Source organism: Diospyros lotus, chromosome 1 (genome assembly GCF_014633365.1).
Source record: "Diospyros lotus cultivar Yz01 chromosome 1, ASM1463336v1, whole genome shotgun sequence".
Classification (NCBI taxonomy): Eukaryota; Viridiplantae; Streptophyta; class Magnoliopsida; order Ericales; family Ebenaceae; genus Diospyros; species Diospyros lotus.
In genome coordinates this window covers 13,513,495-13,585,583 of record NC_068338.1, presented here as the reverse complement: position 1 = coordinate 13,585,583, position 72,089 = coordinate 13,513,495, and the positions used below count along the sequence as shown (strand labels likewise).

At 37.0% G+C, this 72,089-nt stretch overlaps 1 protein-coding gene and 1 pseudogene across 1 annotated transcript; both read left to right on the top strand.

Annotated features, from left to right (window-relative positions):
• The first annotated feature begins 9,775 nt into the window (after positions 1 to 9,775).
• On the top strand, positions 9,776 to 21,009 carry LOC127803178 (uncharacterized; annotated as a pseudogene).
• Positions 21,010 to 43,303: 22,294 nt separating this feature from the next.
• On the top strand, positions 43,304 to 55,883 carry LOC127807443 (protochlorophyllide-dependent translocon component 52, chloroplastic-like). The gene is made up of 7 exons (XM_052345287.1): positions 43,304 to 43,933; positions 46,241 to 46,428; positions 46,833 to 46,922; positions 47,015 to 47,201; positions 47,410 to 47,607; positions 55,019 to 55,203; positions 55,533 to 55,883. The coding sequence occupies exons 1-7, from the start codon at positions 43,391 to 43,393 to the stop codon at positions 55,786 to 55,788; spliced, it is 1,647 nt and encodes a 548-aa protein (XP_052201247.1). The 5' UTR covers positions 43,304 to 43,390; the 3' UTR covers positions 55,789 to 55,883.
• The last annotated feature ends 16,206 nt before the right edge of the window (positions 55,884 to 72,089 follow it).

Sequence of the window (72,089 nt, the reverse complement as noted above, 5' to 3'; positions counted from 1 at the left end):
ATCGTCCAGAGCCGACACCTGACATCTAGCAACCATTTCCATGTTACGAAATCTCAATTGTTGTATTTTGACAACAAGTATTAATGGACTAGATATAGCTAAATAAAAGACCATGCAACATACAAGTCAAAACTGGTAACTATTTTTGCAAACGGTTGACCGATTTTCCAATAGCTGGGAAAATGGTCAACCGCTTAGTTAAGATTGTCGACCAATTTTTCCAATAGTTGGGAAATGGTTAATCGTCTAAGGAAAGAGTCGACCAGTTAGACTACAAATTATGTGCCAAAATCTTGGGTGAAACCATCTTCACCTTGTTAGTGCTCTCCATGTGACAATCTATAAGGCATGCTGATGGGCAAGTGTTACCCTTATATTGAACCTCCAAATTATCAGATTAGGAGGAGAGATTAGAAGAAGGATGGATTGTGCATGAGTTATTTACTTATTCCTATTGGCTATTACACTCATGCATTGTTGCTTCTTTTGTTCTCATTCTTTCTACTTCTTGTAAGCTATCATTAGCTCAAGTGTTGAGCCAAGTTTGAAAATATTGAGGAGAACATAACCAGTGCTAATTGTGAGGACCCCCGCTCGGAGATCTCGAAAGCCTGTGAGCCCTAGGAGGGAGTCTCAAAAGGGAGAAAAAAAAAAAAGACATCAAAAATCCCTAGCAAACGATATACAAAAGAACACACTAGCATAGCATATACGTATATACAAACTGGAAGACATAGGGGTGGCAAACACAAGGTGCACCCTCTAACAAAAACCTAGGTATAGAGATCATGACACCAAGGACATAGCTAGCAACCTTCCGTACCCCGGAACCACAAAAAACCTCCTCCAAGATCAACAGTCGGGACTACCCTATCCAACCATCTACCCATCCACTCAACCATTACTGTCCTTACCCACGGCCTTTGCTTTCCCTTTACCTAGAATGATTTAAAGTAAGGGTGAGTTACAACACTCAACAAACAAGTAGAAGAATAACAAAAAGGTGGGGGTAGATCTCTCACACTGAATACCACCCACATAATGTTGTGCAATAAATTAAAATATCACACCATACCATGCACCAAGATATTTAGTTCTCAACATAAATATACAAATGCACAACCTGGCACCCAAGTCTCGGCATACAAACTTGTTGCAGCCACGAACTAGCTAGCATAATCAACATGAGCCTGAAGCCCTCATATCATAACCACATACCGAAGTTTCTGAGTCACAACATAATGTAACCATGCAATACAACAAATAATAGATGCAATGGCATAGTAAGCCTCAACGTGATACATGTTAGTGTAGGTGCTCTAGACCCAATCAGATTGGGAAAATTATACACTGACAATTGTAATCATGTTTATTATTTGAATAAGGAGTTGTTCAAATTCACAAGAAGTCATTCTATTAGTTTCTTATTATTATTGTAATAACCAAATGAAACTAGATAGAAGTCCATATGATGTATACTATGATTAATCTATAAAGATGTGAGATGATGCATCACAGTTTCTAGACATCATTAAACGTCCCAAGTCGTAGCAATGTCAAGAATGGACATTGACAATTGCGGTAAGACTTGTATGTGTTATGTTTTTGCTATGTGATAGCAATAGGGGTCTCACACCCATAGACATGGGGATGTCTAGACAAGTACATTGGTGACCAATGTTGGAGAACATGTCACTGGACATGACTCACCATGAGAATCCATTCAGGTTATATGTTGATGAAATTCTCATACGAGATGGGTGTAACTAATTCTTGGACCTGAGGTTGTCACGGTCATCTCATAAGAAGATCGGTATGCTTTGACATCGTTTCGATGGGCCTAGACAAAGGCTGCACGTGGGCGATCGTTGGGTATATCGTGAGGCTTATGGAGAGGGGTGCATAACCAAGATGGAACTCGTCTATCCATTGATAGAGGATGATGTATCTAAGGCGCCTTCAGTGGATATTCACTTTAAATTCATGGCCATGGTGAAAGAGATCAATAAGGAGTTATTGATTCACTTTCTATTAAGTGAAGATATCTGGTAGACCGAAGAAAACTCATGTGATCATTATCAAGCAACACATCGGCATACTTGAGATCACATAAGATACATTGACGAGAGGATCGTATTACACGGTAACCATGCTCGTGAAAGGTTATTTGCAGATTATGAATCCTTCTGAATAATTGGGTAGGCATGACGCCTTGCTAGAGGCCAATCTTGTCTTATGTGTTCGTACCGACACATTGCCAACATATTCGGAAGCCTAATGAGTCATACGCAATAGGCACGGTCCCTAACTTAAACCAGGAGAGTGGATGTATGGTTAACTGAGACACTTCGGCAAAAAGTTGTGTGCCGTTGTAGGTTCTCACGAAAAAAGAACAAATAGACATAAAGACGTCGATATGACGAGGAGTCGTCATAATGGAAAAATTTTCTTAAAATGAAAATTGATTAAATTAGGAAGGAGTTTCTAATTTAATAATTTTCTATTTGTTGGAGTGGCAAATAGGAAATAAAATATATTTGGGCTTAAGTTAATATTTGGATTAAATTTGATTTGGGCCAAATATTAAATTAAATATTATATTTGGACTAAATTGGATTTGGGCCAAATATTAAAATAAATATTATATTTGGACTAAATTAGATTTGGGTCAAATATTAAATATTATGTTTGGGCTTGAATTAGATTTGGGCCAAAATATTATATAAAAGGATTGGGCCATTTAATTATAATCATAGTTGGACTAGAATAAACCCATTTAATTTAAGTTCCTAATTGAACTAAATTAAATGGGCCAGCCCATATCCATTAGGGTTTAAGAAACCCTAGAGTTCCTTATAAATACTCATTTATGGGTTGCCCAAACTATTGAGAGTTTTTGGTGTCGTTTTTCAAGAGTTGAAAAACGTATTGCCGTTCACTCTTCCCCGTCTCTTTTGGCATCAATACGAAATGAGGGCGTTCTTTTTTCGTCCATACACAAGTCGCACAAAGGAGAAGAAGCTAGCACTCCTATTCCGCTCTCTTTGCCAATAGACGCGTGCCGCGTATCACGAGTTAGAGATCGGACGCTTGGACGGCTCAAATCCCCGAACGACTAGATAATCTAAAGGTTAGATTTATTTATTTGTTTGTGAATGATTTGATTTCGACATTGATCCAATCGCCGGGATCGGGGTAAGGTTCAAAATTTTTGAATTACGCCGCTTGCCCCGTAGTGATCTTGCTTTACTTTCAGTGGTATCAAAGCTATTGTTGAAATATTTCAATTCCTTATGTGCAGATTCGGTTATGTTTTTATTTGTGAAATAATTAATTAATTGTTGCGTTTGTATTTTTTTGGATTGCAAAGCGTTTTTGGTGAAAGGGTAAAATATTGTGTATGACACGAAAAAGTAAAAAAATGGGGTTCGGGGTGCATACGGATGCACCGGGGAGTCGAAAGATGAGGGGGCTAGCCATAGTGGCCCCAAGCGTGGGTGGCCCCAAGCGTGGCCGCGCGCGCGCAAGGCGGCCCCTGCTGCCTGCACGGCCGCGCGCGCCAGGCGCGCCCCAGCCACGCTCCTTTGCCTTTTTAGGCTACCCAGCCACCTCCCGGCCCCTCCTACTCCCTCGGGCTTTGGTTTGACCCTTCCCCAAGGTCCACGTGAAGCACCCGAGCCGACCATTCGGTGGCCCAATGCGTTCCGTTCCCTTATGTAGGGCCCGGCCAAATTGTTTGACAATTTTTATTATTTTTATCCAATCCATGAGTGTATGACACCTATGAGCCGTGATTAAAAATGGGGCAGGGCCGTTAATTGGATTATTTATTAATTATTGGGCTACTAGTGTATGTTTGACATGCATTGGTTGATCTAAGGCCTGTTGAGCCTTGTTTGTTAGACTAATGGATGGAGCCCAAGCCCAACACAATTAAAATAATTTTATTTTTTCAAAATTGTACAAATTTTCTATTTATTGAAAGCGTTTCATTAAGATTGAAATAGATGCGACAAATAATTAACGTAATTGTGAATGAATCAATTAGATTGATTGCATGGGTGTATGGTATGGATTGGGTCGACCATTTATTTTATGTTGGGAATGAATGCTTGTAAATTTAGTTTTTGAAATAGGACATGCGTGTCCTGCCTCTCTTATACTCTGATGTACATTCTCTTTTCATCTCACTCCCCCCGAAAGTAACTCGGGGTTTCTGATTCTATGTAATGTATGTAGAATAGAATTAAGTAGTGATAGTTGTAGTTTGTATGAAGAGCAAGAGATGGAGCTAAATTGAAGACAAGATTAGAAGACCAACGAAGGCTTGAAAAATGTGCTTGTGAAGCAAGATGTGATTCTTCACCTAGGTTTGACCCGCTAGTTTCTCTTCTATGGCTCGAGGGGGCTAGCCATAGTTATCCATACCATACACCGGTTTGAGTCGTTTATTATGCAAGATTAATTTGATTAATTGCATGTGATGAGACATAAATAAATAAATAATAAATCCCTCATTAATATTAAGCCAACTTGCCTTCCATCATTATGAAGCGTTAGGTTTCTAGTTGACACTTGATTTGTTGAGTCACTCAAGGTCATGTGTCACCTATGATTCCTATGTTTCATGCGCCATGAGATGTCCCTAAATGATGGGTTCGACTTAACTAGAAAGGTGGGGTTTGTTGAGTCACTTAAGGCCTTACTGAGTATAGAGGCAAAGATTGGGAGTCACATAAGATGTGCTTGACAAGGAGTTGTCAACCCAATGAATCTAGGAGTTGCATGGAGATGTAATTGGTAGCAAGTACCTACCTAATCGATCCTAGCACAATTTGTTGAGTCACTCAAGGTTGTGCGAGGGGAGATGGGATCCTAGCCCTCTAGGAAATCTTCCAACGGGATTTCTCGAGTTATGTGTTGAGGGTGACAAACTCATAGAAAATAGTGGAAGCAATTATAAAATGTTACTTCTTGCAATTTATGATTTCATAATTCAATATGATTATAAAAATATCTCTATTCAGTTGTTGATCTAGAATGTCTGGAAACATGTCGATAAGATCGATACTCGAGGGCCACTAATACCGTCAACGAGACTAATTTCTATAACTGGGAGATCATCTTGAGGATAGTCCTCACGTATGATAAGATTCTCTATGCGATATAGAGATATCTTCTTACGAAGCCACCAGATAAGGAAATAGTAGCACATAAAGCCTGGGTGATGCACAAGGGTGATATGATTATCGCTTGGTATATCGTCTTGGCTGCCATTAAGATCATGGCTAGGCTCAAGGATCATTTTTTGAGAAGCATGTCATGGAGATGATATGTTTTATCAATAGGTTGCTAGAGCTAAACTTGGGTATGGATGCAGAAACTTACCCCAGATTTGGTGCTACAGTCCCTCCCTAACAGTTATAGAATAGACTCTTGGAGAGTGGTTGTCCATACTAAGGGAGACCAAACCTAAAATTGATTATAGGTTAAGGGAAGTGTTCTCTTAGCTGAAGGGCCCAAGGCGCACAGGGGGCAAGCTCAAGAGTAAGAAAGCCAAAATGAAGAAGAGTTCTTCCATAGCGCAATCTGGAAGAGTTTAGAAGACCAAAACCCGAACGAGCAAAGAGGATGCAGTCTATCTCCACAGTGATAGACCAGGAAGTGTAGAGTAAGAAGAGTTCTACTCAAGACACTTCAGGTATTTATGTTATTGGAATTAACTTATCTACTTCTGATCAGTCCATATGAGTATTAGATACTGGATCTAGTGCTCATATTTACACTTTCGTGTATGGGCTTAGGAGTACGAGGAGATTAATAATAGGAGAAGTGTACCTACACGTGGCAAATGGATCAAAAGTTGTTCCATTAGTTGTAGGGACCTATTTATTAACATTACCCACAAGGCTTGTATTGGAATTACATAACTATTACTACAATCCTAGTTTGACTAGGAATATAATTTCTAATTCTTGTTTGACAAGGATGGATATTCATTTTTATTTAAGGACAATAGTTGTTTGTTTTATAAAATGAGTTGTTTTATGATAAAGCAACAATACGTAACGGTTTGTATGTCCTTGATGTTGATACTCCTATCAATAACGTAAATATTAAGCGACTTAAATAGATGATTTGAATAGCACTTATTTATGGCATTATCGTCTTGGCCATATAAATGAGACCCGCACATCCAACTTGTATGAAGATGGATATCTTAGCACATTTGATTATGAATCATATGGTGCTTGCGAATCTTGTTTCCTTGGCAAGATGACTAAGTCTCTTTTTAAAGTAAAATGAGGCTACATAAGTGCTAGGGCTTGTGTACATTGATGTGTGTGAGCCCATGTCCACCCAAGCTTAAGGTGGGTATGTCTACTTCATAACCTTTACTGATGATAGATCATGTTTTGGTTATGTGTATCTCATGAGACACAAATCTGAGGCTTTTGAAAAGTTCAAAGAATTTAGATTTGAAGTAGAGAAACAAACTAGGAAAACTATCAAAGTACTTTGATCAGATCGATATGGTGAATACTTGAATAGTGAGTTTCTAAATCACCTGAAACAAAATAGGATTCTTTAGTAATGGACTCCACCTGAAACACCGGAGATGAATGGTGTGTTTGAAAGGAGGAATAGGATCTTGTTAGACATGGTCTGGTCCATAATAAATCGCACTGAACTCCTCATTTCATTTTGAGGATACGCACTCCTCACCGCGATCTTTGTTTTGAACAGGGTTCCAAGTAAGTCAGTTACTTAGACTCCATATAAGATATGGAAAGGAAATAAGCCAAATCTATCTTTCCTTAAGATTTGGGGTTGTCAAATTTATGTTAAACGTGTTGAAAGTAATAAGCTACAACCCAAATCAACGAGATGTCTGTTTGTGGAATATCCAAATGGATATTACTTTTACCACCCATATGAACAAAAGGTGTTTTGTTGCCAAGCATGTGGTATTCCTTGAAAAGGAATTCTTAGATGTTGAGGCTAGTGAGAGGAATGTTATGCTCGAATAGATTCGAGGCCAAACACAAACAAATACTCCCCTCCAGGAACCCGAGAAAGATCAGACACAAGATGTTGTGTCAACTCCCCAACCTTCTACACAAGAACCTCATAGGTCGATGAGGGTTCATCGTGAGCAAGAGAGATGTGGATTTCTCATCTCGGCACATGGAGATTTGCTTCTAGTTGAGAACAATAAGCCTACTACCTATGATGAGGCAATGTCTAACATTGACTCTAGGTTATGGCAGATGGATGACAAAACAGCTTTTCTTAAAGGAAACCTGGTCGAGGATGTGTATATGACACAGCCTGACGGTTTTGTTACTCATAAACATGCAAATAAGATTTGCAACTTGCAAAGGTCCATTTATGGACTAAGGCAAGCATCCCGAAGTTAGAATCAATGTTTTGATGAAAAGATCAAAAAGTTTGATTTTTCACAAAAGGGAAGTTGATCCTTGTGTTTACAAAAAGGTTAGTAGGAGCGTGGTGGTCCTTTTAGTCCTATATGTGGACAATATATTGCTCATAGGGAATGGTGTTCCTATGATACAATTAGTTAAAATATGGCTTTCAAAATATTTTCTCCATGAAGGATTTGGCAGAAGCAGCCTATATTCTGGGAATAAGGATCTATAGAGATAGATCCAGGAGGTTGCTATCACTCTCCCATAACGCGTACATTGACAGGGTGCTAAAGAGGTTTAGCATGAAAGATTCTAGGAGGAGAAATCTTCCCATGTCACATGGAATACATCTCTCCAAGGCTATGTATTCGAAGACACAAGATGAAGAGAGATAGGATGAGTCGAGCACCATATGCCTTGGCTATTGGCTCGATCATGTATGCCATGTTATGTACGAGGCTTGATATCGCATATAGTTTGAGCATATGTAGTAGATATCAAGCTGATCCAGTTGAGAAACACTGGATTGCTGTGAAAAATATTCTTAAGTACTTGTTAAGCACTAAAGATATGTTTTTGCCATATGGAGAATGAGAGCATACCATGAAGGGGTTAATGAGGGGTTAATATTTCCTAAATCTTAATGAATTATATCCCCATTTTGACTTTATAATTATGCTTAAAATAAATAATTATTTGCATTACATATTATTGCAGGATGAAGCAAGGAAGCTGACTTCTACAATTAATTAGGGGCATAAATCAAAGACGTTGGATTACCCATTATTGTTTCTCAAAATCATGGGCCAACTATGGAGTCTAGAGGATGTTTCAAGTGCACTTGGCCTAACTATCAAATAGAATCCAACATAAGAAAGGCCCAAGACCAATCAAAGGCCCAACAAAGCCTAATTTGTAGAAGACTTTTCTTTGTTTTGAATTTTTATAAGTGTTTTATCACCTAAAGTCTTTTGTATTCTTATGAGAAGTCCACCACCTAAAGTATTTTGTATTCTTATGAGAAGTCCACCATACAAAGTCTTTTGTATTTTTTGTCTTTTACCTAATTTTTTTTCACTAGTTAGGTGAATGTTTTGTTGAATAATTGTGTGGCTTGTATTGCATCTTGTGAGCTATAAATAGCTCACTTTGGTGCATTTGTGAGGAGGTTGTTATTACTTGAATCAAAGTTTAGTTTTGTTCTTAAAGTTTCTCTTAGAGAATTGCTCTTATTCTCTCTCTTTGTTTTCTCTTGTAATCTTACTTCCTTTCTTTCTTCTTTTAAATTCTTATGTCATTTATTGTTACTTTATTATCCACCGCCTAAATGGCCGGTTAATTTCTGCCTTTAAATTTCTATAATTTTAATTCCTGTCATTTAAATTATCCACCGCCTAAATGGCCAGTTAGTTTCTGCTATTTTAATTCCTGTCAATTAATTTTTAAATGGAAATGAGTGGCTAAATCTAATCTTGGGTTAAGGCAAGAACAGTGTCCAATGTTCTTGAACCTCAAGATAAGCCAAACCTTGATGAATGCAAGATTTATCTGAGTTAAACTCGAGTTGAGTGTGTAAATGGTTTTGTGAGTTTGGATTGGGTCATCATCCTAACTTAGAACTCTCATGCCATGACGAGAGTTGCTAGAATTGGAGATGAGATATACCCAACCTCAAACGATCAAATCATAGTCTGTAGTATAATACAATTTACAGTGACATCTTAACCTAGAACCCTCATATCATGTATGAGGGTTGCTTAGCTGAGAATTATTCGTATCTTGAATTATAACTACCAAACGATCCTCTGTTTATTTCAAATTAATGTTGCTGTTTAAATTGCTATAAGAGATTTATTAGGCATTGGTTTTGAACTCGCCTCAACCCAAGACCTTTTAATATTCCAAAAAACCCTTTTCACAATCAAGAAAACTTAGCTCTCTTTGGATAAATCAACCCGAATGAACAATTCTTTTGTTAAATAAACCTCCCAGTGAATCGACCCGGACTTGTCCGAAATTTATATTTGTGCTACAATTACACTCACACACTGGTGAGTTTAAACCTCCTCACCATTTCAACACTGAACATCCAAACTGATTAAGGCTATCTAAATTGTAGGGTGAGGAGTGCAGCCAAATTTTGGCGCCATTGCCGGGGAGGTGCAACAGAAGAAAAAATTCACTCCACGGGTAACTTTGTTCTTAATATTATTTTTTCTTAACTGTTTGCATATTATTCAAATTGTATGAGACTTAGATCTGGTAGAATCTTAAGCCATCAAACTGAGTCAAACCATTCTATAGATTCTTTATCAGAGACTGAAATATCACTTTTACAATCCATAATGTCTCAACAAAATGAAAACCTATCTGCTCACGGGAGTGATCATGGAGAACATGATTCCTTGGATGGTGATAAGATTAAACCCCTCAGGGATTATTTGCACCCTCCAAGGCAAACCACTCCCTCTTACATAATTCTACCAATAAACCATCATCGATTTGTCCTTAAACCAGGTACCATAGAAATGCTCCCCACATTTCATGGTATGGATTCTGAAAATCCATATACACACATGAGGGATTTTGATGAGGTATGTGGTACCTGTGGGGATCAAAATATACATGAGGACACTATTAGACTAAAGCTCTTCCCATTCTCACTCAAGGATAAAGCAAAAATGTGGTTAGGGACTCTAGAGCCTAGATCAATAGGAACTTGGAGGGAGATGCAAACAAAATTTCTAAAAAAATACTTCCCAGCTAATAAAACAGCATCACTCCAAAGGTAAATGATGAATTTCATCTGTAAACCAAATGAAACATTTGCTCAAACTTGGGAACGTTTCAAAGACCTCTTGCATTCTTGCCCACACCATGCCTTTGAGCAATGGAAGGTAGTTAGTTTCTTCTTTAATACCTTAACTCCTAATTTGAAAATGCTAGTGTCCACCGTGTGTAATGGTGATTTTTATGAAAAAACTCCTGAAGAGGCTGTTGCATACTTTGACCATGTAGCTGAAAACTCTAGAAATTAGGAAGTTGGGCCATTAACCATGGGAGATTTGAGAGACCAATACAATCCACAACCAAAGGGAAAACTCCAATTAAATGAAACTGATGACATCAGTGCTAGATTAGCTCTGTTGACAAAGAAAATGGAAGAATTGGAGATGAAAAAAATGAAGGCTATCAATGAGGTAAAGGTGCATTGTGTAGTGTGTGAAGCCAATAGCCATAGAACAGAGGAGTGTCCAACTCTCCCTGCTTTCAAAGAAGTGTTGTATGGCCAAACTTCAAACTCACAACCAAGGCAAACAGAGGGTAGGATATACCAAAACCAGAACCAGGGTGGAAATTATCAAGGGTACAACCTAAACTCAAACACCTACCATCCAAATTCTAGGAACCACCCAAATTTCTCATGGAGAAATGACTCAGCACCTCAGCCACACCAACCATTTCCCTCACAACCACAGCCACAGCCCTACCAGCCTAACCAAGGACCATCTGGCTCATATCAGCCACCGCATAAGAGATCCCTAGAGGATACTCTACAACAATTTATGCAAGGGCAGATGGGGAACAATGCTCAGGTAGCAAAATTCCAAGAGCAAACAAATAGGGCAATTGAGGATACGAGGAGTCAGCTAACCAAGCTAACTCAAACTTTGACTGTGAGAGAACCTGGGAAATTCCCTTCTCAACCAAATCCCAACCTCGTGAGGCAAACAAATCAAGTGGAATCATCAAATAGTGGGAACAATAATCACGAGCAGGTGCAAGCAGTTACTATCCTTAGGAATGGAAAAATAATTGACAACCCAGATGATCCTAGGACAAGCCAACCTAATGCACAAGAAGAAGAACAAAATGAAAATATAAAAATGACAATGCTCCAACTTTGGAGGAAAAACTTGAAAACAAAAAAAAGAAAGCTAAAGAAAAAAATAAGGTGGAAGAATTCAAGAGCAACCCTGCACCACCATTCCCTCAAAGACTTACTCAAACAAGGAGGGAAAAACAAAATGCTGATATTTATGAAGTGTTCAAGCAGGTGAGGATTAACATTCCTCTCCTTGATGCAATCAAACAGACACCATCTTATGCAAAATTCTTAAAAGACTTGTGTACTATTAAAAGAAAGATCAACATCCATGAGAAAGCATTCTTAATTGAACAGGTGAGTTCCATCCTACAACTTAAAACACCTCCTAAGTACAAAGACCCTGGTAGCCCAACCATTTCTTGCATAATTGGAAGCCAGAGGGTGAACCAAGCACTATTAGATCTAGGAGCAAGTGTCAACTTGCTTCCTTATAGTGTATATCAACAATTGGGCTTAAGAGAACTCAAGCCAACAAGAGTTACCCTACAGCTTGCTGATAGGTCAATCAAAGTCCCTAGGGGGATAGTGGAGGATGTATTAGTACAGGTGGACAAATTTTACTTCCCTGTTGATTTTATAGTCTTGGACACATAACTCCATCAAGGCACTCAACCCCCTGTTCCAGTCATTCTTGGTAGACCATTCCTAGCAACTTCAAATGCCTAGGAATGGAATACTTAAGTTATCATTTGGAAACATGACTGTAGAGATGAATATCTTTAGAGTTTCCAAACAACACATAGCTGAGAATGAGGTGGAGGAAGTAGATTTGGTTCAAACATTAGCTGAGGACTATTTTACAAAAGAATTTTTGAACAAATCTATGGAAGAAGATCAAGAAGAGAGAGAGTTAAAAGAATTGGAGAACACTAGGGAGCAAGAAGCAATGCCTGTGGCTCAATGGATTCCCAAATCAGAACCATTGGGTTCTCTGAACAATGAGGAGTCACAATCTGATAATACCCCACCCACACCTGAAATGAAACCTTTTCCAAGTGAGTTAAAATATGCATTTTTAGGTGATGAGAACACACTCCCCGTAGTCATCTCTTCAAGTTTGACATTCCAATAGGAAATTCAACTGATAAACATTCTGAGAGCTCATAAAAAAGCCTTAGGTTGGACCATCTCAGACTTGCATGGAATTAGCCCTTTGACTTGCACTCATAGGATATTTCTAGAGAAGGATGTTAGAACGGGAGATGCTATGGCACACACCAAGAGGGGGGTGAATTGGTATAATTAAAAACTTAATTGATAAAACTTGAAAAACTTTTTAATACAGGTTGAAGTTTTAATGATTTAAAACGTGAAGCATATAAAATGACAAATGTGAATCAAGTGAGGAATTAAGGAATGCTTGGAAAGATAAAGATGATTTAAAGAACACAAGCACACAAGAACACCAAGATTTATAGTGGTTCGGCTTAAACCAAGCCTAATCCACTACCTTAGCTCCCACTAAGGATTTTAAACCAATTCACTAAATCCTCCTACTTACACAAGTAGGCCCTCTAGCTACACAAGCTAGGAAATACAACCTCCCAATTTAATGGGCCCTCTAGCTACACAAGCTAGGAAAATAGAAACAATACAAATGAAAGAGATAAGCTAAGAGTTAACACTCTTAGTTACAAGTTCTCTCACAATGAAAAACAAGGCTTAACAATAAATTTACAATGATTGAACAGCCAAGCCTTGGAGAGAAAAAATAAAACAATGAAAGCCCAAACACTGTAAGCTCGAATAAAATTATTTGCAATTGCTAGATCATCTCGTTTCCGTCCATTGGCCATCTCTTGATCATCTATGACATGTATATATAAGTGTCCCACAAAGTTGAAGAGAAATATAGCCGTTTGGAGCCGTTAGGATTTGAAAAAATAGCCGTTGGAGCTTTCTGCAAAAAGAAATAGTCGACAGAAGAAATATATAGTTGACTATTTTTACAACTAAAGCAAGAAATAGTTGACAGACAAAATGAATAGTCGACTATTTTATAACACAAAATTTTAATAGTCGACAGACACATTCCAATAGTCGACAGATGCTGAGATATGAAGAAATTTTTGAAACTTATGAACAAAAATAGTCGACAGATCAGAAGGCATAGTCGACTATTTTTACTCGATAGTCGACAGATGCTAAAATAGTCGACAGATGCTTAAATAGTCGACAGAACATCAAAAATAGTCGACTATTTTGAAGCATAGTCAACAGAATGATCCTGATAGTCGACTATTCTATAGAAAATCTTGAATTTTCAATACATCCTTATTCGATTCTTTAAAAACTCATTTTGATTATCTTTAAAGCAAGTTGAGATTATCAAAAGTATGATTTGAAACAAATTATTCTTAACAAATCAATCTTTCATCCATACTCAATATTTCATATCTTGCTTTAAGATTTATATACTAAAAATGCATTTTCTCATTCATATAATCCATATAGTAGAAATTGATTTTCATATAGTCATTTATCAAAACCATTCATTACCAAGAGATATTAGATATCAAAATACTATGAGATAGTTTTCTAAAATGAACACTTTCTAAAATGAACACACTTTCAAAAACATGTTCTAGTTGGTCTTTTGCCTTAGAATTATTTTGACCAACGATTTCAAGGAGATTCTTTTTAGATCTTAAAACTTGTTTATGTTAATCTCCAAATAATATAAAAGATCATAGATCATTTTAACAAAGCACTTTGAAATTGATTTTTGTTTCCAAACCATATGCTTTGATTGAGAAAAAAAATACATTTGAAATTTTTCATCATCAAAACTAAACACAAGAGTAAAATATCAGAGGATGCTAAACTTGTTAGGCAAATGTAGAGGAGACTCAATCCTAACATGAAAGAGGTGGTTAGGAAAGAAGTGTTAAAGTTGCTGGATACGGGTATTATATACCCCATCTCGGATTCAAAGTGGGTCAACCCCACTCAAGTGGTCCCAAAAAGGTCTGGAGTCACAGTGGTGAGAAATGAAAAGAATGAATTGATCCCTACTCGCATCCAAACCGGATGGAGAGTGTGCATCGATTATAGAAAACTCAATGCAATGACTAGAAAAGACCATTTTTCATTGCCATTCTTGGACCAAGTCCTTGAAAGAATAGTTGGGCAAGCATTCTATTGTTTCCTTGATGGTTATTCAGGATATAACCAGATTGACATTTCCCTAGAGGACCAGGAAAAGACCACTTTCACATGTCCATTTGGGACATTTGCCTATAGACGTATGCCTTTTGGACTATGCAATGCCCCTGCCACCTTCCAAAGGTGTGTGATGAGTATTTTTAGTGAGATGACAGAACACATTGTGGAGATTTTTATGGATGATTTCTCTGTCTATGGAGCTAGTTTTGAGGCATGTTTAGAGAATTTAGAGAGAGTTCTAACTCGTTGTGAAGAAACCCACCTTGTGCTTAACTGGGAAAAATGTCATTTCATGGTCAAACAAGGTATAGTCCTAGGGCATATTGTCTCTGCTAAGGGAATGGAGGTGGACAAAGTCAAAGTAGAAGCCATCCAAAAATTACCAGTCCCTAAGAGTGTTAAGGACATCAGGTCTTTCCTGGGGCATGCTGGGTTCTATAGGAGATTCATAGCATCTTTTAGCAGCATAACCCGGCCTCTATGTAATTTGCTCTCCCAGAATGTCCCATTTGAGTGGACATCATCTTGTCAAACCTCTTTTGAGAGGTTAAGAAATGCTCTCATCTCAGCCCCCATTATTCAACCACTAAATTGGTCATTGGCCTTTGAACTCATGTGTGATGCAAGTGATTATACTGTAGGAGCAGTCCTAGGGCAAAGAAAAGATAAAAAACCTTATGTCATCTACTATTCCAGTAAAACCCTCAATGAAGCCCAAAAAAATTACATAACAACTGAGAAAGAACTATTGGCAGTAGTTTTTGCATTAGAGAAGTTCAGATCATATCTGGTGGGGTCATTGGTCATTGTTTTCACTGACCATGCTGCTTTGAAATACTTGCTCACCAAACAAGATGCCAAACCGCATCTTATTAGGTGAATTTTGTTACTCCAAGAATTCAACATAGAAATCAAAGATAAAAAGGGAGTAGAAAATGTGGTGGCAGACCATTTGTCTAGACTTCCATGCTAAGACCTTAATCTAGACAAGGAACCAATCAGGGACACCTTTCCAGATGAACAGCTCTTCCTTATCAATGATACCTCAACCTTTGTTACACCATGGTATGCAGATCTGGCCAACTATCTAGCCATCGGTCTAATTCCAAATCATTGGACCAAGCTACATAAACAAAAATTCTTTAGGAAGGTTAGGACTTATTTCTGGGATGACCTATAATACCCCATATTTTTTTTAAGATGCCACGTATTTTAAGTGAGTTTAAAATACCGAAAATATGTTTGAATTGGCAACGAATGACCGAATCAGTTGTAGGGAGTACCCTAGAGCTTAGATACCTAAGGTTAAAGGTATATTTTTTATGAGCGTCTCGAGGCGAGATTTATGACGCTAAAAGAAATCAAATCAGAAATGGTTTTCGATTAAGCTAAGTTGTAGCCTAAAAAGACCGAATGATGGTAAGGGGCTTCTGAAAAATTGTATATATTGAGTAATTTTGAGTTATTAATTTTGGGATTTTAAGTATCTCGATAAATTTGATGTTTGAGGGTGTAATTGTAATTAGAAAATTATCCAAATGAAATAAGGATGAAATTAAGAACTTATGTGGTAAAAGATTGAAGTTGAGGACTTGAAATAAGGGCCAAAGTGTTATTTGAAAGAAGTTTGTGGTTTTAGCTTGGATTCCAAAAGTTCAATTCATTCTAGTTTTGGATTTCAAAAGCCACTCAATTATGGCTTTGAGTCTTTGGAGTCCATGGCTAAGATTTTGACAAGTGGCATAATGTGATTGGTTGGAGAAATCTATAAAAAGGCACCATGGGTTCTTCTCAAATCATTCCAACCAAGTTTGAGGAGTGAATCACTCTAAGAGGAGGAGCTTGCTCTAGAGAGATAGAAGGGAGTTCGGCAAGAAGGCGGGGAGAAAGCGGCGAAGAAGCGGCGGAGAACGAGCCTCGTCGGAGTTGCGGGTCTTCGTCGGAATTCGCCAAAATCCGTCAGTAAAAAAGTGAGGTAAGTTTGATTTTTTTTTTTTTTTTTTTTTTTGATAATCTTGTAGAGGGGGAAGAGAGTGTAGCATAGGTTCAAACGGGGGTCGAATCGGAGTTAAAACGAGGAAGTTATGGCCAAAATACCAACCCGAGGCGAAGCAGTCCGAGACTGCTGTGCAACGCGTGAGATAAACGCGCTGAATAATAGCTGCACGTGAGGGCACGTGGATAGCCTCATTGGAGCGCGTGAGGGTGCGTGAGGGGTGCTTTTTCCATGAAATTTTCCAGTTATGCCCCTAATTTAATACCCTTCAACCCTATGTAAAAATATTTAAGGTTAGATTTACCAAAACGCATGTTTTCTGCAGAAACCTAGGCCATTTGCTGTGAAATTATACCGTTGAAGAGATAAACCAACAAGGTGAGACTCTTATACTCCAAATCCTATTTTTTATTCTCTTATGAGAGACTTTTATTGCGTGAGATGTGTTTCGTGAAGTTCTTACACATAAACACTTGTTATTCTCTTACGTGAAATCATGCTGCATATACGAACTGTATTTTTCTGAAAAATATATGCTGTTAGCTTTTTAAATGTTGCATTTATAAAATTCGTGTGGCCATATTGTTGTACCTATTTGTTGTTGGCCGAGGGCAAAAGTCGGATATCCCCCGAGAGGCGCTATGCGTGCGCCATCGAGAAAGCTCTCGTGGGGAAGACCGTGAGTGTAAGGAACAACGAATGTGGTGCTCGCATGAGATACACGTGCCAAATAATAGCTGCGCGTGAGGGTGTTAGTGTAGGTGCTCTAGACCCAATCAGATTGGGCATGTTGTACACTGATAATTGTAATCATGTTATTATTTGAATAAGGAGTTATTCAAATTCACAATAAGTCATTCTATTAGTTTATTGTTATTATTGTAATAATCGAATGAAACTAGATAGAAGTCCATATGATGTATACTGTGAATAATCTATAAAGATGTGAGATGATGCATCACAGTTTCTAGACATCATTAAACGTCCCAAGTCGTAGCAATGTCAAGAATGGACATTGACAATTGCAGTAAGACTTGTATGTGCTATGTTTTTGCTATGTGATAGTAATAGGGGTCTCACACCCATAGGCATAGGGATGCCTAGACAAGTACATAGGTGACCAATGTTGGAGAACGTGTCACTGGACATGACTCGCCATGAGAATCCATTTTGGTTATATGTTGATGGAATTCTCATACGAGATGGGTGTAACTAATCCTTGGACCTAAGGTTGTCACGATCATCTCATAAGAAGACCGATATGCTTTGACATCGTTTCGATTGGCCTAGATAAAGGCTGCATGTGGGCAATCGTTGGGCATATCGTGAGGCTTATTGAGATGGGTGCATAACCAAGATGGGACTCGTCTATCCCTTGATAGAGGATGATGTATCTAAGACGCCTTCGGTGCATATTCACTTTAAATCCATGGCCATGGTAAAAGAGATCAATAAGGAGTTATTGATTTACTTTCTATTAAGTGAAGATATCTAGAAGACCGAAGAAAACTCATGTGATCGTTATCAAGCAACACATCACCATACTTGAGATCACATAAGATACATTGACGAGAGGATCGAATTACACGATAACCATGCTCGTGAAAGTTTATTTACAAATTATGAATCCTTCTAAATAATTGGGTAGGCATGATGCCTTGCTAGAGGCCAATCTTGTCTTATGTGTTTGTACCAACACATTGCCAACATATTCATAAGCCTAATGAGTCATACGCAATAGACACGGTCCCTGGCTTAAACCAAGAGAGTGGACGTATGGTTAAGTGAGACACTTCGGCAAGAAGTTTTACCGTCGTAGGTTCTCACGGAAAAAAAATAAATAGACGTAATGACGTCGATATGACGAGGAGTCGTCATAATGGAAAGAGTTTCCTAAAAAATGGCAATTAATTAAATTAGGAAGAAGTTTCTAATTTAATAATTTTCTATTTGTTGGAGTGGCAAATAGGAAATAAAATATATTTGGGCTTAAGTTAATATTTGGACTAAATTAGATTTGGGCCAAATATTAAATTAAATATTATATTTGGACTAAATTGGATTTGGGCCAAATATTAAAATAAATATTATATTTGGACTAAATTAGATTTGGGCCAAATATTAAATATTATATTTGGACCAAATTAGATTTGGGCCAAATATTAAATAAAATATATTTGGGCTTGAATTAGATTTGGGTCATAATATTTTATTCAACCTATAAAAGGATTGGGCCATTTAATTATATTTCTAGTTGGACTAGAATAAGCCTACTTAAGATTCTAATTAAATTAGAATTAATGGGCTAGCCCAATCCATTAGGGTTTTTAGAAACCCTAGGATATTTCACTATAAATATCCCTTTATGGGTTGCCCAAAATTGTAGTGATTTTTGGTGTCATTTTTCAAGAGTTGAAAAACGTATTGCCGTTCACTCTTCTTCGTTTCTTTTGGCATCGATTTGAAACATGGGTGTTCTTTTACCGTCCATACACAAGCCGCGCAAAGGGGAATGAGCTAGCACTCCTATTCCGCTCTCCTTGCCAACGGACGCGTGCCGCGTATCACGAGTTAGAGGCCGGACGCTTGGACGGTTCGAATCCGCGAACGACTCGATAATCTAAAGGTTAGATTTATTTATTTGTTTGTGAATGATTTAATTTCGACGTTGATCAAATCGCCGGGATCGGGGTAAGTTCAAAATTTTGAACTACGTTGTTTACCCCGTAGCGATCTTGCTTTACTTTCAGAGGGCGCGTGGATAGACTTATTGGGGCACGTGAGGGCGTGTGAGGGGTACTTTTTTCATGAAATTTTCCAGTTATGCCCCTAATTTAATACCCTTCAACCCTATATAAAAATATTTAAGGTTAGATTTACCAAAACGCATGTTTTCTGCAGAAACCTAGGCCGTTTGCTGTAAAATTATACCGTCGAAGAGATAAACCAACAAGGTGAGACTCCTATATTCCAAATCCTATTTTTTATTCTCTTATGAGAGACTTTTATTGCATGAGACGTGTTTCTTGAAGTTCTTACACATAAACACTTGTTATTCTCTTACGTGAAATCATGCTGCATATACGAACTGTATTTTTCTGAAAAATATATGCTATTGGCTTTTTAAATGTTGCATTTATAAAATTCGTGTGGCCATACTGTTGTACCTATTTGTTGTTGGCCGAGGGCAAAAGTCGGATATCCCTCGAGAGGCGCTATGCGTGCGCCATCGAGAAAGCTCTCGTGGGGAAGACCGTGAGTCTAAGGAACAACGAATGTGATGCTCGCATGAGTTCTACGAGGTCGGACCGAAGTGACATGGTTAGGGACCTCCCGAGAGGCACTATGCGTGCGCCATTGAGAAAGCTCTCGTTGGAGGAGGCTGACGTGTTCACGAGGCACTTCGGAGTAGTTCTCGTTGTCTTCTCATACATTTTATACCTGATCATGCATCGATATAAACTGGTTTTGGAGTTTCTCACTAGAAGATTCATCTTCTAATTGGACTATGTCCCTGAAATATTCAAACGTTCCAGGTTCGACGAGCGGCACTAAGGGAAATGAGGTAACTGAGGAATAAGTTTAATTTGCTGTCTATAGCATGTTTAGAATATTTTCATTTATATGCGAACCTATGTATGCTTGGTTATGTTTAAGACGTTCAATTATATCTTACGAGAGATGATGTCCATGTAATTCATTCTGTAAACGTCTTAAACAATTATATGATAAATAAAGCATTATGGTTGTGAACCATATCAGGTTCGATCTAGCTTCCGCATTTGAAATTTTAATGCCTGTCTTAGCTGTTCAATAATTGGGTTTGTTAAGCTGAGAAGGTGAAAATTAGGGTTTTTGGGATGTTGTGTGATGTATGACAGCTATTGGGATCTGAAAAATTTTATATTCCCGAAATCCTAAGTTATAACACGCTCAAGAAATTTGGGGTGTTACATGACCCTTACTTGTATAAGTATTGTGCTGACCAAATTTTAAGAAGGTGCATCCCCAAGCATGAGTAACAGAGTGTTTTGAATTTTTGTCATACTCTTGCTTGTGGAGGTCATTTCTCCACAAGAAAAACATTAGCTAAGATCTTACAAAGTGGATTCTTTTAGCCTACCGTGTTTAGAGATGTGCATCAGTTTTGTAGCTCATGTGATAGATGCCAAAGGCTAGGAAGCCTAACCAAGAGGAATATGATGCCCTTGCAACCCATTCAGGTGTTAGAAATTTTTGATTGTTGGGGAATAGACTTCATGGGACCATTTGTTAATTCAGGTGGACACGAGTACATCTTGTTAGCTGTTGACTATGTGTCCAAGTGGGTAGAAGCAATCCCAACAAGAACAAGCGATCATCGGGTTGTAATGAAGTTTTTGAAAGAAAATATTTTTAGTAGGTTTGGAATGCCTAGGGCCATCATAAGTGATGGAGGTTCTCATTTCTGCAACAAACCAGTGGCTGAATTAATGAGAAAATATGGAGTAGTCCACAAGGTTGCAACCCCATATCACCCTCAAACTAATGGCCAAGCTGAATTGGCCAATAGGGAGATAAAAAGGATTTTAGAGAAAACAGTCAATTCTAACCGCAAGGATTGGTCCTTGAGGTTGATTGATGCACTTTGGGCCTATAGAACTGATACAAGACCATTCTAGGCATGTCTCCCTATAGGTTGGTATATGGCAAGCCATGTTATCTGCCAGTTGAAATAGAGCACAAAGCCTACTGGGCCATTAGGAAGATTAATGAGGAATCAATAGAAGTGAGCCTCAATAGGAAATTGCAACTTAATGAACTTGAAGAACTTAGGGATGAGGCATTTGAAAATGCCAAATTATCTAAGTTGCATATGAAAAAGTTGCATGACCAACACATCAACAAAAAAAATTTTCATGTTGGTCAGCAGGTGCTTCTCTACAACTCAAGGCTTCATTTGTTCCTAGGGAAGTTGAGATCAAAATGGACAGGACCCTATACAATCAAGACCATATCAGAATATGAGGCAATAGAAATTGAAATCGAAGAGTCTGGACAATGTTTTAAAGCGAATGGTCCAAGGCTAAAACCATATCTAGGCATAGCTGAGAAAGATTTTATTGAAGGAAATGACGAGATGGTGGAGTTGGGTGATCCACCGTCAGTGGTTAAGTGACCTTTAGGAACACATTCGTCTGGGAATCTGACGTTAAAAGACCACATTTCCATTTAGGTTAAATGGATGTCTTTGGAATTCAGATATAAAAAATAAATAAATAAAAAAAACTAAATATATATATATATAATATATAAATTGTTCCTTTTTGTATTACTTAATTAACTTTGACTCAAATAGTGTTTCTCTGTGTGTAGTCTAAATAAAATATTTGCATACTAATTCATGCATTGAAGACCACCAAGTATGCCCATCTTCTATTCTTTTATTGTCGATTGAGGACAATGCGCAATTTAAGTTGAGGGGTAAGGTGTCCTTAAGAGTTGATTTATTGGTATTTGAAATTGATCCATTGTGCAAATAATTTTGTTTGACTCAATAATATTGTCTTGTGTGGTATATATATATATATAATTTTATTAGGCCCCTAAAAAAAATTAAAAAAATATATAAATAATAATAATAATAAAAATTAAAATATATATATAATAAAAAAAATTGAATTGAGAGAGACAGAATTGGCGTTAGCGGTAGCCATTTTTCTCGGGCAGTGCAATCACACTATCCTATAAAGGAAGAGGCACACTACCAAATATTGAAAAATGAGGCACCGAGCGTTGAAAAAAGAGACGCGCCTGACCCTACAATTATGGCGTGCCTCAAGCCGAGTGTAGAATAAGTGATACCCATTGCTTTATAAGAGACTCCATATCTGTATGAGGTAAGCCACACTTCTGCAAGCAAGCTCAGTCTCCTTTCTTTCGTGTTGTTCTTCGATCAGGTACTCTCGTTCATTTTGCAAGATTCATAGTTTTTAGTTTTATTTTATTATAGTTGTGTTTTAATAAAAAAAAAAAATGGATCTTCAACTCTCAAAAATTCGCAAGTACTATCCATCTCTCCCAATGAATGATTTGAAAAAAATTTATGCTGCTAGGTGTGAAAGACTTAGGCTTTTGATGCGTAATAACATTCCTGAAGTATTCGTTGGCTAATCGAAGCAAAAGTTCGATTAGCTGGCGAAACTTCACCTAGTTTTAAGCACTTCCCGGGCTTAGGGAAGAGTAGTTTTGCGAAGAAACGAAGAGCTAAAAGAGTGAATGGTTGTCACAAGTGTGCTCGTTGGACCTGTAACACTCGATGCAAATCTGTGGGGTTTACGTCCATAAATCGAGAAGATAAAATTAGTTTCATAAAGGATGGACTGAGTAAGGAGTCATTGGATGATATCCGATTGACTCTTGAGACGCATCCATGTGGAATAGTGCAAAGAGAACTTCTTGCTTTATGGACCCAGTTCATAAGTGACCACCAACGCTATAATCTTGGGAATCTGATTAAAAACGACCTTGTTTTCCAATCTATAAGAAAATTGGATGAGAAGCCTATCCCCACTTCATAGAAAGTGTTTAAGTCATTTCTGGACGTAAAACCAGAGGAAGATGTGAGCCACAATCACAACTACTTATACTTACGCATGATTTCTGTTTGTATTTATTTCTTGTTGAATTGTTGTATAGCTACCTTTGATCGCCAAACCTTTTTCCAGGGCAGACAAAAGGAACAAACATGGAAGGCCAGTTAGTTCATCGAATCAAAACCATATGTGTAATTTGTGGCTCTCAACTTGGGAGCGATATTTGTTACGCACTTGCAGCAAGCGAACTAGGCCAAAAATTAAGAGAGAAAGAGATTAATTTCGTAAATGGAGGAGGAAGTCATGGATTGAATGGTTATGTTTCACAAGCTGCACATTTTGGAAAATCATATGTGGTAAGTGTAATGCCAATCCCTTTGGCTAAACCACGTACTTCTGGGATTACACGCGGTCAACTTATAGAAATGACTTCTATGTCTGAGTGCACGGCTTGTAAGATTTATCAGTCAGACGCTTTCATCACTTTACCAGGAGGTTTTGGTACACTTGAAGAAATCTTCTGTATAATCTCTTGGGCCAAGAGCAATCTACATACCAAACCCATTGGACTTTTAAATGTTAACCATTTTTTCGATGGGTTTCTTTCTTTTATTGATCAGGCTGTGGACCAAAAGTTCATTTCTCCTTCAGCAAGAAAGATTGTTATTTCTGCATCCACCATTGAGAAACTGCTAGAGAAATTACATGCTTATGTTCCACAGCATGATCCTTATGAGCATCGGATAGATTGGTCTAAGGTAATCAGAAACAAGCGGCAAAAAGGTTCGATTAATTTAGACTTATCCCTATAAGGCAAGTCTATGATAAGATGGCTGAGTAAGGAGTACTTTTTGTACTCTTGAGACGCATCTCCTATGACTTGTACGAAATTTCTTTTCTTGTGTTTTTTTTTTAAAAAAAAAAAATTGTGGAATGTTGTTAGGCGAGTCTATGATAAGATGGCTGAGTAAGGAGTACTTTTTGTACTCTTGAGACGTATTTTGTTTATCTTATGACTTGCATGAAATTTTTATTTTAGTGTGAAAATATAAAAATATATATATGGTATGCTCATTTGTTTGTTTTAGCAGTTCACAGTAAATCTATGGACTTATGGAGTTACAGGTATTCCTAACAACCATATTTTATTACTGCAATTCAAGTTGGGGGGAGTAAGGTATATTTATGAATTATCTGGTCTATGTTTAACTGTGAATTTGCAATTGCATGCTTGTAGTTTTGTGTGAATTAAAAAAAAAAATGTGTGTGCTTTAAATAATGCTATCCCAAAGCTTTGGAATTATACACTGATAGCCAGTTAAATTTGCAATATGAATCATGAATGCATTAATTTCTTATTTGAAAACGTATATGTATGGAATTAGAATAGATGATTTGCATGCATTAGGTGTTCAATAATTAGAAATTGGTTTATCGGTCATAAAGTCAAAGGCAATGGTAATTAGCTGATTAGCACACTGCATGATCCCTCAACAGAAGTGGAGACTATTACCCGAGTGAGTGTTTGAACCTAATAATCGTTAATTCTGATTGAAATAACACTTACTCTAAATGCGCTTTATTGTTTATCTCATCTTTTCAATAGCTTCAAAACATCAATTTGCTTTGAATGTCTAGTATGATAGCGGATGAATTTGGCTGGTTTCAAACTCTGAATTAGTTGACTGAGTAACATTGTTTTGTAGAAATATGATAGGGGGATCAATTACTTTCAATTTGGGCCTATTAACCTTTTTCTTTCTTTACATTAGCCTCATTTGCTAGCCCATTTGAGCTATTTTTAGCATAATTCCTTTCCTTACCTTCGTCTAACCAGTAACCATATGAAGTTTGTCCAACCTGGTGTGTTTCTAGGAATCAGTCTATCTCGGTATTTTCATATAAAAAAAAAAAAAGAGAGAAGTTCTCTTAGTTATTCAGCATAAGTGTTTCAAAATAAATGCTGAAGAAAACATTATATCCAGTTTGAGATTAGTGTAAAAAAAAAAACAATCCTGACACACCATTTGCACAATTTACCCTTTTCTTTGACAACCTGTATTAACCTCATAGCCCCATTACAACCCAGTTTGGTCCCTCTTGATGCTATAAATCATGTGATCTCAAGATTCAAGTTCGGAGTAGGGAATTATGTTTAAATTCATAAGTTATTTATCTAAGGCATTATTCCAGTCATGAAGTTATGTTAATTTTCCTGTTCTTTCATGACAATACGTTCCTTGTATTTGGGATGACACCAATTTTGAATTTGTTCTACATTTACTCTTATAACGGTGCACCCCCTTGTGTGTACACCTAAGGAATCATTTTATTAGAGGAAAAATCCACAGTAAAGTTTAAAGTCAAAACTTCGAGGGAGTAAATCTGTGTATTGATCATCCTGATTGCCATTCCTAAGATTTTAGACCTTTAACCATAAATCTAATTTTGAATGTTCTACTCTACGCATTTTGGTTTCGAATTTGAAATTTTTATATTCATGCAAGTATTGCGATTAGATCATGGCTGGTGTATAATCCGATTGCTAAGGGACTAGCAATATTCAAGTTGGGGGGTGTGATGAGGGGTTAATATTTCCTAAATCTTAATGAATTATATCCCCATTTTGACTTTATAATTATGCTTAAAATAAATAATTATTTGCATTACATATTATTGCAGGATGAAGCAAGGAAGCTGACTTCTACAATTAATTAGGGGCATAAATCAAAGACGTTGGATTACTCATTATTGTTGCTCAAAATCATGGGCCAACTATGGAGTCTAGAGGATGTTTCAAGTGCACTTGGCCCAACTATCAAATAGAATCCAACATAAGAAAGGCCCAAGATCAATCAAAGGCCCAACAAAGCCCAATTTGTAGAAGACTTTTCTTTGTTTTGAATTTTTATAAGTGTTTTATCACCTAAAGTCTTTTGTATTCTTATGAGAAGTCCACCACCTAAAGTATTTTGTATTCTTATGAGAAGTCCACCACACAAAGTCTTTTGTATTTTTTGTCTTTTACCTAATTTTCTTCCACTAGTTAGGTGAATGTTTTGTTGAATAATTATGTGGCTTGTATTGCATCTTGTGAGCTATAAATAGCTCACTTTGGTGCATTTGTGAGAAGGTTGTTATTACTTGAATCAAAGTTTAGTTTTGTTCTTAAAGTTTCTCTTAGAGAATTGCTCTTATTCTCTCTCTTGTTTTCTCTTGTAATCTTATTTCCTTTCTTTCTTCTTTTAAATTCTTATGTCATTTATTGTTACTTTATTATCCACCGCCTAAATGGCCGGTTAATTTCTGCCTTTAAATTTCTATAATTTTAATTCCTGTCATTTAAATTATCCACCGCCTAAATGGCCGGTTAGTTTCTACTATTTTAATTCTTGTCAATTAAATTCTGTCATTTAAATTACGTCATTTAAATTCCTGTCAATTAATTTTTAAATGGAAATGAGTAGCTAAATCTAATCTTGGGTTAAGGCGAGAACAGTGTCCAATGTTCTTGAACCTCAAGATAAGCCAAACCTCAATGAATGCAAGATTTATCTGAGTTAAACTCGAGTTGAGTGTGTAAATGGTTTTGTGAGTTTGGATTGGGTCATCATCCTAACTTAGAACTCTCATGCCATGTATGAGAGTTGCTAGAATTGGAGATGAGATATACCCAAGCTCAGACGATCAAATCATAGTCTGTAGTATAATACAATTTACAGTGACATCTTAACCTAGAACCCTCATATCATGTATGGGGGTTGCTTAGCTGAGAATCATTCGTATCTTGAATTATAACTACCAAACGATCCTCTATTCATTTCAGATTAATGTTGCTGTTTAAATTGCTATAAGAGATTTATTAGGCATTGGTTCTGAACTCGCCTCAACCCAAGACCTTTTTAATATTCCAAAAAAACCTTTTCACAATCAAGAAAACTTAGCTTTCTTTGGATAAATCAACCCGAATGAACAATTCTTTTGTTAAATAAACCTCCCAGTGAATCAACCCGGACTTGTCCGGAATTTATATTTGTGCTACAATTACACTCACACACTGGTGAGTTTAAACCTCCTCACCATTTCAACACTGAACATCCAAACTGATTAAGGCTATCTAAATTGTAGGGTGAGGAGTGCAGCCAGGGGTTCATGGATGTCAGTTTCCAATTTGACCATGATGATTTTAAATCACGTACAGTCAAAATTCATATTCTGCCTATATGGCTGGGCCATGAGTTGGAAGAGTTCCAACAAGAGATAGTGGCAGATTCAACAACTGAAGTCGAATACATAACAACCTTCGAAGCAGTTAAGGAGGTTGTATGGATCCGTAAGTTCATTGATGAACTTAAAAGTGGTGTCCAGCATTGTTGATCCAATAACAGTTATTGGGACAACAATGGAGCCATCGCGTAAGCGAAGGAACCACGGTCTCATCAACGGACCAAATTTGTATTGCGACATCACCATATGATAATGGAGATTATCAGTTGAGGTGAGATATATAGAGAAAGCGTTGACGGATGACAACATCGTAGATCCCTTGACTAAAGCTCTGTCCCAGGAGAAACATGAAAGTCATGTTCGATCATCAGGTATAAGATACATGAGTGATTGGTTCTAGTGCAAGTGGGAGATTGTTAGTGTAGGTGCTCTAGACTCAATCAGATTGGGCAAATTGTACACTGACAATTGTAATCATGTTTATTATTTGAATAAAGAGTTGTTCAAATTCACAAGAAGTCATTCGATTAGTTTCTTGTTATTATTGTAATAACCAAATGAAACTAAATAGAAGTCCATATGATGTATACTGTGATTAATCTATAAAGATGTGAGATGATGCATCACAGTTTCTAGACATCATTAAATGTCCCAAGTCATAGCAATGTCAAGAATGGACATTGACAATTGCGGTAAGACTTGTATGTGCTATGTTTTTGCTATGTGATAGCAATGGGGGTCTCACACCCATAGGCATGGGGATGTCTAGACAAGTACATAGGTGACCAATGTTGGAGAACACGTCATTGGACATGACTCGCCATGAGAATCCATTTTGGTTATATGTTGATGGAATTCTCATACGAGATGGGCATAACTAATTCTTGGACCTGAGGTTGTTACGATCATCTCATAAGAAGACCGGTACGCTTTGACATCATTTCGATGGGCCTAGACAAAGGCTGCACGTGGGCGATCGTTGGGTATATCGTGAGGCTTATGGAGAGGGGTGCATAACTAAGATGGAACTCATCTATCCCTTGATAGAGGATGATATATCCAAGGCGCCTTCAGTGGATATTCACTTTAAATCCATGGCCATGGTGAAAGAGATCAATAAGGAGTTATTGATTCACTTTCTATTAAGTGAAGATATCCGGTAGACTGAAGAAAACTCATGTGATCGTTATCAAGCAACACATCACCATACTTGAGATCACATAAGATACATTAACGAGAGGATCGTATTACATGGTAACCATGCTCGGAAAGGTTATTTGCGGATTATGAATCCTTCTGAATAATTGGGTAGGCATGACGCCTTGCTAGAGACCAATCTTGTCTTATGTGTTTATACCGACACATTGCCAACATATTCGGAAGCCTAATGAGTCATACGCAATAGGCACGATTCCTGACTTAAACCAAGAGAGTGGACGTATGGTTAAGTGAGACACTTCGGCAAGAAGTTGTGCCGTCGTAGGTTCTCACGGAAAAAGAACAAATAGACATAAAGACGTCGATATGACGAGGAGTCGTCATAATGGAAAAAGTTTCCTAAAATGGCTATTGATTAAATTAGGAAGGAGTTTCTAATTTAATAATTTTCTATTTGTTGGAGTGGCAAATAGGAAATAAAATATATTTGGGCTTAAGTTAATATTTGGACTAAATTTGATTTGGGCCAAATATTAAATTAAATATTATATTTGGACTAAATTGGATTTGGGCCAAATATTAAAATAAATATTATATTTGAACTAAATTAGATTTGGGCCAAATATTAAATATTATGTCTGAACTTGAATTAGATTTGGGCCAAAATATTATATAAAAGGATTGGGCCATTTAATTATAATCCTAGTTGGACTAGAATAAACCCATTTAATTTAAGTTCCTAATTGGACTAAATTAAATGGGTCGGCCCATATCCATTAGGGTTTAAGAAACCCTAGAGCTCCTTATAAATACCCATTTATGGGTTGCCCAAACTATTGAGAGTTTTTGATATCGTTTTTCAAGAGTTGAAAAATGTGTTGCCGTTCATTCTTTCCCGTTTCTTTTGGCATCAATACGAAACGAGGGCGTTCTTTTTCCGTCCATACACAAGCCGTGCAAAGGAGAAGGAGCTAGCACTCCTATTCCGCTCTCCTTGCCAATGGACGCGTGCCGCGTATCACGAGTTAGAGACCGGACGCTTGGACGGCTCAAATCCGTGAATGACTCGATAATCTAAAGGTTAGATTTATTTATTTGTTTGTGAATGATTTGATTTCGACGTTGTTCCAATCGTCGGGATCGGGATAAGGTTCAAAATTTTTGAACTACGTTGCTTGCCCCATAGTGATCTTGCTTTACTTTCAATACATTGCCCCCATAAGCTAGGCACCAGGCCATGCTTCGCCCAATGCAATGCTTGTGCACCTAGTCATTCTAAGATGTACGTGTCCAAGCATTCATAGTTTATGGTTCCCCCAGTAATGTAAGCCCAATCCCATGCACTACAATGCCATGCAGTATTTCATATAATGGTTGAGTTGGTCGACAATGATTATGTACCAGTCAACAGTTTGTGACTAAGAGCAACCGATTGACAACCTTCCTCAAGCCGATCAACAATTCGCTCCAGCGTCACCAAATAATCGACACTTACCTCACCAGTCAACAACTTCTCCACCTCGTTACAACGACTCATACCTGCAAAAATCCATAACCACACACAAACCCCTCCAATTCTCTAGGAACCTAGTCCCAAATTGATTCAGTATCAATCCTAAGGAAGTAGGGGCGATACAAACCCCATAGGAGTTTAGAAATAAAAATCCCAAAAAACCTATTATTGAACTCAATTCCATAACGAAGGAACCAACCACGAGGATTTATAAAAGAGGGGCAAAGCACACCCACAATAATGAAATTTGAAACCGAATCGGGGTAAAAGAGGGAATAAAACACACAAAGTGAAAGAACTTGCCTTTTATAAAAGATTTCAATTCTTTTCTGCTCACACTCTGTATAATAATATTTTTGCCAAAAATAATAAGATCACGGTCTAAGAGTTAAATCTAACCGTATAGAATTCCAAATAAATATTTTTCTCACTTACCTGACTTCCTTAAACTTCAATTATATGAATTTCCCTCAATTTTTCCTTCTTTTTTGTTGCTGCTCATTGTTATCTTCTTCAATTTCCCTTCTTAATTTACCTTTTGTTTTTGTCGACTTCACACTCATATATAGTAACAAAATCATGGTATAAAAGCCACAAAAATGAGCGATTGGAAGCTAGCCGCATGGCAACCAATGGCACCACCGCCTTACCCCAAAACGATGTCGTTTTGGGAGCTGTTTGGCTGGAAAAATCCAGCATTTTCTTACCTCGCCTGCATGCTCGGCCAAGCTCGAACCTGCTAGCCCCAGCTCCTCCTCACACATGCATGCTGCCTGCTCCACGAGTTCCCTCACTTAATATATGAACATCATTAATTTTAAAGAGACCCCACAAACAAGTTTTCAGAAATTACAATTAGACCCCACAATTTCTGGTAATTAACACTCACACCCCACATTAATAATGTCATTTATACCTCGATTTTTACCGAATACTCACCCATTTTTTAAAACAAAATAAATTAACATCTCTCCTTAAATACATAAATATTCATTAAATCATAAAATAATGGGATGTTACACTAATAACTTGACGTCCTCTGGCTAGCACAAGACAAGGACAACAAGTTGGTTTTGGATAGCTTGCTTAGTGTGGACAGGCTAGGCCATCCACAATTTGAGGAAGATTTAGTCTCAATGTAGTAACAGTTTCTACAACCACCCAACATTGACTATACAACTGAAAGAACGCACTTATCCTTAGAAGTATAAGTAAGAATGGAAATCAGTTTTCAAAACTTTTTCAAAAACCAAAATAAACACAACAAATTCGGATTAGTTCTTGCTAGACACGGATGAATACAACCATATGCATATATTAAAAACATCAAAATGGAAAAAAATTAGTAATTGTTAGCTTTTTCTATAATGTAATTACCGGTTGATGCTCTTGTTGCTCCTTTAGCTAAATTCTTCAGTTATCATTCAAGCTCCCGTGAACTCTTCACAAGCTACTTTCAATTCCCAACCTACTACTCTAGATCTGCATTTTAGTTGACCAAGCAACCCTTAAAAGTGTAAGGGACCAAGTTAGTCCTTGCCTAAGCAACCCCCATAACCCTTCACGTGGACCCTTATGTTAGACGAGCTCTTACGAAGGTGACGCAAGGCTAGCTTGGGTTCTCAACCTGGAGGATAACCATCTCATGGCCATGGGTTCAAAGGGAGGAGAAAAAAAAAAGCAAGAGAAGAAGAAGAAAAAGAAGAACAAGGAGCAAAAAGGAAATAAGAAGAATTAGTGGAAGAAGCTGAAGCTGATAACAGCTTCTCGCACACACTGGGTCGCCAACCATCTCATAGCCGGAGCTTGGTTGTCGAAAGGGAGAACGCTTTCTCCCTCTCATCTTCTTATTCGATCTCTCAATTTTCTTTCTCTTTTCGTCTCTCTTGTCTATTGAAGACATGACATAGCATTTATTGCTATATTGCTAAAAATGATGAAAGATTGGCATGAGAGCAAAAAGCTGCCTAAAGAAACTATCAACTGTTTGAAGCAAACCATCGACCATTTAAGATATTATGCCAAAAATTGGTTGATCGTTTCAAGCAAACTATCAAAATTTTTCCTTCTTCCAAATGAAAAATTTAACAAATTGCATCAAGGCCCGTTATTAACTTTTAATAACCTTTCCACTAACACTTAATGGAACCATAACTCTTAACAGTATGCTCGTTAACTCTTAACAATATCCAGTAACTCTTTATGGTCTCTCACTATTAATTCTTAATAGTCAATTGATCCCTTTGTTAACTATTAAGGATGATTGAGAACACATGTAGTGACACATCACTAATCTAATGCCATGCCTAGTATGCATGTGAACTTCTAGGTTCACCATTGAGTAGCAATCATAAGAAGTCAAACTCTTTGACGTTGGTCTAACACTTTGACCTACTATGAGAATCTCTCCATCTCCTTAAAGCACCATGAAAGGTCCAAAGTAACAACTAGCATTATAGTAGGACGATCCTATTAGTAATGAAGTCGATACTTCAAATGAATCTATTTGAGCTTTCGATTACCATACACTATAAACTTTCCACTGACTAATATCCTGATTGAGTGAGAGCCATAAACTGATTAAACTCACAAGACCCGGTAACTATGCCAAAATCCAATTTGTGTTGATCGAGATGACACATCATAACTCATTTCGACATTGAAAACTCTTTCTGATCATACATGCCTTGGCCAATGATTCCTACAATTACTGACTAACTGAGATCGCATAGGATGTTCATCACATATTAAAAGTCAATTGATCCTATCAGCAAACATTTGCCTCTATACACCATTGCATGTAGACCACATAGAGAGCATTCCACTACTCACACTGAATGGTTCTGCTCAACAACAAATCTCTGACACCAACATACAAAACAACCATTTGCCTCCGGTATGAGGACCAGATACACAATCGAAAAACCAATAATAAAGCATTAATCCTCTTAGCCATGTGATCTATTACATGCATCACATTTAGTAAATGTTCAATCAACACCTACCCACATGTTTACTATCTGCATCTCATGTAATATGGCATGTGACTCATCATTCTTTATCATTAGCATCTCATACTAATCCAAGGTAGTAGCCTATGTGCTAGTCCATAATCGGTTAATCTTAGTCCTCTTCAAAGAAATCTTAGGACTAAAAATCACTTTAAGAAATCTTATGTTATAGATTTTTGTCACACATTCTTAACAACTTAAGAATAAGATCATTGGAATATCTAGGGACTCGTTCATATTACACTTTGACAGTAATGACTGAAGATATGACTATTTAAATAACATGGAAGATTATCATTTAGTTCCAAACACACATACTAGATGTCATCCAAATCTAATATCAGGACATTAACACTAACAACATGTATGCTGTAACACCCAGCCTTTTCAGGGCATTTTATTATGCTAGGATTTTGTTTTTCTCACATACATTCACAGTTCATACTAAAATCCTCAACATACCCTCACAAGAATAACATTCCCAAAATAGAAATAAGGAACGATAAACTTATTCATAAGCGAAAGTAGAATCAGAACCTCATGAAATATTGTAAATCAATACATCAGTAATTTCATACATATTGTTCATTCATCATATCATTACAATAACTGCTAATAAAAATAATCAAAACTAACTGGATAACTAATCCTAGCCTTAACTTAGGACCCAACACAACCTCCACCACGCTCAAGCTTCAATCACCCCTTTGCCCTTTTGACCGCTCGTCTCGCCTGAAATGTGGAATATTTCAGGGACAAATGTCCAACATTAAAAGATGAATCTTTTAAGAGATGGTTAAAGTAACATGAATGAATGATGCATGGACATGTATAAACGGATGCCCTAATGTAACTTTCTTGGAAATCTAGCCCGGCACGGAACCCTATACAGTCATCTCAGCGTGCACACAAGGCAACAAGATACTCCTATATGTTGTTCCGACAACATCCTTGGAGAATTACGACTACACTATCAGGGCAACATCCCATCCCATTCACAAGCATCAATATACCAACAATATCATGCTATGCGAAAAATTATGATTATCAATGCAATAGTATATGTACAGATATGACAAAATGTTCATAAATTACATATGATTTAGCAACCTTCGTAAATATCATGCATAATATAGGCAAACATATCACGTATAAATTTTCAGTGAAAAACCACTCACCTTTGAATAAAACTTAGTATTTCTCGAATAACATTCCCACCCTCGATTTTGCGTGCTGAGCCTTAAAAATTGCAAAATCACTCAACCTTAAGCCTCAAATATTTAAAATAAATACTTCCTCATCTATTTTTCTAATTTTTTAACACCATAATTCATAAAATAATTTTTTAAAAATATAAAAATAAAAATTAGAAAATACCTATTTGTAACACCCGGTGTAATCGGTGTTAAGAGAATAGCAAAGGAAGTAAGAAAACTTTCAAAAATTCCCTTGAGAAGGTGATGGATCCTTGAGATTGAGAATGCCCATGAGAAGGGTATTTTGGTAATTTGGATAGAGAAGTCCAATAAAAGGTATTTTGGGAAATTGAAAATAATTCCTATGTGGAATTAGGTGTGTAAGTGAATAAAATCCCAATTTGGTATTTATGTGAAGATATATGGGATTAATAAATTCACAAAGGGTATTTTGAGAATTTTGGAATTTATTTCCATAGAGGAAATTAATTATGGAAAATAGGAAAAATGGAGAATATGAAATTATTTGAGAAAATAATTAATTTTTCCCTAAATTGGTGGATAATTGTGGTGATGCCACATGGATGGTGGAGATGGAAGCTTGGAAGCCAAGTTTGTGTCTTAGAATGACACTTGGCATTTTGTGGTCCAAATTAAATGGGAGATTTAAATAAATGCAAAAGAAATGATAATTGGTCTTGTAAGCATTTAAAGAGAGGCATAATGGTGTTGGATTAAAATAAAAATCCAAAATAAATGAAAATTTGTCTCCCATTAATGTTTGGAAAATATGGGATTTATTTAAAGGAGAAAGAAAGCATTTATGTCTTTCAAGTGGTCTCTCATGTGATGGTGGAAATTGGTCCCATTAATTTAAATGGGAAAGAAATGAGAAATGAGAGATGGTGGTTTGTGACACATGGCATAATCTTGTGAATCAATAGTAGGCATTTAAATGAAATTCAAAATTGGAGAGTAAATGGTCTTTCAAGTGTTAAATGCAAGCCATGATGTTGTTGCCTAAAAAGAAAATGCAAAAGAAATGGAAGTTAGTCACTCATTTATGAGTGAAAATGGGAGGATTTATTTAAATGAGAAAGAGTGAAATTAGTCACTCAAGTGTGATGTGTTGAAATTAGTCAAAATAATTATATGAGAAAATGGCTAATTTTGGTATTGGAAGACTAAATTAATCCAAGGGTTAGGATCAAGTCTTGAAAGTGTGAGATATATCCAATGGCTTGGATTAAGTCTTGAAAATGGCATATAATTGTCTCATTAAAGTAAATGAGAAAGAAATGGAATTTTCAAGAGGGATTCAATGGTTGAGATTTGGCCTTGAAAAAGGGAAAGAAATCCAATGGTTGGGATTTTAGAAGACTAAAGCACATGGATTGTGCTTTTGGTGGAAGGCTAGGATTTGTTCTCTCAAATCCATAAAGATCCAAAGGCCTAGATTCATTCTTGAAATATGGAAGCCTAGTATAAAATAGCAAGTGTGGAAGACTTGTCTCCCTTTTAGCCATTTGTAGAAAGAATGAAAGAAAGAAAAGATGAGAGGAAAGGAAGAAGAAGAAGAGAAGAGAATCAAGGTAAGTTATATTTTCTTCTTCTCTTTAATTAGTGCTCTTGTATGCAAAGTGAGTGAATCCTTGTTTGAATGTCATCCTAGATGGGAAAAGAGGATGGAGAAGCTCTCTTGAGAAGAAGATTTAAAGCTTCAAAGAGAAGATTGTTAAGGTAAGGGATGGCCCCAAGTGGTGGAGGCCTTGCATTGCATTGTAAGTAGGTTGCATAAATTCTTATGTATCTCTTTGCATGCTTTACTAGTTCATGAGACCTATGGCCATGGGGGTAGGAAAGAAGTGGTGGGTTGATGCCTCAAACCATGTTGGGTTGTGAGGATGGAATAACCTAACCATGCTTGCATGCATTTGCCATTACATAGACTTGTTATGCTTGTATTTACTTTGCATATGCACCGTTACTGAGCTTTTGAGCTCATGAGGTTTTATCCTCCCCTTGTAGGTTATTCTTATGTTAAAGAAGAAGAGGGAAAGTGCAAGCTTGTGGTTGGAAGCTCTTGGTGTATTTTTCCTTTGTTTGATGTAATTTATGGCTTAAAGAAGCCTAGACTTGTGGTATTTAATTTGTGGCATTATGGCTTAGAGAAGCCTATTTGTTGTTGTTAATCATGTGTGGTTTTTATATATGAATGTTATTATGTGAGCAACAATAGGATGTGTAAGGCTCATGTGTGAAATGGAAGCAAATTTTGGTGTATGTTGTGTAATATTCAAGAGGTTGTTTAAGCCTTAATTTTGGAGAAAAATAGGCTAAAATTTATGGAAAGTGAAGTGTTTTATTTAATTTATTTTTTTGGAAAATTTGGGGTTTAAAGGCCCAAGTAGAAAAAAAAAAAAAGAGGAAAAGAAAATAGGCGAAGGAGCAGCAAAGGGGCAGCAGCAACAGCAAGTGGCTGCACCTGCAGCAGGCGGCCAGTCACGCTGCCAGCGTACTGTGGGGCCCTAGGCGCGCCAGCAAGCTCCGCCGCCCAAATTTTCTTAAAAATTTGGATTTTTTGGAGAAATTGGGGCATTTCTTAATTAATTTTGGGCCCCGGAGGAAATTTCAAAATAAATGGGATTTTCGGGCATTTTGGAGAATAATGCCGAAATTTTGAAAAATTGAAAATGATAAGTTTTTCCTCCAAATTTGGTAATCAATCAATGGATTGATTTTAAATGGTGATTTTATGGAGCCCTGTAAAAATTCTTGAATGGGAAAAGAATTAAAAATAATTGAAAAAAATGGCAATTGGGCGTCTGAATGAGATTTTCTTTATAGCCAATGCGGTGTGGCTAAAGCCCAACTCTGCTAGTGAATCCTGGGGTTCAGGGAAGGGAAAGACGACCCTAGTTCCCACCTAGGGCGTTTTGTCTTGAAACATGGTCCACCCTTCACCAAAGGCCGGGTAGGTGGACAATTCAGGTGATTGTTCACGAGTAACAGCCGTAAGTGGGAGCGGGGCGTTACACTATTGGTTACACGCCCTCACGCACCCTGCACATGTACTACGTGTGAAGACTGGTGCGTGCACCTCACGCGTTGGTCGTCTTCTCTGACTCCGGCTATCGGCGATCTCTAGATTTTACCCCACTTTGATTTACACCCCAAGTCAATCGCAATGGTACCACTTTGGGCCTAAACAACCACCGAAAGTAGCTCAACCAGACGTTTAAATATCTGGCCGAAGCTGTCGCCAGGCTTTTCGGCGACCTTTCGAAACCCTATGAAACTCACACAAAAGCTCACCAAAAGCTCCAAAAAAGCTCTACAAAGTACAAGGGAAAAAAAGCCCCTTATCCTTAGCCCTTGATTCATACTCTAAAAGCCTCAAATTTGAGCTTCAACTTGAAGAAAAACCCTTGGCCCTCGACCTCTATTTATACCCAAAATCTAGCCCTCAAACGCCCTTGGCCATCACATCCGAGGTCTTTAATGCCCTAGTCTGCCTCAGATTGACCCAAAACCATCATCATTAGCCCCCAAAACTCAATTATAGAGTCTCGATTTTCCAGCCAAGTCATGACCAAAATTTTGATCAAATCGACCGTCGACATGGTCGATCCTTGGCTGTGGACAGGTCCCAATGAAGCTACCCCTAGACTTGAACCCTCTGAGCCCACCTTGGGAGCCCCCAACGGCCACAATCGATGATGGGAGAGGTGGCTGGCAACTGGCAGTGTTCACACTGACAATTTTCTAAAAATTACACTTTTGACCCATCAACTTCCAAAATTGCATTTTGATCTCTTCTGAGCAACCCATTGAGTTTCAAAAAAATTATATAATGAACTCCTAACTTTCATCTTTCACATTTCATCCTCCAAGTTTCATTTTACTGCTTTTGGCCAAGTTTCATAAATTGCACTTAGGCCTGAAAATATGCTTTGATCCCAAAACCCTCTTGTTTCATCCCGAAACCATTTAGGGTTGTTCCTTACGCAAAACTTGAATCCATTCAAGGTTTTGTTGACTTTTCAAAAATCCCTTACGACAGTTTAGTTTTTTAGCCTGAACCACAATTGTATTGAAAACTGTCTCTAATCCAATTTCTTTCAACGCTATAAATCATGTCTCAAGCTTCTCGTCAGTGACATACCTATTTCCTTAGACATCTAAACTCCAGGGCATTCCCTGTAATTAATTTGGTCACTCACAACTGTGAGAATTTACACTATAGCCCATAATCTTCTAATAATTCCACTTAGAGTCTAAGATAAATTACGCATGAGTCCTTTTCAAAAATTTTGGGTATTACATGTGCATTAATTTGATTACATGTGATGTAATATTACATTGCTTAAACATCCAAGTTGCATATGGTTTGTGTAGAATTTCATCATGGATCTCTAATGTAATTTTTTAAAAAATTCTTACACATTCATATGGCACTTCCAACACATTGTTGGGTTCTAAAGTTTAGGGTTTGTGGAAAAATTTTCATATATAAAGATGAGGGAATCCAAAATGCGAGAAAACTCCATTCAATTCTCAATGGAAATGGAGTTTTGCTAATTCTCCCCAAAATTGGAAGATCATGTCTAGATCTTCGAATTTATTCAAGGTTCAATATGGCTATTATCAATTCAAGCTACACACAAGATGATACTTTATCACTATGGAGTGACTTTTTTGCAAAAAGATGAAGGGGAAACTCAATAAGCATAGATTACTTGTGGCTAAATATCAATTGAAATGAAAGCTTTATAAAACCATTTGTAGGGGTTGTGCTATGGTGGAGGGGGGATTTCAACTATTAAACATTGTAGTTTCTGGATATAATTATTCAACTACAAGTCGTTTGAAAATACTATCAAAAATTTCCATTCCCTTCCATTTTGTCATTTTCATTCCAATCCACTAATTTTCATTTTTGTGAAGGAAAATAAAACTTGAAAACTTTGCTTAATTTTGTTGAGAGATGTCAAGAAAATAAAAGTAAAAATTGAAAACAAGATTGATTTTCTAAATCTATATTCAACATTAAATTCATGTTGTGGGTAAAAGAAAATTATTGATAAACCTACAATCATTCAAATATTACAATTATTGGTTTTAAATTAGATATGAATTATTTAATTAAATAATAAAAAATCTAAAATAATGGATAATTTTTTAAAAATCTACCTTAGACCACCAAAAGAGACATGAATTTTGTCACTAGAGTCATTTGTTGCGAATTCGATCACCAAAGTTGCTTGTCACCAAAAACTCGTTGGCTAGGTGCATTTGTTGATCATGGTTGTAGTGTCATTAGATTTGTTATGGAGAGTGTGAAACTCGTTGGATCTAGCGAGTTTGTCATGAAAATGACTAGATCTAATAATCCGGTCACCAGAGTCGCTCATCGTTGAAAAATTCATAGCTTAGGTGTGGTTGTTGACCATGTCTATAGTGTCACTAGTCTATTATGGAGAGTGTGAAACTCGTTGGATGTGCTCGAGTTCACTGCAAGGGCAACCTGCCATAGTAAATTGGTTACCAAAATCGTTAGTTGCCAAAAATACCTGTGACTTTAGGTGCGGTCATTGGTTGAATCTACAATATCGCCGAACTTGGTGTGGAAAGACTAAAACCATGCCGGAGTTATTGAGTTCATCGCATTGAAAATATCGCTAGAAATGGGAGTCAAATAGCTAGTGTGGCTTTAATGTAGACCACTTGGAAACATCACAATGTTGGTGTTAATTAGTGATCACAAGGAGAAATGACTGTTGTGTGTGAGTGTAAGTGTGTGTGTAGGTGTGTACAGTGTCCCACATCGGTGGGTTAATGAAGAGTTCGAAGGCATAAAGACCTTTCCCTTGCACTTGGGGGTGGGCCTCAAGGGGGCACCCAGATTTTGCAAACAGGTGAGCCCCTTTGCCCTCGTGCTTGCCGCCACTACCGTCCGTTTGGTTAGTCAGTCAGTTCGGTTCAATACATTACGGTACAAAGATAAATATATATCTTTTGGGTACTCGGTGCGTTTAATTTTTTTTCCCATTTTTCCAATTTTACTTTTGCGGAATCCGATCAGTCTTATGATTAATTTTGCATGCTTCAATTTCTTAATTTCTTCTCTCCAATAGCCTGATGATTTATAGTTGGATTTACTATTGGTTATAATGGTGCGGCCTTTTGGTGTTCTGGGCTCAACAATAAAAAGTTGATCATGCTTTATTGTTAATCATCCATGTCCAGAGTCTCTAGTCTTCCTTTACATATTAGAGTCCTTCAAGGAGAACAAGTATACACTTCAAAGTTCTACCAGCTCCGACTGTTCATGGCTACCGTTCGTCGAAAATGATTGTTTCATCCTGCAAAGACAGTCACTAAAGTTTGCTTGTCGTCAATGTAGGGCGATTACTATCTTCAGGATAGCGCAACCGCATGACTCGATCGTTCCTCTATTTTCCTACCATTCTAGTTGCAGCAGTCATCATGGAGTCTTTCTGGGCAGTTTGCATATCGGGGATCCCTGGTTTGCAGTTCTAATTACTTCAAATTTTTGTCGATTTATTACTATTGTCGATATACATATGTTCATTGGGGTTATTTAAGATTATTGTTTAAGTTCTTGTTGTAACATTCATAAACAATCTGTAATCTATATACGCATACTACAAGTTTCAGGATTTCTTGGTTGGGTCGGGAACAAGAGAAAGGATAATGTTGACCTTCAGGTAAGAATAAAAAAAATGGAATCAGGATGTGTTTTAAACTTATTCCATTTTTTCCATTCCATTCTATAAGTTATTATTGAAATTCTAAAAGCATCACCATTTCTATTGTTTTTATTTCAAAATTTTAAGAGCAAAAATGTTATTTGGAAACTCAATTGTAATATTTAAGATAATATTCTACATTAATATATTATGTTATATGATATTAATATAAATATATAATAATATATCAATATAGAATATTAATCTAAATATCAAAATTAATTATCTAAATAACATTTCCTAATGAAATTCCGAAAACAACAACCGTTTCAAACAGGCCGGATGCTGCTTCCTTCACCTCACCAATTGAACATCTACAACAACATTTTACGTTCTCCATGACCTCAAAACTTCATTCAGTTGGACACGTGGCTGCGCCACAGCCATTGCCGCTTTCCTTCCAATAAACGAGCTCTTTCCTGGGACCCATTACCCTAAAACGGATGACATCCATACATTGCCCAGAAGCCAAGCGAATGCATTTATGTGATCCACGTATGGCCAAACCTAATCAAAGTACTGCACCATCACTTTGAAGCTAATGAAAATAACGTAATTAAACTAAAGTCAGACTACCGGACAAGTAAGGTAGTTGAAAATTTTGACCTTTATTTTGATTTTAGCGATTGAATTAATGTCAAAACCAAAATATTTATATATAAAATAAAATAAATTTAATTTTTAAATTTTTAAGTTGTTTATTAATTCGAGTTGTTTAAACGTCCGGTCACTAATTCGTGATACACGACACGCATTGTTTGGTGAGGAAAGCGGAATGAGAGTGCTACCTCATTCTCATTTTTTTGCGGCTTGTGTATGGACAGAAAGAATCTCCTCATTTCGAATCGATACCAAAAGAAATAGGAAAGAGTGAATGGTAATTTTTTCAACTCTTGAAAAACTATACAAAAATTCATTAATTTGGTCAATCACTAATGGGGTATTTATAGAGAAGCAAGGCCTCATAGGGTTTCTTAAACCCTGATGGATATGGGCCGATCCTTTTATTCTAATCCAATTAGGAATTTAATTAAATGATCAAAAACCAATTATGAGTTAAAATATTTGGTTCAAATCAAATTTAAACCCAAATATAATATTTAATTTAATTTTTTATTTGTCACTCCAATAAATATAAGAAATTATTAAATTAGAAACTTTTTCCAAATTTAATCAATTGTCATTTTAAGGAACTCTTTCTTTTATAATGATCCCTCATCAAATCGACGTCATTACATTTATTTGTTTTTTTTCCATAAGAATCTACGACGGCACAATTTCTTGTCAAAGTATTCCACTTAACCATACGTCTATTCTCATGATTTAAGACAAGGATTATACATTTTGTGTATGACTCATTAGGCTTTCGAATATATTGGCAATGTGTCAGTACTAACATATAAGACAATATTGGTCTCTAACAAGGTATCATACTTATCCAATTATTTAGAAGAATTTATAATTCGTAAACAACATTTCACGAGCATAATTACCATGTAATTCGATTCTCTCGTCAATGTATTTTTTCTGATTTCAAGTCTGGTGATGTGTTGCTTAATTACAATCACAAGAGTTTTCTTCGGTCCTTCGGATATCTTCATTCAATAGAAAGTGAATCAATAACTCCTTATTGATCTCTTTCACCATGATTATAAATTTAAAGTGAATATCCACTGAAAACGCCTTAGATACATCATTTTCTTTCAAGGGATAGATGAGTCCTATTTTGGTTATGCACCCATCTCCATAAGTCTCATGACATACCTAACGATCGTCCATGTGCAACCTTTGTCTAGGCCCATATCGGTTTTCTTATGAGATTATCATAACAATCTCAGATCCAAGAATTAGTTATTTCTATCTCGTATGAGAATTTCATCAACATATAACTAAAATGAATTCTTATGGCAAGTCATATCCAATGACATATTCTTCAACACTAGTCATTTATGTACTTATCTAGACATTCCCATGTCTATGGATGTGAGACTCTCAATGCTATTATATAGTAAAAATATAATACATACAAGTTTTATCGCAATTGTTAATGTCTATTCTCGATATTGCTATGACTTGAAATATTTAATGATATTTACAAACTGTAATACACCATCTCACATTTTTATAAATTAATCACAGTATACATCATATAAAGTTCTATCTAATTTTATTCGATTATTATAATAATAATAAGATACTAATAGAATAATAATTTTTTTTATAAAATTAAATAATTTTTTATTTAATGATAAATATAATTATAATTATCAGCCTACAGTACGCTCAATTTGGTTGGATACTAACACACGTAATGTGCTGTTAATTCAAATCACAGCCTCTTAAACTTTTATCCCTTCGGGCTTCAGCTATATTTGAAGTTTCCATTCCACCACAGTTTTGCAAGTCACAGACTCACAGTACAAACTTGATCTCCTTGCGGTTGTGGACAGAAGTACCATGGAAGTTCTCTCTATCGGAGCTTCTTATTCTTCTTTGTCTTCCTTTCAGTTCAAAATGGTCCCAACAAGAGTTGTCACGACCCAACTCCACAAACCCACGAAGAATCTTCGATTCTACCAACGACCCACTTCATCTTTCTCATCGAACCACAAGGACAAAGTCGAATTCAAGCTTTTCACAGCTACGTCTCCCACAGTTTCGACTGAATTCACCGACCCACATGAACAAGAAGTAGAAATTCAGAGCCAAGAAGAGAAATTCGATTGGTATGCGCAGTGGTATCCGGTTATGCCGGTCTGCGACCTCGACAAGAGGGCCCCACATGCAAAGAAAGTTATTGGGCTTGATATTGTGGTTTGGTGGGATAGGAATGAAAGTTCATGGAAGGTGTTTGATGATAGTTGCCCCCACAGGTTGGCTCCATTATCTGAAGGAAGGATTGATCAATGGGGAAGGTTGCAGTGTGTGTACCATGGTTGGTGTTTCAGTGGCTCTGGTGACTGCAAACTCATTCCCCAGTTACCCCCAGATGGTCCTCCGGTAATATCTCAAATTTGCAAAGAAACACTACTTTTTCCACAGTTTGGCCATTTTCTGGTATTTAGTTTTAATTTCATTGATTGGTTCTTAATCCCTTATGCTCTAAACTTTTGCTATGCATGTGGTGAAATTCTCCATGTACTCACTTTCCTCTTTATTGTTGTCCAATCTTTGACAACTGAGGTCCCAATGCATAATAAAAAAAAGGTTAGTTGGACGGCAGATGAAATAGATCACATGATTTGGTCCTTATGAAGAAGATTGCTGAAAGTTTTTATTAAACAAATACGCTAATATGAATTACTAATGGGGTCCAATTTAATTTTCTTTGGTGAATTTGGAAAAAAATTATGTGCACATTTGGTCCCCAAGACAGAGAAGAGGGGGATTTTATAATTCGTAGACAACTCAAAGTAAATTATTTCCCATACTGCTGTAGACATTAATCCTGAAAAAGATTCAGTTGCAGAATAGCCATCGTGTGGATAATAATGTGTGCAGTTATGTTAAGATGAAGAACTGCGATCATGTGAAAAGGTGAACGGAACTACAAGTTCTTAGAGATGGACCAGGGATCATAAGCTAAAGAGAAGTTTCTGAATTCAGGAAGACGAAGTTAGTGGTGGAATGTTGCGCTTGAATGACAATTGCAGGAAGCACAGTATTAGAATATCACATATGGAAGAATAATGAAAGCCCTGGAATATGTGTTGACCTCATGACTAAGCTGATAAAGAGACGGGAGACTAAATTGGAAGCTGTGGCAATCTATACCATAATGTAAGAGCAAACGCTGGAAAATGTGTAGAAGCTGGGGAGAACTGGGGAAGGATTTGAATGCCGTCAAGCAGTGTCTAAAAAAGCGCGCTTTAAATGCAAAGCGCAACATGCTTAGAGCTTTTTGTGCATAAAGCTCAGCAACTTTAGTGGAGTGCGATCAAAGAGCACATTAGTTGCACTTTAACCTGAGCTTTGAAGCACAAAAAAGGGTGCTTTAAAAATACGCTTGTTTTTTTTTTTTTTTATCAAACAATATGAATGGTTGAATTTTTTTAAATTTCTACAATGATGTGGCTGCTTGAATGGAAACCTTACCCAAAAAAGTTGTTTTAAGATATGATAAAATCATATATATATTTTAAAAAAAATAAGACTCAACTATATTTACTAAGCAAAAAATTTTAATGGATACATGTAATTAAGTATAAATTAGGGATTGCTAATATATTCTTGATTGTTGTAAAATAGGGATTGATGATTGATTGCTATAAATTGCAGTTTGTTGATTGATTGTAAATAAGAGATTGATTGTTTGAGGACTCTTGTAAGTTAGTGGTTGATTGATTAGGGATAGGTGTGAATTAGGGATGGTTTTTTTTTTGCTTATGCTTTTTTTTTTTTTTATGATTGTATTAACTTTAATGGATACATGTAATGGGTACAAAATATGAATGAAAAATTGTATCTCATCATTTGTTAAATTTTCTGCCCTCATTCTTATTTAGTTATTTTTAGTGATTGCTTTTTTAATAGTTTATATTTGTATTCTTATAAAAGTTTATACTCTTTATTTCATTTATGTGCGCTTTATTTGCTTAAGCGTGCACCGTGCACTTCACTTTGTGCTTTACACTCATGCTCCGTAGGCCTGCGGTGAAGTGACTAAAAATGAGTGTCAAAGGGAAGAAACTAAAACAAGGAAGAGGTTGAGGAGATTTTCAGTGAAATAATCTGCAGTGGGACGAAAGTGTTCAAGAAATAAAAACTGTGTTAGAGTTTGAAAGGAGATTTAGTTTCAAAAGTGAGGTGTCAAAGGAAAAATCTAACCAGGACTCATTATGATCCAACTAATGTTTTGAAGTGTAAAAATCATGATAGCATAGTTTTTTGGACAGGTTAAGTGAAGGATGTCGAGCAGTCCAGTCCCTGTAACCGAGCGTACAGAGAGCTTGGTAGCCAAGTTTTTGAATGAAGCCTTGTAGTATTCTGAATATTCTGATCCAATGTGCATATTATAAGGTGAGAGTGTAAGTGATTCCTGTCTCAGCTAAGGAGACCTAGATGAGCCATACTATACACCTGAACACAACTGAGGGATACAAGCGGACCAAGTATCCCTCAGTTTTGCATGATGATAAGAAACAGTTTTGCATCTCTTATTTCTTCCAAGAGAAATTGAGGTTGGCTTATTCATCTTTAAACTGAACCTTTTTCTTTTTTATCTCTGCACTGATTTTACTATTTTTTTTTAATTTTTTTTTTTTTTACATATGTTCTCCAATTTGATATTTTGAACGAAATATGCAGGTTCACACATTCAAGAAAGCATGTGTAGCAGTTTATCCAAGCACAACGCAAAATGGCATTGTCTGGTTTTGGCCAAATGCAGATCCACAATACAAAGACATCCTTGACAGGAAAAAACCCCCCTACATACCAGAATTGGATGACCCTTCATATACGAAGATGATGGGGAATAGAGATATGCCATATGGGTACGCTGAGATAGATTCAATCTCATTTTCTGATATTTATTTATTGTTCTCTAACAGGAGCTTTGTACTAGTGATTTCATGCTCCTGTTCCTACTGAGGTTGCTGGGGGCAAAATTAACTTATTGAACAAAAAGGGGGAATGCCAAATGCTTTTTTTTTTGCAGTAACTCTTTTGATTGTTTTGGTTGATTACTGGAAACATCATGAAGGAAAAGAATGCAGCAAACAAAAAGAAAAGGAAAAGTTGGCATAAATAATTTTGACATTTTTTTTTTCTTCATCCTCAATATCAATCTCTGTGAAGCTTTTGAATATTAAGAGAAGATATGTGAATGTTTTGTCTGAAACTCAATTCGTTTTCTGCTTGAGCTATTCTAAATCTAATGTACACTGCTAATGTTCAGGTATGAGGTTCTGATTGAAAATCTTATGGACCCTGCTCATGTTCCATATGCACATCATGGTATACTGCAAATTCCAAAACGAAAAAAAAGATAAGATTTCTAAACCGAGAAATTATTTGAGTTAAAATGTTCAATTTATCTTATTCATCCTGTACATACAGCTGAGACCAAGTTAATTTCACTGATAAGGTTGATAGAGAAGGGGGTCGCCCTCTTGAATTGACCATACAGAAACTTGACATCAATGGTTTTACAGCAAAGCAAGAATGGGCCAATAGCAAATTTTTCGCACCTTGTGTTTTTTATGCTTTTCCTCCTCTTGCAACTGATCAAAGTAATGGATCTGTGTCATCTGCTGGAACCATAGAGGTAATCAGATTTCTGTTTCATTTAATCAGGTTAGCCAGATCAATGACAGTAGCTTTTTAACATTTTCCTTTTTACTAATGACTTGAATTGATTGTGTTATTTAGTTCTTCATTTCTTTTTTGCCTTCCTAATTCTTCTTTTGCTCATTCTTTTTGTGAGCATATGCTGTGTGTTTCCTTTAACACTTACTTTTACCCTGTTGGTTCAGGAACGACCAGTATTTACACCGCAACGAAGAGCTGTCCAAATTTTTATCTGCATTCCTGTTAGTCCGGGTAATAGCAGATTGATCTGGACCTTTCCGAAAAACTTTGGACACTGGATTGATCGAATTGTTCCCCGATGGATATTTCACATGGCTCTAAACTTAGTTTTCGATTCAGATTTATATCTTCTTCATGTGGAGGCAAGTTCTATCTCTTTCTACATAATGAAATATTATTGTCCATCAAAATAATTTTTTATTTGACTCAATTATAAATTGAAATTGAGAGCTATTCAATGATTTAGATGCTTACATGGAGGGAACAACTTTTGATAATTTAAATTAGCACAGGTACTACTGATTATACAAAACAACTAGTTTACAGTGTAGTTGGAAGGACAATTCATCTTGTCAATATAACCTTAACTGCAACTATTTGGATTCATCTCAAGGCTTGTATTTTGTCATTCCCCAACTCTCATGGGCCTTATCTTCCACCAAAAGTGCAAAATACTCATCAACTTGCAATCAGCGCCTCTTGGTCTTGATGAATAAGTTATTAGTCAATCATGCAGCCTTGAGGCAACCTTCTTAATCTTTTCCTCAATTAGAATATCTTTTTTCAGTTATGGCCTTGGCATCATTACTCATATTTCATTCTTCTCATCCAATAGTCTTGTATAATTTGGTGATATCTATCACGAAAATACGCACGACTCGCCCACACACACCACTTGTTGAATTCTGAGATTGCTTAACACTCTAGAAGTACTTCTTTCATTCAATTTGTCTTCATACTGATTAACTACTTCCTTTATGTTTTCTTCTAATAGTGGACAACTTCTGCAGTATGATTGAAATGGAATTCTACTTTTATTGCTCCCTGATTTATATGATCATAAATTAAATAACATTTTCTTGTTTAGCCTACATCAAATGAAAAGGTTAGCGGGGATGTTTTTGCAAACCCATTACCATACTCCAATTTCTATATTATTAGTTCTAATTACCAATAATGCTAATGTGTCTCTACTGAAGTTATTTTTATTTACCATTAACCATTCTCAAGAATTCTTTACTAAAACCATATTTAGTATAAACTAGGTTTAAGGTATACAAAGGAAGAGGAGATAGAAAGAGAATAAAAAAATAAATTAGACTAAAAGAGTGTAGCACCCCATTTCCCTACCACGCACCTTCAATACCTATAAGGTTGAAAAATAAGGACAATGGCCAGTATACTCTTAATAAGTAATATCCATAACCAACACCACAAAAAGTGCCTTGCAAAGTGTTTCTTCTGAGTTCCTAGATTCAAAAAAAATAAAATAATAACAACAACAAACAAACAAACAAATAATAAGAAATGAAGTCTCAACCGGTGGAAGCCTCTAATATCATTGTCTTACCATTATCCCTCCAATCTTCCCCACATTAGTTGGCATCAGCACTCCATCTTGCCTTTATCATTGGTTTCCTGATTAAATCAATATATTCAAGTGATAATCCTGTCTTTAGCAAAAGCTACCAGAATAGATCTTTAAGGTCACATGATATCTCTTTTTTTTTCTAGTATTTTGTGAATACAACATATGTCAAGCTTCATAAAATTCTAAAATAGAACTGACGATTAATTGTGGCAAAATTATTTTTATTGAAAGCTTCACCAAATTCTTGCCGTAAATTCTTAAAAAAAGAGTTGCCAGATGTGGCCTACTTAATGTTCGGCCCACTAGAGTATGACCAATTGACTGCAAGCATCAGGTAGTTGGTGTTATTGAGAATTTTGGAGCTAGTTATCCGGTATTTTCATTTCATTACAACTTTTGAAGGATAAAATGTTTGATTTTCAGTTATATTTGAAAGTAAAGCAAGATCGCTACGGGGTAAATAGCGTAGTTCAAAATTTTGAACTTACCCCGATCCCGGCGATTGGAACAACCTCGAAATTAAATCATTCACAAACAAATAAATAAATCTAACCTTTAGATTATCGAGTCGTTCGCGGATTTGAGCCGTCCAAGCGTCCGGCCTCTAACTCGTGATACGCGGCACGCGTCCGTTGGTAAGGAGAGCGGAATAGGAGTGCTAGCTCTTTCTCCTTTGCGCGGCTTGTGTATGAACGGTAAAGAACACCCACATTTCAAATCGATACCAAAAGAAACGGGAAGAGTGAACGGCAATACGTTTTTCAATTCTTGAAAAACGACACCAAAAACACTACTATTTTGGGCAACCCATAAAGGGATATTTATAGTGAAATATCTTAGGGTTTCTAAAACCCTAATGGATTGGGCTAGCCCATTAATTCTAATTTAATTAGAATCTTAAGTGGGCTTATTCTAGTCCAACTAGAAATATAATTAAATGGCCCAATCCTTTTATAGGTTAAATAAAATATTATAGCACAAATCTAATTCAAGTCCAAATATATTTTATTTAATATTTAGCCCAAATCTAATTTAGTCCAAATATAATATTTATTTTAATATTTGGCCCAAATCCAATTTAGTCCAAATATAATATTTAATTTAATATTTGGCCCAAATCTAATTTAGTCCAAATATTAACTTAAGCCCAAATATATTTTATTTCCTATTAGCCACTCCAATAAATAGAAAATTATTAAATTAGAAACTATTTCCTAATTTAATTAATTGCCATTTTTAGGAAACTTTTTCCATTATGACGACTCCTCGTCATATCGACGTCATTACGTCTATTTGTTCTTTTTCCGTGAGAACTTACGACGGCAAAACTTCTTGCCGAAGTGTCCCACTTAACCATACATCCACTCTCCTGGTTTAAGCCAGGGACCGTGCCTATTGCGTATGACTCATTAGGCTTCCGAATATGTTGGCAATGTGTCGGTACAAACACATAAGACAAAATTGGCCTCTAGCAAGGCATCATGCCTACCCAATTATTCAGAAGGATTCATAATCCGCAAATAGCCTTTCACGAGCATGGTTACCGTGTAATTCGATCCTCTCATCAATGTATCTTATGTGATCTCAAGTATAGCGATGTGTTGCTTGATAACGATCACATGAGTTTTCTTCGGTCTTCTGGATATCTTCACTTAATAGAAAGTAAATCAATAACTCCTTATTGATCTCTTTTACTATGGCCATGGATTTAAAGTGAATATCCACCGAAGGCGCCTTAGATACATCATCCTCTATCAAGGGATAGACGAGTCCCATCTTGGTTACGCACCCATCTCCATAAGCCTCACGATATACCCAACGATCGCCCACGTGCAGCCTTTATCTAGGCCCATCAAAACGATGTCAAAGCATATCGGTCGTCTTATGAGATGACCGTGACAACCTCAGGTCCAAGGATTAGTTACACCCATCTCGTATGAGAATTCCATCAACATATAACCAAAATGGATTCTCATGGCGAGTCATGTCCAGTGACACGTTCTCCAACATTGGTCACCTATGTACTTGTCTAGGCATCCCCATGCCTATGGGTGTGAGACCCCCATTGCTATCACATAGCAAAAACATAGCACATACAAGTCTTACCGCAATTGTCAATGTCCATTCTTGACATTGCTACGACTTGGGACGTTTAATGATGTCTAGAAACTGTGATGCATCATCTCACATCTTTATAGATTATTCACAGTATACATCATATGGACTTCTATCTAGTTTCATTCGGTTATTACAATAATAACAAGAAACTAATAGAATAACTTCTTGTGAATTTGAATAACTCCTTATTCAAATAATAACATGATTACAATTGTCAGTGTACAACATGCCCAATCTGATTGGGTCTAGAGCACCTACACTAACAATCTCCCACTTGCACTAGAGCCAATCATTCATGTATCTTATACCTGCTGATCGAACATGACTTTCATGTTTCTCCTGGGACAGAGCTTTAGTCAAGGGATTTACGACGTTGTCATCCGTCGATACTTTCTCTACATATGTCACCTCAGCTGATAATCTCCATTATCATATGGTGATGCCGCAATACAAGTTTGGTCCGTTGATGAGACCATGGTTCCTTCGCTCACGCGATGGCTCCATTGTTGTCCCAATAATTGTTATTGGATCAACAATGCTGGACACCACTTTAAGTTCATCAATGAACTTACGGATCCATACAACCTCTTTAGCTGCTTCGAAGGTTGTTATGTATTCGACTTCAGTTGTTGAATCTGCCATTATCTCTTGTTTGAACTCTTCCAACTCATGGCCCAGCCATATAGACAGAATATGAATTTTGACTGCACGTGATTTAAAATCATCATGGTCGAATTGGAAACTAGCATCCATGAACCCCTTCATGGTATGCTCTTATTCTCCATATGACAAAAACATCTCTTTAGTGCTTCACAAGTACTTAAGAATGGTTTTCACAGCAATCCAGTGTTTTTAACCTGGATCAGCTTGATATCTACTATATATGCTCAAAGTATATGCGATATCAGGCCTCGTACATAACATGGCATACATGATCGAGCCAATAGCCAAGGCATATTGTGCTCGACTCATACTATCTCTCTCATCTCGTGTCTTCAAACACATAGCCTTGGAGAGATGTATTCCATGTGACATGGGAAGACTTCTCCTCCTAGAATCTTCCATGCTAAACCTCTTTAGCACTCTGTCAATGTACGCGCTATGGGAGAGTGCTAGCAACCTCCTGGATCTATCTCTATAGATCCTTATTCCTAGAATATAGGCTGCTTCTCCCAAATTCTTCATGGAGAAAATATTTTGAAAGCCATCTTTTAACCGATTGCAACATAGGAACAACATTCCTAATGAGCAATATATTGTCCACATATAGGACTAAAAATGGTAACCGCGCTTCCACTAACCTTCTTGTAAACACAAGGATCAATTTCCCTTTTGTGAAAAATCAAACATTTTGATCTTTTCATCAAAACATTGATTCTAACTCTAGAATGCTTTCTTTAGTCCATAAATGGACCTTTGCAAGTTGCAAATCTTATTTGCATGTTTATGAGTAACAAAACTGTCAGGCTGTGTCATATACACATCATCGACCAGGTTTTCTTTAAGGAAAGCTGTTTTGTCATCCATCTGCCATAACCCAGAGTCAATGTCAGACATTGCCTCATCATAGGTAGTAGGCTCATCGTTCTCAGCTAGAAGCACATCTCTATGTGCCGAGATGAGAAATCCATATCTCTCTTGCTTGCGACGAACCCTCGTCGACCTATGAGGTTCTTGTGTAGAAGGTTGGGGAGTTGACACAACTTCTTGTGTGTGATCTTTCTCGGGTTCCTGGAGGGGAGTATTTGTTTGTGGTTCGCCTCGAATCTTATTCGAGCTTAACATTCCTCCCACTAGCCACAGCATCTAAGAATTCCTTCTCAAGGAATACCACATGCTTGGCAACAAAACACCTTTTGTTCACATGGGTGGTAAAAGTAATATCCATTTGGATATCCCACAAACAGATATCTCGTCGATTTGGGTTGTAGCTTATTACTGTCAACACGTTTAACATAAATTTGACAACCCCAAATCTTAAAGAAAGACAAATTTGGCTTCTTTCCTTTCCATATCTTATATGGAGTCTGAGTAACTGGTTTACTTGGAACCCTGTTCAAAACAAAGATCGCGGTGAGGAGTGCGTATCCCCAAAATGAAATAGGGAGTTCAGGTAGTTGGTGTTATTGAGAATTCTGGAGCTAGTTATCCGGTATTTTCATTTCATTACAACTTTTGAAGGATAAAATGTTTGATTTTCAGTTATATTGGCTATAGAGAGAGTAAAATTAGTTTTTTAGGATATATACTTTTAGAATTATGGCCTGAGAAATTGATTTAGCACAATTCTCATAGCATAGAAGAGGTCAAAGCAAAAACGAGCATGTAAGAGTTAAGAAGAAAAGAAGATGAGATCAGAAAAAGATGGAAGAGATCCCAGATGCTATGGGATTTTGTATCCCCCATTAGAGCAAAAGATAAATTACTCTAGTCCACATAATAATGATACGAGTCTAGAATTTTCTTCAAAAACCCTGTAAATAGATAAAAATGAGAAAGTACAATAACATAACGAGAAAATACTCTTATGAAGTTTCCAGATTAAATAATTTTATTACAATATTCTACCTCCAAAGTGTAAGACTATAGATAGAAATAACTGAAGAGCTAGAATTCTTGTAGCCGGTGGGACAAAGACGTCATATGTTGTTGTTGTTGTTCTGTACAATGTTCAACCTCCATCAACTTTGGGGTTGGCCATTCTCAGACGGACTTTATATTCTCATACATTGACTCTAGCCGAGCTTTGTAGAAAGCCGGGTTATACCTAAACAAGATTTTTGGGACATGTGAGAAAAGAGTCTGGCCACCATTTCAGCTTTCTATCAGAAAGAAAAGAGAGAGAGAGAGAGAGAAATTTGAGTAAGTCAAGGTTCTGAGTGGCACATATGCATATATGTTTCTTTATGATTCATTCTTTGCACTGGAAACATTAGGATTATAAATTATCCCCATCGAATCAACATCCAAGTAGGAAATCCAGTTGATTTGAGTGGTTGAAGCTGTTAATGATGCAGATATAGATACAGATGCTGATTCATCATATCTAGGCCCAAATGAAGGTTCCAAGCCAGTGGATGCATAACATCTTAGCCATTACTTCATTAATTAAGGTATGATTATGCAGATACAGATACATGTTTGGGTTCGTACCTGTCCCCAGATGAAGGAGCGGAGCTAGTGGATGCACAACACCTCAGCTGTTAATAATCAATCTTACTGGTGCTTCTAACTAGTAATTACATAAATTTAATGAGATATGCATATAACAATTTATTTGGTCCATTTAAAATGCTTCTGTTGACTTTATATTTTGTCATCAACTTGCTAGAGTCAAATATGTTAGGAAGTTTTATTTTTATTTTTATTTTTCCTTCTTCACCTCTTTTATTCCTTAGTGCTAAGCTTTGATATAGATTATTATCTTCCCATTAGTAGCACTTCAAGTAAGATTGATAGCAACCTTTAATACTGCCCTATTATATTTAAAAGCATTCCATCTGATGGACAGTTGAAAATTTTCTTTTATACTAGTTTTTTGTCATTTTCTCTGTTGTACAACAAGAAGCCTGTTTTGAATGGTGCAATGTAGAAGATGAAATAAATTTTATATTCTGTTCTTATATATGTTTCTTCACAGTTAGATCCTTCTCTTTTACTTCTTCTCTAAGGAACTTTTTGACTTAAAACTTCTAAATGAAACTGCATATTGGGAATGTTGATTTTATAGATGATCAATCATAGTGAATTCAATACTTTCCTCTTGCCTCCATTCATCTCTCTGGAGGCCCTTCCCAAGTAATGAAACTTAAGGTGTTTCCTTTATATTCCCCCTAACTCCATCCATCGGTACTGAAGTTATCCGCAAAAGAAATTTGCAGCTTAACTTTTCTGCATGGATATTGAAGTTATTTTACAAGATAAGCAGAAGAGTTGTCCACTACAAATTTATTTAGTGGCTTTTATGGTTCTTTTCATTGTTCTGTGACTGATCATATTCTGAAAATCAGAGAGCCTCATCGAAACATTTAAATGGGCACCCGTGACATGGCTTCTCTTTTCAGGAAAGAAAGATAAAGGATATTGGCCCTCAAAACTGGCAAAAAGCTTGTTTCTTACCGACAAAATCAGATTCCGTAGTTGTAGGTTTCAGAAGGTGGTTAAACAAGTATTCGGATGGTCTAGTTGGTTGGCGGAACTTCAGTGGAGTCCTTCCCCCTACTCCTCCCAGACAACAGCTCATGGACAGGTAACTAACTTTTTAGATAATAATTTCCAATTGATTCTAAAATAGCTTGTATAGTGAAGAAAATGTGATCAATTTGTCTATTTATTTGTGGCCTTTTCTGAATATTTAGAAAGTAGTATTGTAAGAAACAACACAAACTTAAATAGAAGCCTTGAGTGGCAAGAAGAAAAGAAAACCTGGATCATACTAAACTTTGGATTTTTTTTTTCCTATTTTTTCATGGTAATTACAAAGATACTTTTATACAAATGGGAAATAGAAAGTTCTTTTAGTTAATCAGACAGGCACATGATGAGATTAATGCTTGATGCGTTGTTGTTTCGTGCCAGATACTGGTCACACGTGATGAACTGCAGCAGTTGCAAGATGGCACACAGAGGGCTGAGCGCCTTGGAGATAGTATTGCAGGTCGGGGCCATTGTTGCAATAGGGGTTGTTGCTGCAGCGAAGCAGGGGACGCTATCAGCTGCCGCAAGAAATACTGTGGTTGCTTCATCTGTGATCTGTTTTGTGGCCTCAAGATGGTTATCTCACTTTGTGAAGAAAATTTTCCATTTCCACGACTATAGCCATGCCTTCCGCTAATCCTATTTTTCACTTGCATACACAGTTATTGTATATACATTAAATCATTCGTATATGTGTAACCATAAATAAGATCAATTGCATTAGTCTGTTTTCCCTTTTTGTTCTTTTCTGCCGTAATTCCATTTGTCAGCCATTTTATTTTATTTTAATTATTTTTTGGTTGCCTTTTGGTATTATTTGTGCTTAAATATCAGTGTTCCAAGTGTTATTATTATTATTATTATTATTTGGTTGAATAAACAGGATACTACTAAAGGGGATGAAGAAGTTGAAGTGGAATAAAGCTGATGCAATTTGAACCCCAAAGGGCTTATATTTTATTTAATTCAGCCATTTTTGCATCATATTTGTCCTTGTATTGAGTAATTTCGTTAAACACAACCCATAATATTACTGCAAGTTTGTTAAAAAGAAATTATAACTCATGTTTTATATGATAGTAAAATTTTGTTACTAGTAGAAGAAAAATGTTATAAAATTAGTTTAGTTGTATGTCTTAAAATTTTTAGTAAAGTATTAATATGTGTAAAATATGAGTGAGCTAGAGATGATAATATTACGATGGACTTGATACCATACATTAAAAGATAAATTAGAAATGAAATTATTGATAGGAAGATAGAAATGGTTTTTATTAAAAATATAAAAAAAAATATGATTTAGTTGTATGAAAAAAAATTAATAAAATAAATTCAGTGATCACAAAGGCTCAGTGAATAGGGAAGTCTCCCTCACTTTCTTTGATTAGGGGATTGAATATTCTTAAATATGAAACTTGCTTGCAGGAAATAGATATCATACACATTGGGAGGGTTAGGGTGATAAACTTGCTCTCTTGGTAGTAGTTATGTGTTGTAGCCTAGATCCTGAGATAGTTCCCCTCGAAGAAATCATCGGTAAGATTCTCGAGAAATGTGCTCGTGGCCGAACAAGCGTTCATCAGGGTCTAGAGCTAAGGGAAAAGTCAAAATTAATAATAATAATAATAATCATAAACAATAAATAAATAATAAAAAATAATAAAGAAGATAGGAGAGGGCAAGGCAGTGCTTGCCCCTATAGGGGTGGGTGGCCTTGCTGTGGCCCTTTTTGGCCACGCAAGGGCCGCCCACGGGCGCAGAAGACTCAGTCGTGTGGATTCCCTATTTGTTATAAAAGGCACGAAAAGCATCAGAGTGGAATGGGGTGTTGTGATCTGAGTTGAGGATTTTGGGGATTTCAAAGAGGTAGATAATATCCTTCTATACTACGTTCTCCACCTTCTTTTCTATGATGGTTGCTAGAGGCTCTACTTCCACCCACTTGGTGAAATAGTTGATGGCCATGAGCATAAATTTTCGTTGTCCAGTAGCGATAGGAAAGGGGCCAAGCATATCCAATCCCCCATTGTGTGAAGGGAATAGGTTGTAAGATTTGTTGGATATCTGTTATAGGTGAGGAAGATAGCGGTGCATGCCTCTGGCATTTATCACAAGTCCAAACCTTTACAGAGGCACCTTTACATAATGTGGGCTAGAAGAATCCCACCCTCATGATTTTGCCTGCCAATAATCTCCCTCAAAGGTGTTATTCGCAATCCCCTTCATGTACTTTGGCTAATGCTTGGTTTACTTCTTGTTGACCAAGGCATCTTAGTAGTGGCATGGGCGATCTCTAATCATTGGCTATTTCAATGATCTGTACAACTTTTTCCTCTTCATTTTCTTCTATGCTAGGCTTTTGCAAGTTTTCCATATGGATTATGCACCCAGAGGTATCTCTTGTCGCTGCTAACTTGGATAATGCGTCTGCATGGTGCTTGAGAGTGTGATTGATTTGGACCAGCTAAAAGTCATGGAAAGAGTGCGCTAACTCCTACAGCTTCTGTAGGTACCAAGTGAGCATGGGATCCTTGGCCTCACAAGTACCTTGAAACTGTTACACTCCGAGCTGGGAATCGCTGTGGGCTATCACAATTTTTACTTCCAATTTTGTGGCAATAGCTAGGCCGGCAATGAGGGCCTCGTACTTTGTGACATTATTTGAACTAGGAAAGGTGAATTGCAAGGAGTGCAGGAAAACTACGTCCTCAGGGGAAACCAACACAACGTCGGCTCCACTACCTTCCACATTTGGGGCTGCATCCACAAATAATTTCCATTCAGGTGGGGATTCTTTTTCAGGCTTTGGTGAGTGAGTGCATTCCACTATGAAATCGACCAATGCCTGTCCCTTAATAGCTCTCCAATGCTTGGATTGAAGATCGTATTCACTGAGCTCAATGGCCCATTTGGTGAGTCTTCCCAAGTGCTCAGGCCGTTGAAGAATTTGTCCCAAGGGCTGATCAGTGAGCACTATGATGGTATGTGCTTGAAAGTAGTGCCTAAGCTATCTGGTTTCCATGACCAATGCAAATGCTACTTTTTTTGGCATAAGGGTTACGAGTTTCGACCCCGTGGAGTACTCGGCTAACATGGTACACAGACTGATCCATTTGATCAATTTTTGTTGAGAAATTTGTATTTTGATTTATGGAGAAAATTATTTTGAAAATTATATTTTCAATAAATTTGATTTATTGATGATCTCCAAAATTTTTTATATAAACTCTTTTAATTGGAGAACTTCAGGCTTATATATATATTTCAAAATAGCCGAGTATGTTTCTATATTAGTCAAGCATGCTAAAAACCTTTATAAAAAATCGGCTAAGAATGAAAAGGTTTTTGATATATCTAAATCAAGTATTTGCTCATATTAGTTGAATATTTATAAAGCTTTTGAAAGGAAAGTAATCTAGTAAATCTTTTGAAAAACTATTCTTTTTAATCTAAGTAAGCTTTTGATTCAATCGAGTATTGCTGTCAAAATAATTAAGTATTAAGGTGATTCAATGGACTATCATGAAAACCCTACTCGAGTATGTTTTTACATAAGCTATATTTCTTAAAGCTCAATCAAGTATAATACTTTTACAATCGAGTATTGATTCTACACCACTCGAGTAAGTTTTTTGAGAAAATGGAGTATCTTTATGGCATTGAAAACTAAGCATATTTTCAGTTGATTATGTTTTTTAGCAAAATTGTTTTCAATCAACTATCAAGGTTCTCCTACCCGAGTGCTTTATAAAAATTCTTTGTTATTTCAAATTTAGTCGAGTAAGGAGCTATTTTTAATCAAGTATCTTTTGGTATCAAAATTATGAGAAACTCCTCAATCGATTACAAACTTCTCATCAATTGACTAATGTATTTTGATAACGAGTATCTATATATATGTGTTAGTTGAGTAAAGAATTGGATTGAATCTAGCTAAGTCTCTAATCCTAAATATAATCGAGTAACCAATGCTGGTACTCAAGTGCATGCTTCTATTAGTTGAGTAAGTTTATCCTAATAATCGACTAAGTAATGCAAAGTCTCTGTGGTTTTTGAGTTATTCGAGTAATAGCTTAGTCAAACTCGAGTGAGGCTTCTATATAATCGATTACTTGATATGTAACACCCTGCCTCGTCGGGTGTGCCACTATAAGGAGTTATCGAGATTTTTGCCATACATATGCGGTGTAGCCAAAAGAATAATCTTCACATGCTAACAAAATCCCAAAACCCCAATCTTGCCTTTTTAATTATCGAGATCAATAAATCTAAACTAAACAAGGCATAAACTTTATGCAGTGAAAATAACATAACTTGATTTCGTAAGATACTACAACTGTTCATACAAACCGTCTTCCAGAAAAAATAAGGATTACATAACTTCAAAACATAAATAACATCTATAATGATCGTACTTCATCAACTCTATTCGACCACCTCCTCATCCCTGTTGCGACCCTCGTTTGGAACGTTTGAATGTTCCAGGGGTTGAATCCAAATTAGATGTTGAATCATCTAAGTGATGGCACAAAAACAGTCTATAGAATGCATGTATGATCATAAGCATGGCATATATAAAACAATGCGACACGTAAACCTTGAGAAATCTCCCTGACATACTTAGTCTCCCATGGAAAATCCATTCCACATCATATGGTTGAGAATGACCTTGTCGTGACATACTTAATCTCAGGGTACTTATCATCATCACTCGAAAAATAGAGATTAACCTTGTCCCATTGTCAAGAAGATCCCATCCCGTCCCACCGGACTATGACATGATTCAAATATATCAACATTATAAAAATCACCATGCATTTTACAAAACATATCTAGTTAATGCATCATGCAAAAATAACTCGATGTGCATGATAAGCTAATAAACAAATAGGCAGCATAACCATATGAAATCAGGTGAAATCATTGCCCCCAAACCTCGAACCAAACTACCAATATGAAACATGCTAGGTTTTCGAGAGGTTACTCACTCACATTGGACAGTAATTTGATGTGTTCCTCAAAAAATGTATTGACCTCGAATAGTGTGCAAAATCTCAACACTTATAGTGATCATTTCTTGGCCAATAATTATCTAAGGAAATCAATATTTATGATTTTCCTAATTTTTCCCATAATTTCTTCAATTTTCCTTATTTTTCTTTATTTTCCACAATTTCCCTTCTCTTTGAAAATGTGTAATAAATACATAACACCTATTTTCACCAAATATTTTTTTTCACGAATATTCCTAAAATAATTTTCTAAAAATTCTAAAATTAATTTCAGGAAAATACCGTGCCTCACCTGCCAAGTGTGTGGCTGAGAGTGAAGTCTACATGTGCTGGTCACGCATCTTGTCTTCTTCAGTGACGGCAGCTGTAACTTTGCTTCGATGACCAATTTGATCCTACCACCTTGTAGCCCTTCTCAAGTTGGTCCTAGGGGTACATTGGGTTGCTTGAAAACACCACCGAAAAAGCCTTAAATGGCTAGTTGCAGGTCTTAGCTCCGGCAAACCCCGATTTTCTAGCCACCTCATTGAAACCCCTTAAAACCTATACCAAACCTTCCCAAATTCTCCAGAAACACTCCCTAGACCCCAAGGAACAAAAGCCCTATGCTCTCAACACTTGATTCTTGCTAAAACACCTTGAATTGCCTTTGATTTTGGTATGAAACCCTCAGCCCTGTGAACCCTATTTATACCCGATTTCCACTAAAATTCCATCCAATAACAGGTTTTCCTATACCCTAAGCTTCAAATCTGATCATTACAAGCCTCGAATCAAGCTAAATGATGATGAAAATTCCTCTGAAATTATGGCTAGAATTTTGATCATTTCGAAGTTAGTTTTCCATCTTATCACCATTGATTTCGGCCAATAACCATGCCCATTCAAATCATCATAGCCTGGAGAGCATCCCTGTACCCCTTGGAAGCCCCGCCGAAGGCCGCCATAAAGTTGGCCGGTGATTTGTAGGTTTCACACCTATTTTCTATTATTTACACTTTCACCCCAACTTTTGATATTTCACTCTTTTGCCTTTACCTCTTAAACCTTGGGTTTTCCACTTATTCCATTAAACCCCACAAGTTTAGGATGTCTTATTACACCCTCGAAAGTTTAAAAGACCCTCGTTTTGACCACCCTTGGTCCAATTTTAGATTCTGTACTTTGGCCCGAATGCCCCTAATCGCGTATTTGATCCTAAATTTCCTCGAATCTCTTATTTTTTGAAAACCCCTGACTCTTTGGACATTTTTACCCTCCAAGTTTCATTTGGTATGGTCACTTACCTTTTCGTTCATGTTTTGAATTTTACACATTGGCTTGAAAGTATGATAAATTGCATTTAGACCCAAAAGATTCTTTAAATACTTTTAATATAAAATTTTGGGTATTGCATGATATGTCCAATCGCGTATACACTATATTAGTTAAGTAACTAGTATCTGATTTTGAAAAATACAGCAGTTAATTAGAAATGAAAAAGAGGACATTTTTCACCATTAAAGCTTTATCTCTTTATTTTATGAAGTCTAACCATGCTCTCTTATAAAAGAATGATAAATATAAGTGTGCATAGTGTGAAAAATGTTTTATCCTTGTAATATTCACATACTTTTAACTAATTTGATTGTTATTAGTCAAATCAAAGAAGCTATGAATATGTGCAAGTATCAAGACAAATTCCGAGTCTCAAGATTCTATAAAAGGCTAAGTGCTGCATGAGATCAATGTTGGTTGGCGAATGAGGCTACTGTGATGGTTGTTGTTAAGTAAGTATGAGCCAAACTAAATTCAATTATGGATAAAGTTAATTGCTTGAGTGATTAGTCTTCATGTTCATTCATTCTTCACTTCAAGCAAGTTATCTGGGAATGTTTTCTTGTAAATCTTTTGAAACTAGATACTAGTTTAAGAGAGTTGAGTGCTTTATTCATTCACATTCTTATAACTTTCTTTTGTTAAAGAGAATGTTGAAATCATTATATTATCTTATATTTTTCTCTTGAGGAATCTTTTCACAAATTATTTGTGAAACTCTTGTAAAGGTTACGCCTAATCCTTTAAAAGGTAGTGGTTGTGGCTAAGCCCAGTTATCAAAAAGCCTCATATAAAGGTTACAGCTGCTCCTATAAAAGCTGGGATTCCTACTTAGCCTGTTAAAAGTGGAGATTATAGTTGAACTTGTAAAAATAATGTATGGGTTATAGTTGAGCCCTAAAAACTAAAATCCCATAGTAGATGTTTTCAAAATCCTTACTAAGGAGATAAGGTAGTGGACAAAGCCTGTTGGTCGAACAACTCTAAAATTATAGTGTTCACGTGGTTTGTTTCTCATACTTTGATAGTAGTATTATTCAGTTGTCATTCAAATGTTTTTATAGTTGGAATCATCTTAAAAACATATTAGTTTCACTATTCATATTAGTTATTGCCAAACTACAACAATTAAATTTATTTGTTAGGGATCAACCAAAGTAGAGTCCTTCTCCAAAGCAGAGGGTCTAAGATGTTGCTGGCGAGGTAAATTGGGCCAGAGTTGGGATCCTAAAGGTTGGATCTAGATGAACCCGGATGAGAGGTCTTCGGGACTATATGCTCGGAAGGCTCTTCGGGGCGTTAAAGACAAATGGGGTCTTGATGGGTCTTCGGGGAAGTAGGGCTTTCAGGTCTTCAAAGAGAACAATTGAGAGTTAGCCTACAGGCATAAGATGAATGTCCAAGTTAAACAATAGTCTAAGAGAAATTTTTGGAATATGTAGATGAATGTCTAATGTTAGATGTATGTAGCATATAAATGTTCTTTGCCCCAAAGGGAGGAATGTTTAGACTCTCGAATGGGTTATAGAGAAAGAGAGAGAGTATTGGTCAAATGACTAGCGAGAGTCGGGCAAAAGATCCATTTGGCTTTGGGGAGATGTGTATTTATAGACGAATGAGTGGGACCCATAGTTGAGCCAGAAGGCTCTTTCGGGGAGTGCTTTTAGAGAGGTTAGAGGGCTTGGAGACATCATTAGGGAAAGGCCCCGATGGCTATCTTTGGGTGGTCCCAAAGAGGGCTTTGGGGCCACCGGATGACTTGGGTCTAGGAGACTTGAAGGGTGTTCTTGGACTTATGCAAAATGAAGGCCAAATTGTTCTTGGGGGACCTTCAAGGGGACCTAAGAGGCTATCGTCCCAGAGACTCTTCGGGGAAGGACTTATCGGGAAATTGCTTAAGACTTAAGAAAAGTGTAAGGCACCCCACAACAATAGATCTGCACTCTTTCCTTGGGATGAAAAGTGAAGGAAAGAGTAAAATAAAGGTGGGTGCTTATGAACAAGACGGGCTAACCTAGGGATCATTTTAGCTGGCGGGGTTATTCTCATTCTGGTGACAAAAGAGGATGAGCATACCCAGCCTTTTGAGATTGTATCAAACTTATGAATATTATCAGGATGTGCTAGTTATCGTAGCTATACCCTGGCTTATTTGTCGTAGAGGAGCTAGGGAATTTATTCATCCAGTGCGTGCCCTTGCAGAATGCGAGAGGGAGGATGCCAACATCCATAAAATTTATTAAGTGAGGTTCAATCTTGAACAAATGTGGTAGTAGCCATTAGACACCTTAGCGCAAGGAAATGGAAAATTGCCGCTACTAATAGTCATTTGATGGGGCTATAGATATCTTCAACATAAGAAGAATCTAGCTTTCTAGTGGCTAAGGTGCTTTGATAGTGGTATTTTCAAGGCTATCGAGGGAATGGATCACACCTCGCTTCCTGGGTTGTCTTAAACTTGTAGATACTATTGGGGTTTATTGGTTGTCGTTGTCGTTCCTTAGCTTATTTGTCACTGAGGAACCTAGGAATTTGTTCATCTAGTGCGTTCCCTAGCAGAATGCGAGAAGAACACCAATCCTTATGAAATCTTTCTAAGGAGAGGCGAACCTCGAGGAAAGAGGCAATGTCCATCATAAGCCCCATATGGTATGCAAAAATGAGCTTTGATTTGGTCTATTGGCGTTGTACATGATCATGAACAAAGGTAAAGGCAATGCTATACTTGGACACTTACAAATATACCTGTGGATAAGCCACAAATCTTTGAGCTTTTGTTTAGTTCGAGCAACGCATTGCCTTGTTTGATGAAGTATTTTTTTCAGGTGAGTGGAGTTTTAGGTTTTGCCAAGTGTTTCTCCTTGAAGTGTCTTGAGGATGCAGGTGTTTGGGCTTGACATCTCTTGAATCCTGTAAGGGTCTTCCCAATTTTCCCTAAGTTTTCCTTTTCCACAGAAGGCACTAGTGATGACAGATTTCCTGAGTACCAAATTGATCCCTCAGCTCATCCACTAGATTCAGGCTACATGACATTTGCTCTGAGTTTTCTTACTCATCAAAGGCTAGCACTCGTGGGGACTGGATATTTACTTCAATGGGAATGAGGACCTCAATCCCATACACGAGGTTAAAAGGAGTTTCCCTGGTGGAGTTCCGGTTGGTGGTACAATAAGCCCATAGGACTGTTGGGAGCTCCTCCACCCAAGCTCCTTTTGCCTTATCCAATTGGGTTTTGAGGCCTTAGAGAATGATTTGGTTAGCAACTTTCACTTGACCATTCATTTGAGTCAGATTCCCTATTTGTTACAGAAGGCATGGAAAGCATCGGAGTTGAATTGGGTGCCACGATCGGTGTTAAGGATCCGGGGGATTCTGAAATGGAAAATAATTTCCTTCCACACCACATTTTTTACTTTCCTTTCTGTGATTGTTGCTAGGGGTTTGGCTTTCACCCATTTGGTAAAGTAATCCATGGCTACCAGTTAGAACTTTCATTGTCTAGTGGAGATGGGAAAAGGGTCGAGTATATCCAACCCCTATCAGACCTTTGTGGAAACGTCCATGTGTAAAGTGGGCCAGAAGAATCCTACTCACATGACCTTAGCGGCTAATGATCTTCCACCAATGCGCTCACCACAATCTCCCTTGTGCACTTCATCCAGGGCTTGTTGTGGCTAAGACATTTGAGTAACTGAAAGTCAAGCAAGATCGCTACGGGGCAAGCATTGTAGTTCAAAATTTTTGAACCTTACCTTGATCCCGGCAATTGGATCAACGTCGAAATCCAACAATCACATACATAATAAAGTAAATCTAACCTTTAGATCTTTAACTCGTTTGCGGATTGAAGCCGTCCAAGTGTCCGGCCTCTAACTTGTGATACGCGGCACGCGTCCGTCGGCGAGGAGAGCGGAATGGGAGTGCTAGTTCCTTCTCTTAACAAGGCTTATGAATGGACGGGAAAAGAATCGATTTTCAACTCTTGAAAACCAACAAAATAAAAATGGCTTAATTTGGGCATCCCATAAAGGGCTATATATAGAGAGGCAACCTCCTAGGGTTTCCCAAACCCTAATGGACATGGATTGAGCTAGCCCATTAATCCTAGTCCAACTAGAGATTAAAGTGGCCCAAATCCATTTATAAAATATTTGGCCCAAATCTAATTCAAGCCCAAATATTTAATATTTAATATTTGGCCCAAATCTAATTTAGCCCAAATATAATATTTATTATTTAATATTTGACCCAAATCTAATTTAGCACAAATATTTAATTTAATTTAATATTTGGCCCAAATACTTTATTTAGCCCAAGTATTAAATTAAGCCCAAATTATTAAATTAGAAACTTCTTTCTAATTTAATCATTAAATTGGAAACTTTTTTCTAATTTAATCAATTGCTATTTTAGGAAACTTTTTCCTTTATGACGACCCCTCATCATATCGACGTCATTACGTCTGTTTGTTCTTTTCCCGTGAGAACCTACGACGGCACAACTTCTTGCCAAAGTGTCCCACTTAACCATACGTCCGCTTTCCTGGTTTAAGCCAGGGACCGTGCCTATTGCGTATGACTCATTAGGCTCCCGAATATGTTGGCAATGTGTCGGTATGAACACATAAGACAAGATTGGCCTCTAGCAAGGCATCATGCCTACCCAATTATTCAGAAGGATTCATAATCCGCAAATAACCTTTCACGAGCATGGTTACCGTGTAATTCGATCATCTCGTCAATGTATCTTATGTGATCTCAAGTTGGCAATGTGTTGCTTGATTATGATCACATAAGTCTTTCTTTGGTTATCCGGATATCTGCACTTAATAGAAAGTGAATCAATAACTCCTTATTGATCTCTTTCACCATGGCCATGGATTTAAAGTGAATATCCACCGAAGGTGCCTTAGATACATCATCCTCTATCAAGGGATAGACGAGTCCCATCTTGGTTACGTACCCATCTCCATAAGCCTCACGATATACCCAACGATCGCCCACGTGCAAACTTTATCTAGGCCCATCGAAACGATGTCAAAGCATATCAGTCTTCTTATGAGATGACCGTGACAACCTCAGGTCAAAGGATTAGTTACACCCATCTCGTATGAGAATTCCATCAACATATAACCAAAATGGATTCTCATGGTGAGTCATGTCCAGTGACATGTTCTCCAACATTGGTCACCTATATACTTGTCTAGGCATCCACATGCCTATGGGTGTGAGACCCCCATTACTATCACATAGCAAAAACATAGCACATACAAGTCTTACCGCAATTGTCAATGTCCATTCTTGACATTGCTATGACTTGGGACATTTAATGATGTCGAGAAACTGTGATGCATCATCTCACATCTTTATAGATTAATCACAGTATACATCATATGGACTTCTATCTAGTTTCATCCGATCATTACATTAATAACAAGAAACTAATAGAACGACTTCTTGTAGAATTAAATAACTCTTTATTCAATATGAAATATGATTACAATTGTCAGTGTACAACATGCCCAATCTAATTGGGTCTAGAGCACCAACACTAACAGTTACAACATGGAAAAGGCACGCTTGTATAGGATATTATCTATAATTACAAAGCGGGTCACATGAACTTTTAATGTTTTGGCTTCTGCAGAGTTAGCAGGAGGCTCCTCGGTGAACAGGTACTACATGATGGGTGATCTCCAATCACCGACTGTCTCGATGGTTTGTACTACTTTTCCTTCCTTGTTTTCCTCAATGCTTGGTTTTTTCAGAATCCCTATATGGATAAAGCGTCTAGGGGTATCTCTAGCCATTGTTAGCTTAGATAATGCATCTGCATGGTGATTGAGGGTACGATTGATTTGAACTAACTGAAAGTCTTGAAAAGAATGTGCCAATCCTTGCAATTTTTGTAGGTATCAGGTGAGCGTGGGGTCCTTGGCTTCATAAGTGCCTTGAAACTGCTGAACCACCAGCTAAGAGTCATTATGGGTTACCATCTTTTGAACTTTGAGCTTTCAGGCAATAGCAAGGCTGGCAATGAATGCCTCGTACTCTGTGACATTATTTGAGCTGGGAAAAGTGAATCACAGAGAGTATTCTAGAATGATGTGTTAGAAACTGGCCAACCGTGTAGCTTCGATTTTGCCTTCTTTGATCCGTAGAGTTGCAAGCGCAAACTCCTCCAAGTCGGTCCACACGATCGACCCTTTCCACGACACCTCGAGTAGTGCTAGCAAACCCTAGGCGCCTCCAATGAGAGATCCAAATTTTTCCTATATTTTTCAACTTCATAAGTGGCATATTTATAGAGTTAAAAAACCCTAGTTGTGCCTTGGAAACCCCTAAACAATTTAGGCTCGGCCCTTAATCATATTGGGCCGAATCTCTCTTTTAAATTGTGGAACGGGCTCGACCTAAGTGTGTGACCCCTTAGGTCTACCATTGGGCTAGATGTAGAGCCAATTCTATTGGGCTATATGAAGGCCCAACTGAATAGAATAATTAAACTCTTTAATTAAACTTATAGGCTTCATAATTAACTCATCTCATGGGCTTCTTAATTAAACTCTTTAATTAATAGTTTTAGAATTAATCAAATTAATTCTAAAACCCTACATATCATGGTTAACGTCTAGCAACATGCCATGAATACCTAGCCAACGATGGAAAAACACGGACCTTTTCAATTGCAAATACCGTGTAGTAAAATCCTTTCATCAATCTATGTCCCGATTGAATTTAGGGTATGGTTTTATGACAAAAACCTAATCATTCAATAACTATGTATCCATTCCAGATTTATGACTTAATAAGTGAAATCAAAACACGTTTTGATTTTCACCTCACCTTGGACAAGGATTTCCTCAGTCATGAAATCATCGGAATACATAGGACATCTTCTCATTTTATCGATAAGTGATGAATCCTATTTCGACATTCATAAGCCTTCATATGTGATAAGGTTACGCCCAGTGATAATTTGTTAATGACTCCATTGGAATCCAAAAAAGAACCAAAGCGTAACCAGTCAAATATAAGACTACCATGATGTCTCAAGTCTAAGGATCAATCTGCACTATTGCAACACAGAAATTCCATTTCGACATTAAAATAACCATTAGAAATTCTGTAACGGGTCAATTCAGTGTATTTATTCTTATAATAAGCACCCACATATATGCACTGGTGTCCCCACACCAATGTCCACAAAATGAGACATTCTCCTAATTGAGCATGCATCATATGTGCTAGTCTATCCGAATTATTAGTGTCCAATCCTAATAACTCTATGACTAGGAACATTTAAGATCAAAGCTTGTAAGGAATATGTTTCATGATCGTCATCTCAATGCACAACCAAATTCAATGAGCCTATTTGATTTATGGACTTTGTCAAGAATGGATTACAATAAATAATGACAACCATCAATGACAAATAAAAACATAAATGCCTTGCAATAATAATTGATTATTCCTAAAGAATCAAAATGTAAAGTATGATCAATTACATGTAAATATAATTGGCTTGTGGGGCATAACGCTAACATGATGTTCTCAGGTGAAATTAACACAATGCCAGCTCCATTGCCTTGTACGTTAGAGGTTCCATTTAGGAACAATTTCCACTAAGGCGAGGATTTATTCTTAGGCTCGGGCGAATGTGTGCACTCTATAAAATCTGTTAATGCTTGGCCCTTGATTTCTCTTCGCGGTTCATATTGAAGATTGTATTCACTAAGCTTGATGGCCCATTTGGTGAGCATTCCTAAGTACTCAGGCCTTTGGAGAATTTGTCATAGGGGTTGGTCAGTGAGTACTATAACGGTGTGTGCTTGGAAATAGGGTTTAAGCTTCTTAGTTTCCATAACTAAGGCGAAGGCCACTTTCTCAGCATAATGGTAACAAATTTCAGCCCCATAGAGCACTTGACTAACGTAATATACTGGTCGATCCTCCTGATTGGCCTTTCTTATTAACATTATGCTAGTTCCAGCCTGACTTACCCTAAGGTAAAGGTATAACACATCTCCTGTCTCTAGTATGGTGAGCAAGGGTATTTCTCAGAGATAATCTTTCAATGCCTTGAATGCCTGCTCGCACTTTTCATCCCATTGAAAGCTCTTTCCTCCTTTTAGTACTTGGAAAAAAGGTAGACTTTTTTCGATAGACTTAGAGAGGAAGCAATTAAGGGTTGCAAGGCGTGTAGTCAATTGTTAAACCCCCTTTATGTTGGGGGGAGACTGCATCTCCAAAATGGCTTGGATTTTTTCTAGGTTAGCTTCTATCCCATGTTGTGTGATGAGATAGCCTAGGAACTTGCCCAATCTGACACCAAAGGCACATTTGCTGGGATTAAGCCTCATATATGTAACATCCCAAATTTTTCAGGTGTGTTATAACTTAGGATTTCGGAAATATAAAAATTTGGCTTAATACATCTTAAAGTCCCTCAACTATTACAAAATATAATATTGAGTTCCTCACCTAAAAAACCTCAAGATTCGACCTTTAAACAATTAAAAAGATATCTTTTTAGTCCTTGCCATTAATGCGAGTAAACGGCTCCGTTATGTTTGTCTCTCAAACCTATACACACACACACACATATATATACATATACACCTGGCTCTATATACATATACATATATATACATATATACAAACACATACATGGCTGCAGTCATGGTAGTCACTGCCAGCTGCCATGGTCGCAGCCATCACTCACCCCCCAATATACACAAACACACGCACACATATGGCCGCTATGAACGCAGTCGTCACCCATCTGCCATGGCAGCCGCGATGACCGCAACTATCGTTGTGAGAGAAAGAGAAATGGTCGGGGGTGGGTGATAGGCTATACAGTATATATATATATATAGAGAGAGAGAGAGAGAGAGCTGGTCACAGCCATGAGAGGGGGTGGGTCTGTGCAATATATATATATATATATAGAGAGAGAGAGGGCCATGGCCACGACCATCACCCATCACCCACCCCCAATATACACAAACACACACATATGGCCGCTATGAACACAGCCGTCACCCACCTGCCATAGCAGCCGCGATGAACGCGGCCATCGTTGTGAGAGAGAGAGAGAGAGAGAGAGAGAGAGAGAGAGTTGGTCGGGGGTAGGTGATGGGATGTACAGTGTATATATATATATATATAGAGAGAGAGAGGTGGCCACGACCATGGGATGGGGGTGGGTTTGTGTAGACTTGCAGCCATGGGAGGGGGTGGGTCTCTGCAGACTTGCAAATATATATATATATATATATATAGAGGGGGGATGGGTCTGTGCAAACTTGTAGCCATGGGAGGGGGTGGGTTTGTGCAGACTTGCAGTATATATATATAGAGAGAGATGGAGAGAGAGAGAGAGAGAGAGGTGGTTACGGCCATGGCAGGAGAGGGTGATGGCCGCGGTAAGGACTAAAATATTAACAATAAAAATGTATAATATTACATACATAAATTTGTTATGTCAGGCACCTTAAACAGTGCATGATGTCACGCACAAACGGATGTAAACGATAAGGACTAAAAATGTATCTTTTTAATTGTTTGAAGACCGAATCTTGAGGTTTTTTAGACGAGGGAGTCAATGTCATATTTTGTAATAGTCGAGGGACTTTAAGATGTATTAAGCCTAAAATTTTCCATACCACAATCGCCGACATACCTCACACAAATTCCCAAAACCCTAATTTTCACCTTTTCAGCTTAACAAACCCAATAATCAAATAGCTAAGACATGTGTTAAAATTTCAAATGCGGAAGCTAGATCGAACCTCATATGATTCACAATTATAATGCTTTATTTATCATAAATAAAATCATTTAAGACGCCTACAAAATGTATTACATGGATATCACCTCTCACAAGTGATAACTGAACGTCTTAAACATATCCAAATCATAGCACATAAACGTAGATATGATAAACATGCTACAAGCAACAAATTAAACTTATTCTTCAGCTACCTCATTTCCCTTAGAGCCGCTTGTCGAACCTGGAATGTTTGAATATTCCAGGTGTTGGAAATGTATGCCCTAAAGACACGTTTTGTTTAATTTATGGTAATGATGTTTCTTTTATTCAGTTTATGGCACATATATTATTTGCATTTAATTGTTGGAAAGGTGTCCATGCTATTAAGTAAGTGATTCATGTGATGGGTCGTTCTTCACAGTTAGGCATGAATCATGGGTACTTAATAAGCAAGAAAATATAACTCTTGATCTTTTGATAGAACTGGGCATTCTATCATGATAAGATCATTGTGCAATAGATCCTAATGGAGGATGGCTTGCCTTAGCCAGTAAACAGTCCGTTTACTCTAATTGTACAAGCGCATTTGGAATGCGTAGAGTGGACCTGTGATAGAAGCTAATGACAAAGTACTAATTATCATGGAGCTAGTCTATCACTGCTACTACGTGGACGAGTACTCTAATACTTGAGTATTAGTTGGTGGTCTAGTGAACCTAGAGCTATATTCTTAGATTCATTGTAGGTGAGGTCTGTCAAAGATCAATATCCTTTTGAGTTGGGAGTATGGTTTCTAATTAGCTAAGACAGACTAATACAAGATAGTTTCTGT

Coding starts and splice junctions, on each gene's coding strand:
- LOC127807443 (XM_052345287.1), top strand. CDS start 43,391: ATGGAAGTTCTCTCTATCGGAGCTTCTTATTCTTCTTTGTCTTCCTTT. Junction 43,934..46,240: donor TACCCCCAGATGGTCCTCCG/GTAATATCTCAA, acceptor CGAAATATGCAG/GTTCACACATTCAAGAAAGC. Junction 46,429..46,832: donor AATAGAGATATGCCATATGG/GTACGCTGAGAT, acceptor GCTAATGTTCAG/GTATGAGGTTCTGATTGAAA.